Source organism: Centroberyx affinis, unplaced genomic scaffold, assembly GCF_046629955.1.
Source record: "Centroberyx affinis isolate AG114_WGS23_722 - 3 ecotype Tasmania unplaced genomic scaffold, CSIRO-AGI_Caff_v1 ptg002675l_1, whole genome shotgun sequence".
Taxonomy (NCBI): Eukaryota; Metazoa; Chordata; class Actinopteri; order Beryciformes; family Berycidae; genus Centroberyx; species Centroberyx affinis.
This window is the reverse complement of record NW_027280859.1, coordinates 119,542-190,346: the sequence shown is the minus strand read 5'-3', so window position 1 is coordinate 190,346 and position 70,805 is coordinate 119,542. Positions and strand designations below refer to the sequence as shown.

At 41.8% G+C, this 70,805-nt stretch overlaps 4 protein-coding genes across 7 annotated transcripts; 3 read left to right on the top strand and 1 right to left on the bottom strand.

Moving 5' to 3' along the window:
- Nucleotides 1-9,446: 9,446 nt before the first annotated feature.
- Nucleotides 9,447-19,156, top strand: rbbp8l (retinoblastoma binding protein 8-like). Of its 2 annotated transcripts, none has more exons than XM_071535175.1 (15): nt 9,447-9,533; nt 11,842-11,935; nt 12,058-12,100; nt 12,934-13,029; nt 13,855-13,967; nt 14,102-14,177; nt 14,503-14,681; nt 14,806-14,855; nt 15,066-15,157; nt 15,286-16,093; nt 16,220-16,310; nt 16,397-16,461; nt 16,788-16,932; nt 17,687-17,774; nt 18,951-19,156. In XM_071535175.1, exons 2-14 carry the CDS (start codon nt 11,875-11,877, stop codon nt 17,746-17,748), a joined length of 1,881 nt encoding a protein of 626 aa, XP_071391276.1. In that variant the 5' UTR covers nt 9,447-9,533; nt 11,842-11,874; the 3' UTR covers nt 17,749-17,774; nt 18,951-19,156. The 2 variants fall into 2 exon arrangements, with proteins under 2 accessions (XP_071391276.1, XP_071391278.1); XM_071535177.1 differs by having other exon boundaries at nt 11,837-11,935.
- Nucleotides 19,157-22,583: 3,427 nt separating this feature from the next.
- hck (HCK proto-oncogene, Src family tyrosine kinase) lies at nt 22,584-36,885 on the top strand. 2 transcript variants are annotated; one of them, XM_071535191.1, is made up of 13 exons: nt 22,584-22,744; nt 27,579-27,718; nt 29,057-29,096; nt 29,866-29,956; nt 30,192-30,287; nt 30,703-30,806; nt 31,648-31,797; nt 32,507-32,659; nt 32,945-33,127; nt 33,577-33,653; nt 34,567-34,720; nt 35,132-35,263; nt 35,392-36,885. In XM_071535191.1, the coding sequence occupies exons 2-13, from the start codon at nt 27,587-27,589 to the stop codon at nt 35,592-35,594; spliced, it is 1,515 nt and encodes a 504-aa protein (XP_071391292.1). In that variant the 5' UTR covers nt 22,584-22,744; nt 27,579-27,586; the 3' UTR covers nt 35,595-36,885. The 2 variants fall into 2 exon arrangements, with proteins under 2 accessions (XP_071391292.1, XP_071391291.1); XM_071535190.1 differs by having other exon boundaries at nt 29,863-29,956.
- Nucleotides 36,886-37,327: 442 nt separating this feature from the next.
- On the top strand, nt 37,328-54,772 carry tm9sf4 (transmembrane 9 superfamily protein member 4). 2 transcript variants are annotated; one of them, XM_071535163.1, is made up of 18 exons: nt 37,328-37,363; nt 38,907-39,014; nt 39,288-39,387; nt 39,654-39,810; nt 40,464-40,605; nt 42,130-42,253; nt 43,896-44,017; nt 45,292-45,403; nt 45,789-45,859; nt 46,722-46,854; nt 47,505-47,586; nt 47,752-47,827; nt 48,310-48,393; nt 49,162-49,337; nt 49,515-49,578; nt 49,908-50,027; nt 50,857-50,946; nt 51,313-54,772. In XM_071535163.1, the coding sequence occupies exons 1-18, from the start codon at nt 37,328-37,330 to the stop codon at nt 51,460-51,462; spliced, it is 1,947 nt and encodes a 648-aa protein (XP_071391264.1). In that variant the 3' UTR covers nt 51,463-54,772. The 2 variants fall into 2 exon arrangements, with proteins under 2 accessions (XP_071391264.1, XP_071391263.1); XM_071535162.1 differs by having other exon boundaries at nt 38,904-39,014.
- Nucleotides 54,773-61,409: 6,637 nt separating this feature from the next.
- plagl2 (pleiomorphic adenoma gene-like 2) lies at nt 61,410-64,046 on the bottom strand. The gene is made up of 3 exons (XM_071535188.1): nt 63,975-64,046; nt 63,319-63,852; nt 61,410-62,898 (listed from the first exon to the last, which is right to left on the bottom strand). Exons 2-3 carry the CDS (start codon nt 63,666-63,668, stop codon nt 61,410-61,412), a joined length of 1,839 nt encoding a protein of 612 aa, XP_071391289.1. The 5' UTR covers nt 63,669-63,852; nt 63,975-64,046.
- Between the last annotated feature and the right edge of the window lie 6,759 nt (nt 64,047-70,805).

Sequence of the window (70,805 nt, the reverse complement as noted above, 5' to 3'; positions counted from 1 at the left end):
TGACTAGCATTATCGAAAATAAGAAGACTGACTTTTTAGTGGTAAAACATGAGTGGTTTATTATATGGCTTGTAGATACATATTTCTTTACCTCAGTATAGCTGATGGAGCCAGCTTTATTTTTGGAACTATTCCAGGTGAGCCACCAAATATTCATCCACTGTGAAAGTAGTCCCTGGTAGTCAGTTATTTTTCACATTTTGTGTAAATTTGACCAATCTCCTACAGAAAACTGCTTTTCTTTTTTTTAACATATATATATATATATATATATATATATATATATATATACTATATATATATACTGTATAATTATTTTTTTTTAATAATTTAAAGTAACTTACCATTTAGCTTTAGAGCTGCTACAAGTTCTCATTTCCTCGCTTTTGAGATAAAGCTAGTCGCCTACTATCACTCAACATGGAGCATGCTAAAGAGTCAGCATGGAGCACCAGAGTCAATAATCTACCAGAGAGACATGGATGATTTTGGTATCTACATTCTCATCACTCAACAGGAACGTTGACCAACGGGCCAATTTCTCTGTATTCCTTTAACAGTTAGCCTAATGGGGAAGATTGCAGCCCTAACCCCAGATCAGCGTGGGGTCAAATGTTTGCCTGACACCTTATGAGTTCTTAAGGTTTCTTCGTCTCACCCACACAACTTATGCTCCTCTTTATTAAGTGTTTTTTTATCTTTTGAGTAGATGTGAAAATAAACGTACACCTAAATCTCTATTTCTATGGTTCACAAATGAAATACAGGAGGTAAGAGGAAGCCGGTCTTTCACTTTCAGACAGCTGCTGTGTGTGTGTGTGTATGTGTGTGTGTTAGATAGAGGGCAGACAAGGAGAGACCTTGAGAGTTCATTTTCAAGGAGATTTCATGAAAACACCTTCAAAATCTTAGGTTCTTTCCTGTATGTTTACTGTATACATCGACTCTAATTTGATTGATATCATACAAAAAATTATCTCCTTCACACACGCACACACACACACACCTACATACACACACACACACACACACACACACCACTATGTCAAGGCTTGTGTTATTGTACCAGAAAGCCCTTGAGACAGACTCACCCTATAAAATACACACACATTCTCACACACACACACACACCTGTGCACACATCAGCACACTATCACGCACACACAAACTCGCTCATTCGCACGTTCTTCCTCTTTTGCACGTTATCCTTTCTCTGCCATCATGGCCTACCATGCTCTCCCTCTCACCACAGCCCGCTCTCTCCTCTCCTCTCCTCTCCTCTCCTCTCCTCTCCTCTCCTCTCCTCCCTCTCACTGTGGTTTGAAGTATTTATCCTACCTCTCTGGTTGTTTGACGTCCCAGGTTTATTCATCGCTCTGGGTGGCCTTGGCCGTGCTGCCAGCTCCTGATGCTTTCTGGCTCCGCTCTAGAAAGGACACTTACTTGCTACATTATTCTCAGTCACACTATTATGGCCTACATCAGTGCTTTTTTTTTTTTTTACAGTAAAGCCTGGGTTGAGGATCCAGCAATGCAAAAGGATTAAAATGGTTTGTCACATTGGTATTCTGTGAAGTATTTTGTGAAGGAATGGGATTCCAATGTTGGGCCGCCAGAGGTTAGATGGTGAAATAGTTTGTAATACTAGTAAAGTTATTAGCCTAAAACAAGGTTTGTGAGATAAACCCACACAATAGAGCATATTGCTACCAAGCAATTCTACAGGTGTTTTCAAGTGGTTTTCCGTAATAGCTGAGTCAACACATGCCATCACTAAAATTGAGCATTGTTCATTGTTTAGAAGTAAAAGCCTGTGCCTATTGTGTGTGTGCTGATAGTACCGGCCCTAAATTAGAGTTTTGTTGCATTGCTCCACTGGCTTTGGTTTTAGGATTGTACATCGCCCCCTATTGCCTGTTTCTGGGACTTAAAACAAGAAAGAGAAAACTCACTTTTTGTCACTGCACCTGTATGTCATTTTTACTACAATACTAGTTAATTTCCACAGTGACAAAAGTGAATTGCTGTACCTTTGCTTTGCATACTTTTGTGTGTGTGTGTGTGTCTCCTGGGCTACCCTACAGTGTGTATCTAAACATGGCACAGGTCCAGCAGACATAGTAGCCACGTAGTACCAACGCTCCACCCTCTCATCAAAGCTCTGCTTTTGTCTCCCACACCCATGCCATGTCTGAGTCCAATGACCTAGGTCCAATGACACGTGCACACACACACACGTTCAAACACATGCAAGGGCACACACATACACGATTGCACACACAAACACAAAAGCAAACGGACATACACATATGCAGGCAAACACAGGGTGTGGGAAATATGAGTGTGGTTGAAAGGAGAGTTGATTTTAATTTTGCAATGATTTGCCCCTCCTGCATGCGGACACACACACACACAACCTTATCTGGAGACCAACAATATGACCAAGAGGGCAGGCTGACTGGTTGGCAAAGTAACTATATGCGCCACCATTCGATGAGGTCATTCACACTAGCCAGAGATGGAGTGGGTTGATGTTGGTGTTGGAATGATGACTCATTAGGCTCAAGTATAATGTATTTAGTGGATGGGCTTCAAACGTGTTCACTGGAGCTGCTCATTGGAAATATGGAGAGTCCATATGTAGAGCTAAATACACTAAATACATTATATTGAGCAAAAAAGAGAGGAAAAAGTCCAAGGTACTCTCCACTTTATAGAATTAGAAACTCTTCTTCATGTAAAAATGTTAGAAAACGCACAAATGAGGTGTGTTTTCTTACATTTTACCATGAATTAGCCAAGAACCATAAAGGATTTCTAACTCTATACAGTGGAGAGTTTTTTCTCTTTTTTGCTCTATACAATCTATTTAGTATTAAAAATGTATAAATGGCACGGTGGCTCAGTGGTTAGCACTGTTTGCCTCACAGCAAGAAGGTCCTGGTTTCAAACCCTGGTCCGTCCCAGGTCCTTTCTGTGTGGAGTTTGCATGTTCTCCCTGTGTTTGTGTGAGTTTTTGCCGGGTGCTCCAGTTTCCTCCCATCATCAAAGACATGTATGTTAGGGTTAATCTTCCTGTCAGTGCCCCTGACTAAGGCACTGGCAAAAGAACTGGAGTTGGTCCCCGGGTGCTGTACTGCGGCTGCCCGCTGCTCCTAGTGTGTATACAAAATACAAAAATAAAGTTAAAAATCCTTTATTTTCTTGGCTAGATCACAACAGAAAGAGGGTTGACACCTACGCATTTCGGTGACATTGCCTTCGTCAGAGAGAGGGAACCTTTTTAACTTTATACCTCACATCTTGCATTTCAATACTTTTTCCCCCTCCCCAAAGAACACCTTCGAGTGAGGAAATGCATTCTGAACATTCATGAGGCCCAGTTGACCCTTTGAGCACCTAAATCTTGTTCTAATGAATGTATTTAGTACCTGATTTATGGTCCTTGGTAATACTGTACTCAGTAATACATGCACATTTGGTGTCAGGAGATATATATATATGGTACTGTGCATATGACAGAAGCAAAGCCTACTAAGCCATTGTGTAATCATATATGCTCTTTGGTGGACACTTTTCTCCAAAGCCCCTTACATTGCCTTTAGTGCTGTACATACTGAACATGTCTAACATCAGCAATACACACTTTGTCTCTAGTATAGATACACAAAAAGACTCACACGCTCACTATACCACTGCCTTTTGTATTACAAGCCTCTGAATTCATGGTCAAAGATTTCCAAAGTGCACCTGTCAAAGCTGCTAGGCCTTACTAAGCGGCACAGATTTACACCGCCGGCCATTTAAACCTATTACAATGCCTCCCTCACAGAAATGCAAACGCTTCGGCAGATTCATAGGCAGCCATTAATTTCCAAAGTGTCTGGTCGTGCGCTGCTCGGCCGTGCTCTCCTCCCCCTAGTGCCTGACATGGAGAGTGCTGGATAAACATTTACGCAGCAGTATTTTTTAAAGGCCCTCTGCAGTGTCTTGTAAATCTGCCTGCTGCTTTGATGTCTTATCTGCGGCGCTGTGGTGTGTGTGTGTGTGTGTGTGTGTGTGTGTGTGTGTGTGTGTGTGTCTGTGTGACGGTGTGTTCAGTGTGCGTGCATCTACTGTATGTGTGGGTATGCATGTGTGTGTGTTCATTTGTTAATGCTCACCTTCAGTCTGCCCACTTTGGAAAATGTTATACATTGTTTGTATCTTCAATCGAACTAATACTCTAACATTTGGAAATAATCATGGTTATCATAAAACACACATTTACTCACAAACAAACCAATATTTATTTTGGACACACGCAGAAATACATTTACATACATTTACATACATAAATTGACATTTACATACAATTCTTTCTAAACCGATTACAAATGTACAGAATAAACTCAACTCAATCCCGGCATTAAACATGAAGGCACTTTTCTCTACATGTAACAGGGGGAACAAGTGCAGTTTTGGTCACAGGTTTGATCCCTGCAGCAGCCAATGTGTCCACCCCACACCCATGTCTCCTGTTGAAGTGCCATTGAGCAAGACATTGAACCCCCTACCTGCTAATAGTGATTTAGTCTTTGCGTATGATTTATGGTTCTGCCCTGCTGCCACTCTGGACATGCTTAGCAGTGATTTAAGCTTTGGCCTATAGAGTAAGAACAAGCCAGTGATTGTGTTGAGGCCACCAGTCAATCCATTAACTGAAGACTTTATGGAGACGGATTCTCTCCTCTGGGAATGTTGGTCTCTGAAAACCACAGATAATAAAAGCATCGCTATTAATAGTAAGCTAAAATAAATTGAAGTAGTGAAACAAAGCAAAATGTGCAATATTATATTAATATTCCCAGAGAGACCGTGACAATGTCTTTGTGATTGGTGCCCCTTAGTCCTATCTCCTCCTCAACAGATTTGTTAAACGCTGTTTATGTAACAGAGAGAGAGAGAGTCCAGTGATTTACAGGCCTGTGAGTGTTTTAATGATGGCTGGTGCGGGTCAAGGTAATGATCATAAATAAGAGGGGCAGGAGAGAGGAAGGAGGGAGAGAAAGAACAAGTGAGAGAGGGTGGCTGAACATCATAACAGGTCTAAGGACGGGTTCAAATTCCTGCAGCTCAGGGATGATGTCGTAACTTACAGCACCTCGTGTTGTTGACCCAAAAGGAGAGCTGTGAAAGTTGTTGGTGGGCTCAGCGGCAGCCGGGGAAATGGAAAACAGCAACGGCTTTTGTCTTTTACTGACATTGTTCTTATGGAATAATCTGTGGCAAGGTTACATGGAGCAAAAGAAGAGAGGGATTAGTCCAAACTGAAGTACACAACATTATTAAATCTTTGCTATGGTGCTCCTCATGATATGTGTGACCTTCTTATGGTATTCATATGAATATAACTGCATTATAGGCATTGTAATAGAGGTTTTGCTATGTGCAGGAATTTCTCTGTCATTGGTTAAATGTCTCGACTGCAACAAAAACAGTCAAAATATTTGATCTGCAAAAAGAAAGTTGTGAGGAATGGCATTCCAAGAACTGATTTTAACCAAGTGTATAAAGTCAGACAGGCAAATACACACTTACACCCATTCGTACACACAGAGACTTACTGAAAGGTATGCTAAGGTCTGTGTTATTGTACCAGAAAGCCCTTGAGACAGACTCACCCTATAAAATACACACATATTCTGATAGGATTGTGTAGTTGCAGCTCTCTGTTTGTTCATGTTACTCATGTTCCTCTTGGATTGTCTGCCTTGAATAGAGAACCAACTGTACTGAACTGTACTGCACTTCTGCCCTATCAGTCTGTGGCTGCACTACTGAAACCTGCATAGACAATATAGTATACTGCACTTTCCTTCCACTTGTACTAATGTAGGAAGCTGAAATGCAAAGAACAAAATGAGTGTGAATGGGTTTGCTGGGTATCTGTTTTGAAAAACAAATGCTACCTTTAATTCCTCAGCCAACAAACACAAAGTTGATTCTATCCTCCAACTCTGAAATGCCACATAAGCAAAGGTCTTCAAATGACTCACAAATCTAATAGAAACCTGCAACACTCTTCATCTTCTTAATGTTTCTATAGCTGTTATAGCTCATGGAGTAATTCAACATGTACCACAACATGCTAGGAATGATGTTGATGTTAATTATTTTATAGCTGGCTAGTTCATTTGAAATATTATCAGACTTTCATATGTTGAACGCGACCACTGACAAGGAAGGCAGGGAGAAAAGGGGATTGCAGGAGAGGAAAACAGGGCATCGATGAATTGCAGGCTTGACCTTTGACCCCTGCATCGCCCTGCACAAGACATGAGGTAAGAGTCCTCATTCCACTCTTGATACTCAACTCCCTAAAACCACACAAACCGCTTAAACTGTCTAGATGTGACTTCACTCAATGAGGAATCTCTCATTATGACCACTGCCTGCTTTAGCATGGGAAGGTTTCGGGCCTTCATAAACTGAAAGGACTCTGCTGTATTTTACTCTCCAGACCACAAAGTGGAATGTGTGTAGATTACTTCTCCTCTGCCCGCTTCGAGGCCCGACTGGGCCCTCTAGTGGATGAAAATAGACCTTGCACTATGATGTGGGAGTGCGCTATATTCCATTCAAGTCAACTTTATTGGCATGAATGCAAGGGAACCACAACTGCCAAATCATTTCAGGACATCAAAAAGCAATTCTATTACACTGCCAAGCCCATTACATTTATCTTAGTAGTACATCATAGACATAGAAAAGTAAAAACAAACCACAGTGAATACAAGACTTGAGGTATTACAAATTGAAGAAATCAGACAACAGAACTTGGGTAATGAATGCTATAATGATCTCCTAACAAGACTGCAAGAAAGGTTGTGGTTGAGTCAGGCTCGCTGCAGAATGGATGCTATGCAATGTCTTATCAGATTAAATTCACCTCACTTCAAACCTCATTTCCTCTCGGAGCTAGGCTGGGACTTGACAGATCGCTCTTCGGTTTAATAGTAAAATATCCACCTCCGAGACCATGAATAGCCTTTTCGGATCCTTTCAGATCTTATTTTATTTTGGAAATAATTAGCAGTGGTGGAAAGTAACTAAGTACATTTACTCAAGTACTGTACTTAAGTACAATTTTGAGATACTTGTACTTTACTTGAGTATTTCCATTTGATGCTACTTTATACTTCCACTCCACTACATTTCAGAGGGAAATATTGTACTTTTTACTCCACTAGCCTACATTTATTTGACAGCTTTAGTTACTTTTCAGATGGAGATTTGACACAATGGATAATATAACGTAGCTTTTAAAATACAACACATTGTTAAAGATTAAACCAGTGGTTTCCAGCCTTTTTGGCTTTTGACGTCTGCAGTGTGTAGTCAGGGTCACATTTCAGATGTCTATGAGTTGTTAACAGCTCCACCAAATAGTGATTTTTCCCTCTAAACCTCACATGGTTTCATTTCAATAAGTGTTCAAATGATCCGATATTTCAGCAAAAATCAAAGATTAGAGAAAAAGTCCAAAAACTGAAAACAGATTTGTGTATCAGAACTTTGTTTTTTCTTCTTTCCTCTCCCAGGGGCCCGACCCCTAGGTTGGGAACCACTGGACTAAACTAGCTAACTGTATATAAAGTAGTTCAAACTAGCTCCACCTCCAGCAGCTACAACAATAACATGCTGCTTACACACTGATGCTTCAGTATTAATAATCTAATGATGTCATATATAATAAAATATCAGTCAGAGGGATCAAACCACTACCACCACTACATTTACTTTAATACTTTAACTACATTTTGCTGCTAATGCTTAAGTAGGATTTTTCATGCAGGACCTTTACTTGTAATGGAGTATTTTTACATTGCTGTATTGGTACTTTTACTTAAGTAAAGGATCAGAGTACTTCTTCCACCACTGATAGTTAGGAAATAGCAAGTAGAGACATTACAGGAAGAGATTGCCAGTCGGCGTATTTTCTTTCTGCCAATGGCTGCAAAGGGTTATACGGGGTATGCAATCTGCGTAGAATAGTGCCAGAGAGTGCATGAACTCATGATCATTCCTCTCATACTCACAAAACATTCCTGCCATCAATAAGACAAAGAAAACTCAAGCATGCTGGCATTCCTCTGCAGTTTGCAATGAGATTACAGGATCAACTCGAGTGACACTTCAGTCTTCCATCATTAAGGCTGGCTCTGGTGGGGTTGCCTCTCTAAATAAGACAGTTATGTAAAGGTGAGAATGAAGCTGGGATGTGAGATGGGACATGATGGGTTAAAGTTGAGATTTGGTTTGTGCTTGGCAACGTTGGTTTGAAAGCAAGATTTCATGGTTAGGTGGCAGTCGGGGATCTTTCAGACGTTGCCAGTGACATCTTGGTTGTAACGTCACAGGCTTGACTCAGGCCGGATACCTGGTTCAAGGCCCATCAATAATCACTGACGGTCGACACACAGAATAACTCGCTCATACTATTCACTTATTTGTCAGATAAAGCTCGCCGTATTCAAGCATATTCGTGGCATCCACCGTGGCAGGGGAGTGGCTTTTGGAGGAGGAGAAGAAGCAGGAGGATGAGGATGAAGAGGTTGCCTGGGCCCGGTCAGGCCGGTCATGAGGAATCTGGTTCAAGAATCAGGAAACAGCGTTTTTCCACGTCACGTGTGCATCGTGTCAGGCTTAAGTGACAACAACGCGTCATTGTCATTGTCTGCATGTGCACCACCATATTCACATACCAGCACCTGAGCGGGTTCACTGTGTACCGCACCCTCCATCTCTACACCCCGGTAGTCTCCTATAGTTACTGTATGTTGTACAACTGCAAGTCATTCAGGAGATATACAGTAGGTCGCTAAGAGCAAGCAATGGCTCCAATATTGTAATCATCACACCCCAAATGTCTGATTTGTCACAACCACTGTGTCAACATCCATCAAATGAATGGGTTAAAGCTTGGGGTATAGTGAGATGGTGAATTAACAGCAGTTTTATTATTTATAACACCCTCATGCTGTGAAAGTAAACACCATCCATGTCCATTTCAATAATTAATCATGTCAATATTTCAAGTATATTTTATGAGTATCTATGATCTTATTTATCCAAATACAAATAATTCATAATCTGTCCCTCCCATTACTGGCCTGCTGAAGCCAAATGCACCATTGCAGGATTTTGCATCGGACGTTAATGTTTCTCAATAAGCTGCGTCTCCCAGTCCCCGCAGGGCTTTATGGAGCCGGTTTAGCCGGTTATTTGGGATTTCTGCAGAACAGGAATATCAAGGGAGAACTTGCCCAGGCCTCAGTGTTTGTGTTCCTCAGGGGGAAGACCGCTCCGACCGGTTTTCTAGGGTGGAGAGATGAGAGAAGGGAGGGTGTGGGGCGTTCTCCCTCACCTCTTTCTCCTCTGCTTCTCTTCTTTCTCTCTGTATCACTCAGTCCATCTCCGTCGAGCTGTGAGTCTGAGCAAGACAACAGTGACTGGCAGAAAACGGCTAAAAGACTCCTAGACTGGATGAGGTGAGTATCACTGATTGACTATTAACAGCTGGCAGGTGGGTAGAGGCTGTGTAGGTATGTGTTGCCGGGTGTGAGGGCAATCACTGCATTAGCATACAGGAAACATACATGTCCTTATCAGCTCACTGCTCATTACAGTGGTAGGTTGGAAGGGGGCGTGCGTGTCTGTGTGTGTGTGTGTGTGTGTGTGTGTGTGTGTGCGTGTGTGTGTGTGTGTGTGTGTGTGTGTGTGTAATCCTCCGAAATCCAGGTTGTTACCACACATTGTTGTAAGATGTACTCTTATTAATGTTGCTCTTATTAATGTACACCATGCAGTAAGAGCTAGGCTGTTTGTCCATAATAAGCTATGTGGCAGAGCAAACAGAATGCACAATAGGACTGGCTTGCACACTGCTTCCACATAAGTTCAGGGTTGATTTGATATTGATGACATCAGAGACAAGTGACGAGTTTGTGTGTGTGTGTGTGTGTGTGTGTGTGTGTAGGGAGGAGCTCATACATGTATAACGGATGGAAGGCCTTGACATGAAAATGTGAACACATTCATTATCATTGTATCTTTATTTGCACAAAATCCATATCCTGAATTCCCAATTCAACCCATACACGTTTCCTACAGTGTTCACGATTAAAATGTCTGGTGTGAAGGTGGATACCAAGATAGTTTATTCAGTGTCACTCTCCACTGATGGCCAGACGTCTCTGCGCCCGTGGCCTTTATGTAATTACCGCAGTGGTAAACTGTTGTCTAGTTGTGTCTCTTGTCACCTGCTCACTGCACAGATAGAGAAGAGACGATGACAAGTCAAGGAAGTTGTAAAGGCAGCGCAGCCCTGACAATGGCTTCCAGGGTGTTAAATGACATTTTTGGCATGTCCCATTTGTTCAGAAGAGCAATGGAGGCACAGCGGTTGTTGTTGTTGTTGTGTGACAGATGACAGCAACAGCAGTACTAAATTTTCCTCCCAGAAGTCAAGTATGGTTTTGATTAAACAGTAAATATCCCACTGGACTGAAGCTGTTTGAGAAAGGCTTTACAGTCAGACTGGATCAATGAGATACACACACAGTTTGTCATCTATAAGGCCTATATCCCTATGTATGTGGGGCATCGAGGCTACATGTTTGCACATAATGTGGTAGTGCTTCTGTCAATAGTGTGATACAGTAGTGTGATACATTAAGAAAAACTGCAGTAGTGATATAGTTTAAAGGTGAGAATACTGGAAGTGCGCTGTAACAATAATTACTCAGCTACAGTAACACCTTTTTGTGTGTGTGTGTGTGTGTGTGTGTGTGTGTGTGTGTGTGTGTGTGTGTGAATAATGAACTGGAGACGCCAGAGCGAGCAGATAGAGGCAGACAGGTCTTTTCTTGCTCTGCTGCGATGATCTGAACAGCCAGTTGGCCGACATATCCTGACATGCCGAGAGAGCGTGAACTGCGCTGATCGAAATGCAAAATAGTTTTTAATGTGTGTGCCTGTGTGAGCTGGTGATCCTCTGTGTGTGTGTGTGTGTGTGTGTGTGTGTGTGTGCAAGTGTGAGAAAGAGAAAGAGTGACACACATTCTAGCACATGTGCAGCACTCAAATGATTTTTGTGCTCAGTTCAGAACCAGTGGCGCATGTGATAACCCAGGATATCAGTTTGCAAAGTCACCTGTTTGTATGGAGATTTGCCATCGATAAACTCTTAGTTATTTTGTAATGATTATTACATGGACACCCTGTGATACACACATATGCACACTCGTACACATACACACACACACACACACACACACATGCAAAATTATATATGCACACACAAACTGCAAACTGAAGTCTCAGATAGTGCAGACCTAGCAGAACCAGTTGAGCTACTTTCAATCATTTCCAATATCACTACCAAATTTGCTCTCATATTTGGGTAACAGGGACAGCCTATCAAACTACAGTGCCAACAAAGCTCTCACCACCCTGGATTCAAAGCACTATCTTCAGACTATGTGTACACTCAGGCCAATTTACTGTGTGTCAGTTCTGCTGGTGTAGTCTCCTTAAAGTTGAAATGGTTTTATGATTCATCCCAAAAAGAAAAAAAAAAACAAGAATCCAACTGTTTGCGTTGGATTTAGGGTGTGAGGCAACCGCCTTTCTTCCTGCTTTCATGTCAAGTCAAGTCAGATTGATCTAAGAGGGAAATTCTCTTGACCAGCATCCATCCATATCATGTCATTCATGTCCTGTCATCATCTCTCTCTCTCTCTCTCTCCATTTCTCTCTCTTTCTCTGGGGGGATCGTCCCGCTCACTGTAAGATCAGGAGCCGTCCGGTCATCAGGTGATCTCTGTAGCAATGGAGGGTTTCAATGAACTGCTCCATAAACTGGAGGAGGCCCATGAGCGGGAGGTGGAGGGTAAGTGGAAACAATGTGTAAAACTAAAACTGATTGCACCACAAAACCACTCGATGACTACAACAGCTCCCCGTAAAGTCTGTGAAATAACCAAATGTGCGGTGTGTTTCTGACTTGTCCAGGCTGGCAGGTGAAGGTCCAAGAGCTGTCCAACAAGAAGGGCTGGTGAGTGGATTCTTCTGCCACACAGGGTCTCCAGAGTGGCACGTTCAGACACTTAAGATAATCAAGTTTACCTGACAGTAGTAATGAAGTTCAGCCACTGAGAGAGCAGCTTTGGGGCCTGAAGTCTGTATGGACCAGGCGGGCATGCTAGTCCTGTAGGTGCTCCATGTCAGTGTTGTTTAGTTCACTTAAACAACTGACAGCGAAATAAGGCAGAACACTCTTCTTGTTTCAAGATGGCGCTCAATTCAAGGAAATGATTGAGTTTATTTGTTTTGGAAGCAAGTGCAATTGTCTCATCCCCACTGAAAGATGATTTCACTTGTTTTCAGGGAAATACAATTTTAAGACTCAATGCTAATTTGAATTTGTTGCAATGTACTTGCACAAATTGGCAATCAACCTTGTGATCTACAGACCTTTTGTCTAGTCTGTCAATCAACTTCCACTTCTGCCTCAGCATCTTGTCATCCCAGTCCATATTAAGGCAGCTGTCCAGCTACGCCTCTGTCTAGCACGGCCATGACCTCGCTCATCAAATGTCAAATAAAAGAGGAAAGTGAAAGGTGAAAGGTGAAGTGAAAGTGAAGTAAAAGTAAACATAAATAAATAAAGTAAAATCACTAACCCCACTGCTTATCCTTCAGAAATGATTCATGTTGCAGTGAACAAGTATAATCCTCTTATCTCCATTATCATGTTATGTTTGGCATGTTATCTGATAAAGCAAGATGGTAATGACAGGTTGTGACAATAGAGTTCTCCCCCTGTGTGTGTGTGTGTGTGTGTGTGTGTGTGTGTGCGTGTGTGTGTGTGTGTGTGTGTGTGAGCAGTGATACTAAGCGAATGGAGGAACTGTTCAGTAGAAACCAGCAGATGAGGGAACAGCAGAGGTTGCTCACCGAAAACATCAAGACACTGGAAAACAGGTACTGGTGTTAGATACCTGTGTTTATTACTGTATTGTTAGAGAAGTATTATATGGATCAACTTAATGTCAACACTACTGTTTATCGGTGTAACCTGTTGGATTGGTTTGAGTGGTTTGTGCTTGTTTGTGTGCTTTTCTGCAGAAGTGTGTGTACGTGTGTGTGTGTGTGTGTGTGTGTGTGTGTGTGTGTGTGTGTGTGTGCAAGGAAAGGTAACATTTTACCTGAAGTGCATTTTGATGCATTGCAAGCAGATTAAAAGCCCATTAGTGGCATAGATACACTTTTCTTACAATATAATCATCAGAAAAACATCAGAAGATTACATTAAATTTGATATCATGTCACTAACCACACATGTGCCCCATAAAGTCTTCAACCCCAGAAATCCTTTTATCATGCTCTGATTATATTTATCTGAGCACAATAATTATTATAATGCCTTATGAGCACCATTCAAGCAAAGTTTTGCCCAAGGAAATATCTAGCTCAGACCTGAGTCACACAGCCTTTGCAAAGTATGTTTTAACCTGCATGGAGCACCAAGTGGGTGTAGTTTGCCACGTACAATGACGCAATGACTACCTGAACGTTTAGATCATCACAGAAAAGTATTTCAAAATCAAATTAGTGTACTTTTATATGATTGACAACTTAACTAACTTCCTGAATTGACCTGATGCAGTAACCTCCACCCATCCGGTACCCCAAGCAGGATAAAACAAAGGCTGCGTTATTTGCGAGCACTACTCGACCCAGGTGTGATGGGGATGTGTGTGTGCGCTGTGTGTGCCGCTCTGTGACGTCTCTCTGCTGCCCGTGCAGGCTGAGGGCGGGGCTGTGTGACAGGTGTACAGTCACTCAGGAGGTGGCCAAGAGGAGACAGCAGGAGTACGAAGCCTCTCAGATACAGAGCCTCCAGCACATCTCCATACTGGGTACTCAAACATTTCCATTCCCATCTCACCTTGGCTTCTCTTATCCTTCTTTCAACCTCTTGTGCCTCTTTTTCATCATCCGTTAAAAAAAATAACACAGTTTTTCTGACCGTGACATCTGGTCTGTGTTGTAGCGGGAGAGATGAACAACCTGAAAAAGGAGAACAAGAGACTGAGAGATGAGATCAGGAGTCTGAGAGGAGCGCTGGAGTGAGTATATGGTGTTTGATTACAAACTGTCTCTCATTAGTGTTGGGCTCATTAGTCAAAAAAATTAATATACTCAATTCAAATGTAATGTCATTATTTTAGTCATTACTCCCTGGGAGCAGTAATTCATAACTATAGATCACACAGTCAACACCTAATGCTTATTTTCATTTTGGTCCACCTGAAAGCCATTTCTTACTCAACAACTGTCAACTGTTGTTCTTGACCTAAATGTGTGCATATGTGTGTGCGTGTGTGTGTGTGTGTGTGTGTGTGTGTGTGTGTGTGTGTGTGTGTGTGTGTGTGTGTGTGTGCGCCATGGCAGAGGTCAGAGTGAACACTCCTCCAACAGCACCACCCCAGAGGTCAAGCCAACCAGATCCCCTGACCTTTCACCCTCTATTGGACCTGTGGCCCTCATCACCGCGGCAACCAGTAGGACCTCCAACCAGCCAGCAGATGGCGATGTTGCAGTGAAAACTGAGCCAGACCATAGAACTGAAGGTGATACGGAAGAAGTGCTGGGAGGAAACTCTCTCTCTGAAACAGTCTTTGCTTGTTTGTTCATGGCTCATTTTCATGCCTGCTCTCATTGCTCTTATTCACGTTGTTTGTTCTGTTTGAACAGAAACCCTGTCTGAACACAGACAGATTAGGGGATGGAACAGAAACCTCTTTGTAAGTTTCTAAATCAACTACCAAATGATGTAAAAACAGCCTTATTATATAGTCTAATATGCATAAATCTTGGAGTGGCATTTTCTAACTTTTCCAGTAGTGCATATGCATGGTGATTAAGCTGATAATAGGTAATCGTAATCATAAGCATGGCGATTGTGTGATTGAAGTGTTTCCTCTGTGTTGCTGTCCCCCTCCTTTCTCACACAGGAGTCCTACAAGCCTCTTTCTATGCCGACTCCCACTGCAGCGTCCTGGAAGACAGAACACAGTGTAGGTCGGGGGAGTGCTGGAGAGAGGAGGTGAGACAGAGGACATGGGAGATAGCAAAAAAGAGCAATAGAGTGCAGTCACACCACAGTGGTATGTATGTCCATTTTAACATTTCTCCTTCTCTCTCTCTCTCTGGCCTTTGTCTCTCATATCTTAGAACTCAAAGTATTGAAGGATTGAACCAGCGATCGGCCATCCCTCCCCATCTTCTCCTCCTAAAGAACGTTCCCCACTCCCCTTCCTCATCCTCCTCCTCTTCCCTGTCCAGCGGAGAAGTGAACCCTAGCAGACATGTGCTCCACGCCCCCGTCCCATGCCGTCCTCGCCCTATCAAGAGCGGCCCTCTCTCCCTCCCCTGGCCCTTGTCCGAATCGTCCGACTGGGTCACCCTGGCTGCTTCCCCGGGCAACTGCCTGGTGGTGCAGCCCAATCCCAAACCCAACCTGCCGCGCTTTCCCAACCTGATCCCGACTAGCCAGCAGGCCAACCCCTGCAGCCCCGGTGTCCAGGGGAGGAGGCAAGTTCTTGGGCATCCCTGGCCCAGGTGCACCCCCCCTGAACCGCTTTCTAAAGAGCAGACTCTGGTGCTCAGGGTGAGGAGTCTGTCAGAGCAGGGGGAGAGTCAAGCTAAGGCCAAGGAGAAAAGGGAAATGCCACCGTCCAAGCCTGAGAGGGTCTTCGGAGAGGGGCTCAGAGAGGTATATGAGGGGCCTCTGGACCTATCGGATAGAGGGAGATCCAAGTCCAGCGAACTGCCGAGGGGTGATAAGCCGTTAACCATGCAGGGTGGGGAGAGAGAAGAGGAGAGCTCTGACAGGGACATGAAGACGAATCCTTCCACGCACATACCAGTTTGTCCCTCTTTATCATCGCCATCGTCCTCCCCTCCTGTCCCTCCCTCATCCTCCACTACACCTCCACCCAGCCAACAACAGGAACAGGCTTCGGCTGATCATAACCACAAGGTAACGTTACGTCTCGTTTGACAATGAAGCGCACGGACGAACACATAAGGATGATGGGAAAGAGGGGACGAGCAGGATTTACTTGAGTGAATCAATGGTCATGGTGTGATGGTCTTGTCACTACAGGAGGAGCAGGAGCAGAAGGAGGAGGCAAACGGGAAAACAGACCAAACCAACAGGAAGAAGGTGCCTGTCCTCACCATATCATTACGGCCAGGTAAGGGCTTTGACTGTATGTGTGTGTGTATGCATCCATGCATTTGTGCATGTTTAAACTTACTCATTTATTTATTTCTATAACAGTAGTACTGCTGGAGACTCTGAACTCTGCACTGCAAAAGCAAGAATCCTTATCATCAAATGGCAAGGTAACTTCCTGTGTTCAGTTCAAGCTGTTCAAATCATGTTGTTTCCCCAGGTCATGTTGAGTCTTGCTTGCTGAGGAAAAAGCAGAGAGACATGTGACATGGTGTTAGCTTATCTTTACTCACTCTATATCACCATTGTCGTGCAAAAATGTCAAAACTGTAATTCTCCTGTTTTTTATTTTTTACTTGAAGTGAAATTTCACATGGCCCTTTATCTGTTAACCCTGGTTTTCATCTGACCGCTGTAATATGTTAACTGATTCATGATATCTCATGAGTCATAGCTCAGTCACAAAGAGTGTCCTTCCTCTGCCTCCCATTGACAGTCCTCATCACCGACGGCTGAACCCGGAAGCAGCTCGGAGGAGCAGGACGGGGAGGAGAGTGTGTCTGGACAGGAGAGCAGCCAGGGCTCCAAGAGGAAGAGGGCATCCCTGGACACAGACACCGACAGAGACTCTGACACAGACGGTAGGGCATCAGAGTCCGTGTCCCCAGTCCTTTCTTTCTTGTCTTGTCTTGCCTTGGTGTTGTGCCTATTTTTATATTTTGACTGAAACTTGTCTTGGTTTCAGACACTATTGGATGTTGACTCAACTGTTTCCTACCTATCTAAAAGGCTCCACCTTTGTTTATTTTCTCCCCATCTGTACAGACAATTTAAGGGACTACACCTGTGTAAAGCAAAGTATGCAATGGTTCTCAAACTTGTGTATTGATTAGTCAAAATCTTGTGCATAAATTAGTTGAATGTTGAAGGGTATAGTATAGAGCTCCTGCAGATAGATCTGATTGATCAGATTGATCCTCAAAAGACTCCTTAGGTTTTATTTTTTTATTTGGAAAGAAATGTACACTGTTTGTTGCCTATTTTGGTCTTGTTGTTGAATAGGATGTGCTCTGGTCTCGGTATTGACTTGATCTCGACCCCCTTGGACCTGGCCTTGACTCAAACTCAACTGGTCTTGGTCTTGGAAATGACTTGGACTCGACTGAGGCGGTCTGGACCACAGCCTTGCTTCCTACCTTGTTTTGTTCAGTCTTGATTCATACAGTACACCCACATGTACTAGTGTAACCATCATAGAGGTTCCACTTGTTCTGTGAACTGTTGCACCAGCCCCCGGAGGAATTGTTTAGAACATCATGTCCCACTGAACTCACACAGTATATTTATGTTTGGTAGTAATGAATACATTCACTTCTTCCTTCTTTCTCGTCTCAGACACCCAGCAGCTGAGGAAGATCAAGTTCACAGTGGGATCTGAGGAGACGAGCTCCAGCTAAAGAGGACAGGGATGACACCACATAAGGTGGGTGATGTAATATAGGCGCAAATTACCCTCACTCTAGATTTTAGGAAACTATATGGGAGGTCAGCATTCAACCTGTTCACCTGTGCTTGAGACGATTAGAAGCCTCTATATCTTGGCAGTGGTATTGTCAGTGCTAGTGTTTCTCCAAATTAAGACCACATTTCCCATAAACCCCATTGCTTCCTGTCATAAAATGGAAGTTGCTTCTTTGGTCAAAGTGGTTTTTCCATCGGCCTTTCATTCATTCCACCATCTGCCATTGCCAGAAACTCTGAAAGCTTTAGTTACATGCAGAAAACAGCGTCCTCTTCCTCTTTTTGCACCATAAAGAAATCTCTCTTTGTGCCATAAAACAATACATCAGATTTATCACCAAATCTGACCTAATAGTGCACAATGTAATAACAAATGCAGTATAGAGGGCAGTAGAGGCTGCCAATCTCGATGACGGTCTTGTTTGTTTTGGGTAATTAAGTCTTAAACTAGGGATCAAAATTTGAATGTGTTGAGAGCCTCTACTACTGCTCTATTCATTGAGTCCATGTACATGCGCATTAATATTCCCTTTATATTCAGGATATTAAAATATTCTGTTTATGAGTTGATGCATGTAAACGGCATATACCGTTTACAATAACCAAGATAAGCCCATATCGTGAATTTAAAAAAACAAACAAATATGGAAGCTCAGAAATGCCGATATTAACTGGTATATTCTGGCATGTAAACACCATATCCTGTTTATTGTTGGGTTTGGTGAACAGCACAAACACTGTTTCCATGGAGTCACAAGCATCAAAATAAGAATGTTAGATTGTCTTCATGTATGCAGGTATATGAAAAAGTGGTTGCTGGTCACAAAGACCATGTGCATGCCACCGCTCACAGAAAAGGGAAATATATTTAGAAGCTCTCAGTTGTTCAGTGGAGAAGGAAGAGAAAGTCACACTCAGAGGATCACACATTCTGTGACACATACCAGCCCATTTTTGCAAAAGTGACAAAAGTGATGTCCTAATTAAGATCCACTGAAGATGAGTACAATGAGTGAATGAGTGAATGTCCTTGTCCTTGACACAGGGTTAGTTGTAGTAGTAGTTTTTCCTGTAAAAACCTCAGGTAAATATGCTGATTTTAATCAAAGTGTGGCCTCTGTTGTGTGTCTCCCCTCAGCTATCATTGTCGAATGGTCAAAATCGATAATACCACCACAACTATCACCAGCACCATCTCTCTTCAGTAAATGATCACTACCATCATCATTCCTCCATTCTGAAGTGGAAGAGCCAGTCCAAGTGTCAAGAATGAATATGATGGCCCCTCTAATTTTGTTTTATTATTTCAATACCTATGACTTCTGTTAATAAATGTATGATAAATGTCTAATGTATCTGCAAAAATACCCATTCCATTCCATTAATTTTACAGTATTCTCATGTTTTCCCCTCTCAAGTCCAAACAATGCCAACTAAAGGAAGTGTGGGTGTCACCTACGAACTCTTAATGCCTCAAGCATCCTTTTGAAATACTCCCCATACACACTGTACTCTCCTCTCATGTATGATATTTCTATATTTTTTTCTCTTTCCTGGCAATGCTGTCATCTCTGGCTATTACAAAGAGCCCGCCTCAGCCCTCGCTTAAATGACAAATAAAGAGGAAAAAAAAGAAGAGAGAAACATGTTCCTCTTCCTCTTTTTCATTTTCAGAGAACACATATTTTGCAAGTCTTAACTTTCCACTCGCAGCTGTGACACAGCTTGTGTTACGTGGATGGAGATGATAAGACAGATTGATATGTACTTGTGCTTTTGAGATACAGCATAGTATTGTCACGAGTGGGAATGATGATGTTGTAGCTTTTTTTCAAAGAGTGTAGTTTGTATTATTGTGTGTGTGACTTTATTAAATGAAACAACTCCAATAGTTGAGTAGTCCTAATGTTGCCGTATTGATTTCCACTGTCTAACAGGCCTCTCTAATGGCATTAGAGTCCATTATGTATTGGGTCAAAGGTCAGTGGAGCACTGCAGTTGCCGAGAAAGCGCTGTGACAAAATGGCCTTTCCCTGCCATTCACATCTGTCTGTTAATTAAACTGTGATTGATTGCAAATGTACTGTAAATGTACTGTCATGCTTTGACTTTCAGAATATGTGACTCTACCAAGCTAAACACTGTGTTGTTGTTTTGTCTCATTAGATATTTTGTCAAAGTTGTTGAGAATTTTTAGAATGATGTGACCCACGCTCTTAGACACTGCTAATGCACTAAATAATGTAATGTTTAAATAAATTTCCATTCTTACACTGCTCTTGAATGTTGCTTCAATAACATGTTACTTCACTATACACAGCTATATACAGCATGCATAATCCCCAGTGGATAATGATGACTGTTCTGGGAAACAGAAGTAATTGTATGTGTGACGTGTGGTCCAGGACGTTATGCAAAACAATTGTGGTGTCATGATCAAGGATGTACAAACCAGCGGAAAGCATTGAAAACCCCTGCAGTGGCAGCATGGTTTGGTATAAGTATAACTGTGCTATTACAGGAAGTCAGCTCCATTGTCAGCACTAGATGGGAATCCCACAAACAGATTAAAGTTGCACTTGGCAAGATTTTTTGAGATGCCGTAGATTTGCTGTGTTTGCCCAAATGAAATTCTGGTGTCTGATATTGACACTTTCTCCACCCATAGGAAGTGATGAATCATAACTCAAGATCGAAATGCGAATTGCCTCCTAAACAGCAGTGAGCAGCGCTCCGTCCAGAGAATACTGGACTCTCCAACGTTAGATCTACTGTCTCTTGTCTGTTTTTTATACTTTGGTATAAAGTGATCACAGACTGGACAGGTTACTAATGTCACATTACAGGATTTGTGGGTATTGAAGTTCAAATTTTCCAAATTCAAGTTTCGTCTCGCTACCATTCGGAGCCGCCTTCGTGAAAAGTTGCCTAGTGTTAACTCAATGCCCCTGGAAATACCCTCAAACCGTCCTGCAGTGGGAAGTAAAACTCAATGCACAGCAATAATTTTGCGTGCTTTGAAACTTGGTGTCTAACTTTTAGTTTGTTAAAGTGTCGCCTAATGCTACCTATTGTAGAAGAACACAAAAAACTTGACCACTAGTGTGAAAAAACAAGGGATTTTCTGGTTTATGAGAGGGATATATACACTTATGCAGTGTGTTCCTATCATAATGGCTGAAATATATTAGCTGTATTTTACAATGTGGCCAAAAGCTGTTTCATGCTGTGACCTATTGTATCCAAGATGCCAGGTGTCATAAATATGCCATATATAATGACGTCTTATGTAAAGTCAATATGGACTCTAATGTAAAAGTTGCACAGAGTTGCAGAATACACAAATTACAGAGATGTTTCAATGTAAACACATGAAAAATCATAATCGCAGAAAGAGCGCTTGCAGACGGGGATTTGTATGCAGTCTGCCAGGCATACATGCTGTAATTGCCTGTGTAATAATTAGAGCTATCTGTGGATCATCAGCCAGGCAAAGTTCCTCATTCTCCCCCTGCAGTTTGCATACAGAGGGCTGAAACCTCTGGCCCGCGTCTCAGAGAAAAAGACTCATTGTGCCCGTCAACCCACACCAGAAAATGTCATCTGCAGCTCTGAACAGCTGCTCAACACCCATTCTTTCTGTGTTTATCCCAGATGCTGGTTTATTTATTTTTTTTATCTTGTATTATCCTTCCTTTTTTTTCATCACTTACTTTCTACCTTTCCCTGTCTTTTCTGATCTCTCTGTCATCTCGTCCATTTCATTCTTATCCTCATCTCATCACTCTCCACTCCCTCGCTCCCAACCTTTCTCCCCATATGCTCTCTCTCTCTTTCTCTCTCTCTCTGTCTCTCTCTTTATCTGCAGCCCGGGTTTCAGTAGGAAGTCGGTTTTCTAATCCTGACATTTGATTAAGGATTAGTTGAAGAGCCGGAGGATTCTCTGATGTGTTGTTGCTGACCTGCGGTGCCACCGGGGCCGAGCCGCCCACGCCTCCCCTCTCTGCTCCCTGCACCCACAGCACACAGTGGGAGCATGGCAGTTGTAAAACTATTATTTGAATACATGTTAGAGTTGTCGTGGACACCATGCAAAAGTCACTCCCATTCATCCATCCATCCATCCACCCCCACCACCCCCCATCCCTCCACTCCTCCATCTAATATAATACTATTACTGGGACACAAAGCAACCCAGACATCTGTTATAGGCTAAACTTTTGGCTTGGGAAGAAATGTCCAGAAGCTATTATAACCTCCTCATGACGTCATGCAACAGGAGCATTGTCACTAATCAGTGGAATAGTGGTAAATAAAAAGATGGGTGAACTATGACCTCCAGTAGATTATAATTAAGTCCAACCAACCACCAGTGTAAACAAAAATGCTTAAAAAACCCTATTTTCTTATATTTTACATCAGTTCGATGCTATTTAATTTGATTTGTACCATGAATTTATGTCACTAACATTTATGTCACCCTAAAACAAGGCGGGTGAAGTCCAGTCTGCGCATAAAAATGTGTATAAAATACGTTTTAGGTGACTTCAGCCTTCACTACATCTTTGGTGCCAACTGACTGACGCACCGACGCGCCGGCAGCTTTCTGAGCTCCACACCAGAAAGCATCATTAAAGAAGCAGCTGAAAAAAAGCGATAAGCCGGCTATTCCTGCCCCCGAAACAAACAATATGATTGGCGTGAAAGGCAGAGAGCTTGTTCCTCTTTCACCAAGTCGGTCACATCAAACTTCCTCGTCAAAACTCAAGTGCTCCGCGCCCCGCCGCACCGTCCACACCACCCGCAGCGAAGTCCTACCAGGATGGAGCCGACATAGAAGACATGAAGAGTTTTCTGTCCCAAGTAAAACGACTCTAGAAGATCATCAGCAACTACAGAGATATTTGGTGAAGAGTCCGGTTGAAAAACGAGGTAAATTTATTCTTGAAGCTCTTTTGCCTGTGACGGGAGGGAGTAGCCCAACTGTGAAAGTAGATGACATTATGAAAGTATGATGCATGCGATACATGTGTTAAATATGCGGGAGAATCACATAGTTTTGTCTATGGTTGTCTACAAGTTGACATGTTTATTGTCTCATTTTACAACAATGATGCTCAGGTAAATCTAATTTGACAAAAAGAGGAACTTCAGGGTCTTTGGGTTGAAACAACCACCGCCTATACAATAATCACTCGGTGTGCTTTAACACATTCACATGGGAAGTTTGTTGCATGTGCAGAAGCTTTGATAAAGTGTAGAAAGTGATAAAAAGTGATGAAGTGAAGGTTATAGCCAGCACTGCCCCGATACTTTCCTTTTTCTTACAGTAGCATAAATGATGAGTCTCAAAAATGTTCCCATCTTAATTTAGCCCTGTGTACTTCATCTTTGCTTCAACTTTTTTTTTTCAGCTATTTTTAGATGGTCCATCTAGACTAAACCAGACTAGTTTCTGTTCTCTATATGTGTTCTTCCAGATGCCTGTGCAGTAACTTTCATTTTAGAGTTTTTATGGGCTGAAATCATAGACAGTCAAACTTAGACCGGCCTTACAGTCAACATACATTTTACATCTACACAACCCACATCTTCTTTGAGCTTTCCCTTAACACTTTGTGTTATATTGTGTAGAACAGAAGAGGTTTAGGGATATAAAGATATACTATATGAAGACTTTGAAATTGACTTTGCATTGTGTACTGTAAGAAATGCCAATATTACATCACACTGGTGGCCATTGTTAAAATCCCCCATCATGCCTCTATCTGGCATCTATCTTGCATTAGTACTGCAGCTGAGCCTACATTTTCGTAAAGACCGACCATTTTCGAAAGACCCTAAAATTTGCGTCTTTCAAATGACGCAAGATTCGTGGTTGGTTGGTGGAGCGTTTCTTGCCCTGACAGAAGGGCAACATTTGAATCTTCCAAACAATGCAACTGTGCAGCAGCATTCAGAAGCAGAACCACTTTATTTGTCAGGTAAAATGAATGTGAATGAATTTGTCTTTGGTGCACGGATATATGTATCAACAAGCTCGCATTCAGTCCAGCAGGACAGTGCAGAACATGTAGCACAGGACGCTCATAGTGCAGCACAATGCAGTGTGCCAGTAAAAACTAGGCTGAAATGGAGAAGCCCATCCGTCCAGAACCCCCGGCCTTCCCTATTGATAAGTAACTTCCCAATGCAAAGTAGCTGGTTTAACCCTTGGGCAGTGTGTGTGTGTGTGTGTGTGTGTGTGTTTGTGTGTGTGTGTGTGTGTGTGTGTGTGTGGGAGGGGGTGAGGGGTTGGGGGGGGGGGGGGGGGGGTACTTGTGTATGTGTATCATGTGAGTACTGTATATTGGTAAAGCAATAGCCTTTCTTTCTTTCTTTCTTTCTTTCTTTCTTTCTTTCTTTCTGTTATCCTGTTGTGTGGTTGTGGTCACATGCCAGCGAATCTGATTGGCTGGTGATGTTGTGGTTATGGCTGGAGGCAGCCAAGCAGGTAGACACAGCCCCATGAATTTACATCTGAGGAAAATCCACCCAGAATTCACTGTCTATGCAGCGGCCTCCTGACGACACGTTGACATGTTGAGAGTGCCGTGGCTTTGGAGAGATTTGTTCACTTGTTTGTTTGCTATTATGTTAATTGTAAGTTGAGTGAAGGCTGATTCTGGCACATGTCACTGCAGTATAGTTTCACACTTGTTTCTTCTCTGGTTTCCTCAAAATTCGCTATCAACTGTCAAAACAAATGGCTTATACGTGAACTATATATATAAGTCAACTATATACTCTCTTAAAGAGTTTAGATGGCAGCGGTACACCTGAATAGTACAGTGCTTATTTTAAGTATCACAGGTCTCCAGTTTGGTTCTTAAGTCATTGTGAAGCTCATGTGACCTGAGAGGTAATTTGAAATCAAGACATTTATATTCTTAGGATCTTAGCAAATACAATATTCAGAAAAATACACAAATTTGATTCTTTCTTTTGTTTTTTACAGCCACCAGAGAGGTTTTGTTTTTGCTTCTGTAAGTTAGTTTGTCTGCCTGTCAGTAGGATATTTCAAAAACATATGAGTGGATTTCCATGAAATTAGGTAAATTAATGGTGGACAGATAGGCCTTGGGTCTATTAGAAATGTAGCTGATGACGGCTGAAGTTTACAGAGCAAAACTAGGACAATGTGTGACCATCAGTCTCATGCTGACCTCCTTTTTGTGACAGTCAAAACGTGACAAAGGGCATAGCCTGTTTATTGGTTTTACCTGGGATAGGAATCGCTGCAAAGTTTTAAATGAAAGAAAAAAAACGAAACAAAACTCTGGCTCTCCTTTGATCAACCAATCTAAAGAGGAACAAAGTTTGAACAGAGAGAAAAAGGAAGCAAATATGTTTACACCATTATTTTTGAACAGGTCAGAGAACACAGGAACTTCCTGTGCCTAACTGGTCAAACGAAACATTTTCCATGACTTACTACTAGTGACACTGTCCTGGCACCAGGCCAGAAAAGTAATGATTATAGTAAAGATTGTAGGTATTTTTTTGTACTAGTCCATACCTGGGGATGCGTGCGCCACAACTACATGCAGACTTGCCAGAAATGCGCATAAACAGTGTAAATTTGGGAAAATGGAAAAATCAGCTTTGTCAGTCCCTGCCTATGCCAATGCTCAATGCCCATGTGCAGTTTCAGATTGATTAGCCAACCCATCGAGGAGCAAAATGGATGCAGACAGACAGAGTTTTCCTCATTTTATAGTAGGATATTGCTTTTAACAGCTGCTCACAGAACCACTCTAAACTCAAAGTGACAACACCATCACTGCCAGAGTGTTGGTGAGCACAGGCAGCTGCAGTGTTCACCTGTAGACTCAGTCGTGTCCTCTGGTGTTTTGGTAAGTTTTGGTTCCAGCAAGCTGACATGACCTTTAAAATCATAGTAAGTTGTTAATGATTATTGGGGCCAGTAAGCAGCTGTTCTGTGTTACTGAGAAACATCGCTTACTTCCGTCAGAGAATGTGCAATGATCTGCTCCTGAGAGGTGAAGAGTGAAGAGTTATACAGTATAACTCTCTCTCTCATCTGTTTATGTTAACCAAGATGAGCTATAAAACAAGGCTTCTATCTCTCCCAACACAGACTCCCTCTCTGTTCGCTCTCCTATCAATCCCTGTCTGATTTCCATCTCACCAGTGTTTCACACGCCCTGTTCCATATGACTGCACGCACACGCACGTATACATGCACACACACACTCTCACACACACGCACACACACCCACACACACACATACAGTACGATACTAAGAAAAAACAAAGTATTCCATAGATGACACACATGAACAGTGTGGCTGGGCAGATATGAAAGGCCTTTCAGTGTTCATCCAGTTTTGGTTTTAACAGCTGTGGTGACCCATGGAAGAGCTTAATAGTACTTACTGAGATGTAAGAATCAACAAACAATTGCAGCCAGTGACATATACCAATAGTGTGGCGATGGAGAAGCTGGCAGAAGCACATCAGAAAAAAAAATCCTGCAGTCATCTTTGTCCTCTCAGCCTTCCTCCCCCTGCAGCGAGGGACAGCAAACATTAGCATGTGACATGTCATGTCACGTTCACGCCTTCCCCACCCAGTATTAGTGACATGACAAAATACAATTGCAGTAACAGCCATAAAAAAGTCATCTTGCTGTGAACTTGACTCCTCTGATCATTGTTGTTCTCATGGTCTTCACCTTCCACATGGCCCCATCTTCCTGTCCACCAACCACAAAGTGTAACCCAGTGATCCAGATACAGACCCAGATACAGATGACTCAAAGCAAAGCTGTTTCATAAGCAAATGCCTTACAGTGGCTTATATTTCTGAGTAACCCATTATGTATTTTGCTTTAACGTCAATAATCATTTTGTGAAAGTATGTGTCAGTTTTTTCAAATGGTAGATATCTCATTTTGGAATTAAATCCTTCACATACATTAATAATGACTTCAGGTAATGTCTCCAAGGGAAGGGATTACTTATAGATTCACACCTAGTAGTGTTTCACCTTTCATCTTGAGGAAGGCCATCTAATACTTTAATTGTTCAACTCTATGATTGTGTTTTCATGCAAACAGTATTACAGATACTAGTTCATAATCCATTTATGGGGATTATGGAGAATATAATTAAAATAGAAAAACACAAATGTTCAATAAATATTTTATTTCTACCCAATAATAATTAAGTAATAATAACCGTGATTAAACGTTATTCTTCTGACAAGCAATATAGTTCTTGAACAGTAGCAACACAAGTGGTGATTTTCAGTTAACACCTTAATATTTAAATGAACTGTTATGCGCTCGTAGGGGTGTATTTTTATCACATATTTCACAACAGTTTTGAAAGTGATACATGCAGTGATGTAGTGGTAAATAATAACACTGGGCAAACTATGACTTCCAGCCTGTGATCATTATAAGGCAAACAACCACCAATATGAACAAAAATCAATTATATTTTTAGAAAAGCTATAATTTTTGCTTTTTTCCTTAAAAGATCCTACCTTCATATGACTTCAGTTTGTGTACAGAACATGGGTTTACCCTCCACTACGTCACTGTTTATATCTGAATATATACGTGCATACAAACACATTGTATCGCTAGGAGGGCTAGTCCTGACAGTGTCAACATCTATATCAACACCCCCGATGAAAAAGCTGTGTTTCAAAGCTGTCGTTTGTCTGCTTGCTGTGTCTTTCCGCTGTCCCCCTGCAGACCGCACCATGGGCTGCGTGGGCTCAAAGAAGGAGCAGGAGCCTGTCAGCAAAGGGATGGTCAATGAGGAGCTGCAAGGCCGCGGCCAGACGCCCCACTACGTCAAAGACCCCACTGCAGGAAACTCCGCTGGCAAGGCAGTAAGCAGTAATATAGTGATAAAAAAAAAATCAGAGAGAACTTTGACCTCCAGTCGGTGATCATAAGGCAAACAACTCCCAAAATATATTTAAAATATCGAATATATTTTCAGAGTATTCATTTATGCTCTCTTTCTTTAAACGGTCCTATCCTCATATACATTTATATCAGTTTAATTCAGTTTTGTGTCAGGTTAAAAAGGTGCATAGACCCTATTCTGTAAATAGAAAGGTAGGTAAACTGATTTTAGGTGGGACTTTACCCTTCAATACAACCCAGACTGTAAGTGAAGAGAAGATAATAGGGTTGGTGACAAATGGAGAAACAGGGAAAGTGCAGAGAGTGACAAAATGCCGAAAGAGAGAAGATTCCCACTGTATCACAGCAGTAGGTCTCACTGCAGGTGAGCAGGAGCCAGCTTCCCTGTGTGTTTGCAGAGATGATTGATTTGCACCTGATGTACAGTCTGTGTGTGTTCCCGTGTCGCGCTGTGACTTTGCATACCAACCAGACTTTGATCCGTGCCACGGGTAAACTAGCTGTACTGCATGTAAGTGTGGTTCCTCTGGTCACTGCTTCCTGTGTGCTGACTGTAATGACTGTCACAGACTCTGTCGCCCTCAATGGGGAAAGAGGAAGTGACACAGAAGCAGAACCGGAGCGCAGAGTGGGGGGACGTGATCAAAACTTGAGCAGAAACCTACACTCTCTCCTATATGATGTCCTTATTTACAGTCCGTCTACAGTATCTGGCTGTCTGCTCTCTGTTCCCTTCACAGCTCTGTCTCACTGTAAACTGCAGTTTGGCGAAAACAAATTGTTTCTGCAATGGAGAAAACCCACTGGAAACCCTTTAGTTTTAGCCTAAAAGTGTTCCAAAAACATAAACTTAACTGTTAAAGGCATTTTCAAATGTGAAAATGATCAATTGATCAATTTGTTTTTCTGTTTGATAGTGTATTCTAGTGAAAATCAGGTATTAAATTGAGTCTTAACTGTGCTGTTTTCACTTATTTCACTCTAGCCCTAAAATCTGGGGGAAAACATCTTGTTCATCAATAAGAAATAACATTTTTCTCTTCATTGCGGGACAATCCTGCATTACAAGGCCTGGACAACAGTCCTTTACACTGCCATAACAAAACGGCATCTCAGCCAGTTCCAGTTTCCAGTTTAGACCTGCTATAGCTCAAATGAAGCATTGAATCAACAGCTTAAGAGCATGGCATTTACATGAAATGCAAAAAAAAATGCTTTTCTTACTTTGAATCTAATAAAAAAAAAATTAATTTAGATCCAATGGAGCTGAACTCCTCTCCATATCTCTCTCTCTACAGAACAGAATGCCATCCAATGGCCCTCCAAACTCTTCCGATGGTAAGTCACACTTTTTTTAAGACACAACCTCTGCTTATATATAGTGAAACCCTCAAGCAACACTTCTTGTGTCTGTATCTGCACTAAAATCAACCCCTAAGCTCTCCATTAGACCTCAAGTGTATTTCTAACCTCCCAGCGTGTATCTAGCAGTTTGTCAGTGAAATGGTCACTGTGCCTCAGAGTGTAATCTAGGTCGGCGCTGGTCAGACAGAGCGAAGCGCTCAAGACAACATTTGAGAGAGAGGAAGGAGAGTGAGTGTGTGGGTTCAGAGTGATAGCCCCTCTCACTGCCTCACCACACAGGGCCTCAGTGCAGAGAAGACCCGCCCAGCACTGCTATTATTATCACGCAGACAAGGAAGTCAGCTCAGAGTCCAGGGTAGCTGACGGCAGCGGGATATAGCACACATAGACACTTTATACTCAAGTGCAGCACGTGCAGTGAAGACGGCACGCACTCTTGGACTCATGCAAACTCTGTCTGTCTCACTCTCCATTACATACCATTGCTGCCGGGTGAAAACCTTGTATCTCCAAAATGTCAACTTTTGACATTTCTCAGAAAAGCAGCCTCGTTTGTACCTTGACCACTATGCATTTTTGACCTTAGGATAGTAAAATGTTCTCAACCCATAGAAGACCATGTGATCCTTCAGTTCAAGTGAAAACATGAAAATGACTGAAGTTAAAGTTACAAGGTTTTGACATAATAACAGCGATATATTTTACACTATGATATTCTTTTCCACCTGTGCTCCTGAAGCAGAGAGCATTGCCATTGCACTGTACGACTATGAGGCCATGCATGATGGAGACCTGGGCTTCAAGAAGGGAGACAAGCTCAAAATCTTACAGGAGTGAGTATGACGCATAATTACCCACAGAACAAGTCACAAATAATGCATCAATAATAAGTGCAATAATTCAAAAGCTCAGTATTTGATTATAACGTCAGTTTTTGGACTGGTATGTGGTGGATCATCTCTTTGTGAACAAGATATATTCACACTTGTTTCACGTTTGATTCACACTCTCTCTCTCTCTCTCTCTCTCTCTCTCTCTCTCTCTCTCTCTCTCCCTCTCTCTGTGCAGATCGGGGGAGTGGTGGAGAGCCATGTTAATCAGTACAGGTCGGGAGGGCTACATCCCCAGTAATTATGTAGCCAAAGACACACTGGAGACGGAAGAGTAAGTGTGCTCATGTTGATAGCACTTCAATGACTCACAAGCACAGTGCACGCTTTAATATCTCGCTCATGAAAAGTGATTTTTTTTCTATAATTCAGTTCTTTGATTGGGTATTATAGGACAAAATGTGACACAATTTAATTGATTACCATGGGACTGAGGCTAAGCAAATATCTTCCTAAAACAAAGTATTATACATTATCATCATCATTATTATTATTATTATTAGTAGTAGCAGTAGTAGTAGTAGTAGTATGTAATTGTATGGCACTCAACAAAGTTACAAAGTGGTGTTGAATAAAAGGCACAAAGCAAACAATATTTGCAGTCCGCCATGATAAAAGTAAACTTTGCCCTGCTGGCTCTGTTAAGGAGTGTCCATATGAATAATTTCTTCTGCCTGTTTGTTGTTCAGCTGGTTCTTTAAGGGAGTGAGCAGGAAGGATGCTGAGAGGCAGCTGCTGGCCTCGGGGAACAAAGTGGGATCCTTCATGATCCGAGACAGTGAGACCACCAAGGGTGAGCCGACACATTCAAAACTGTTTATTGGTCCATCTGAAAGAGTGATGTGCTTCAAACAAGTGGGGTGAACAGGGTAGTTAGTACGCAGAGAGAAACTCATGATAGTAAAATTCCCAATTCACCGGTCAATTGACAGTGGTTGCAGTGGAGTCAGGTGGGCAGAAGTGGATTTAATTCTATCTTTACTTTGCACACATTTCAAGCTGAAACTATATGATTTCTATCTATTTTAAACACATAAAATATATTTTAAAAAACAGTCATACATTAACACTATAGTTATGCTTCTTTAAACTAAGCATCTCTTTAGTTGTGCTATAGCAGTATTTCATCTTGTGTACCATTTTGATGTGGTGATAATAACCAAAGTCCTCTGGTGTGAATTCATCTTTGTTACAAAGAGTACATTATACTTGTGGTAACAAGGGTAAGGCCAATATATCAGGCCATTATTTGCCTTTTATTAGATATCAGACATCGGCCAGTCAATGGCATCCACACAGACCACAGCTACATAAAAACAGTCCATACAACCTGCATTGAAATTTTCTTTCTTAGTTTATTCTCAGTTCTGTTTTTTTATAATTCATTCTTCCTTTAAAGGCCTAATATTTCCCAGAGTTTCCTCTGGATATGGTAGAGAGTTTTAGTGTCTCATGGACTGAATGCTGTTTCAGAGGCTTTTTTTCCACCTTGACAAGGGAAATTGAATAATTAATTTCTAGCATGAAAATTGTTAAATTTAAAGATATTCAATATCGGCACAAAATATCAGTATCTGCCTTAAAAGCCCATCGACAGTCGAACCATAGTTGTAACTGCTGCCTTCTCCCCACAGGCAGCTACTCTCTGTCCGTCAGGGACAGCGATAACCAGTCCGGCGACACAGTGAAGCATTATAAGATTCGTACGCTGGACAACGGAGGATTCTACATCTCCCCTCGCATCACCTTCAGCACCCTGCAGGACCTGGTCAGCCATTACAAGAGTGAGTTCACTGTCTGATGTGGGAAGCACACTGAGCAGCTCATTTTAGCTGACTCAGTTGCTGTGTAGCTGTAAAGTGTTTGTTACTGCGGTATTACCTCCTGATAGCTGTGTGCCTCCAGCTTAACACAGTATTCGAGGCATTGTCTCTCTCCATCAAGTCTGTAATGGAACAGGCAACAGAGGAATAATAAACTGTCACTATGGATTCGTTTCCTCAAGTTTGCACTCATTTACTGGTCTTTTAAGTACCTGACACACCCATCTACAGTTGTCATTGAATAATACCAGTGGACCAAAATACAGCAGGTGCTAAATGCCTTGCTTGAAGCCATCAGGGAAGCTCTTAGTGCCAACAAGGCTTAGATCTGTGTATCAGGAGGAGGTAAAGGTTGTTACTTTGGAAAGGATGGTGATGTTGCACCACTAAACCTCCTGCTCATACTGAGGGCACACTCTGCTGGACAGAAGGAAAACTTCACTTTCCACTTGACATTATCATTGTTAACAGGAAGGTGATAGACTTTGTGTATTGTGCTATAATTGCCACTGACAGCATTGGGATAGTTTATCGTTACAATGTGGAATGGATTTTTCTTGTATAAACACATTGTATAAAACTTAGACGCTCTACACTCTGACCTCTAAGACATCAAAATATAATAAACCCTAATAATTAACACAAATATATTTTTGTCCACTTATTCCAGAACAGGGAGATGGCCTCTGCCAGTCCCTGACCAACCCCTGCCTGAGCCCCAAACCCCAGAAGCCCTGGGAGAAAGACGCCTGGGAAATCCCAAGAGAGTCACTCAAACTGGAGAAGAGGCTGGGAGCCGGCCAGTTTGGAGAAGTCTGGATGGGTGAGAAATGAATATCAATCAAATTTGCATCCAATCATTGTTGGAGATAGTGGGCAGCTGTACTCATTCTTGCTGAGTGTTGATGATTAAAAAATGTTTGAATCAAATCAAATATTCAAATATGTTATGAAGAGTCAAGGTTCCCTGATTTTCTTCTACTGAAAATGGATTTATGTTAAAGATTCTTCCATCAGTTACTGTGGAACAACATGCGCAGTTGCTTGTCATGCAATTTGGTTTGTTTACAGACATTTTTATAACATCTAATTATTGCTGTGTTTGCAGCCATGTACAATAAGCACACCAAGGTGGCAGTGAAGACCATGAAGCCTGGCAGCATGTCAGTGGAAGCCTTCCTGGCCGAGGCCAACCTGATGAAAACCCTGCAGCATGACAAACTGGTGCGACTCAACGCCGTGGTCACCAAGGAGGAGCCCATCTACATCATCGCTGAGTACATGGAGAAAGGTTTGTGTGTGTGTGTTTGTACATGTGTACTACGGTTCTGCTGATGTGGGTTTTTGAAGACGATACTGATACCAATATTTTTTGACTGAAGAAACCGATAGCTGTTATTTTGTGCCGATATTCAATCTTTACATTTCTCCATTTTCAAGTATTCAGTGTTTCCCCCAGGATTTTATTCTTTATACTATTCAATGGAAGGGGAACCTCTGGGATACATTAGGCCTTTAAATGTAGAATTAATTCCCAAAAGACATAATTGAACAATTAAATCAATAATAAGGCCATCATATTGGCAGTGGACGACATGACTGGCCAATATCTGATATTTATTAAAAGCCAATATAATTTTATCATTTATATATTTATACAATTTAGTCTATCAGTCTATCCCTTGTCCCTACACAATACATAATGTGTGTTTCATAATGTGTTTGTGTGTGTACTTACAGGTAGTTTACTGGACTTCTTGAAGAGCGATGAGGGCAACCGCGTCCAGCTCCCCAAGCTCATCGACTTCTCTGCCCAGGTGAGGCTCAGCCAGTCACATGTACTGCCATTCCTCCATTCCAAACAATGGCGGCCCGCCACATCCGCTGGCCATTTGGCTGCTGTGTGTTTTATGTCGGCGAATCCTTTGTTCCCCCAACATTTCAATATTCAAATCACTTCTCGAGTTCAGCAGTCTGTTGTGAAGTGGATTTTATCATTCAGTACCTGCTTTAATGCATTTTAAAGTGATCGATTCTGTAATTCTCTGACATTACATACAGTAGAAGTCTGGTACATTGTATGATAATAGGTCATGGGTGAGACTACATCTGCATTGTTGCGTCTCTGGCTGTCTATATCAACGAGCAAAGAAGAACTGAACTCTTTGTGAGTAAGAGTGAACTCGGAGGCTATAGCTATTGTGAATAAAACAGTCAAACAGAATCTAGGATGAAGAAGTGTGGAACAATAGAGTGATCATTCAAAAATAACAGAGAGGGAAGGGAAGAGGAAGACGAAGGTTAGATCTGGCCGTTCTGATTTAAATCTACCGTGACAGATTTTGTTATGTTAAATTGTTCATCTGATAGGTGGACAGATGGGGCTTATCTGGTCTTAACGCAAGTGTTTGTGTGTGTGTGTGTGTGTGTGAGAGAGAGAGAGAGAGAGAGAGAGAGAGAGAGAGACTAGTGATATCTACAGATTTGGCTCACACAGATGGTGTTCATAACATAGGAGACTAAATGTCAATGATCATTTATTACTACAATTACCTGCGGTGTGCTTTATTTACCCAACATTGCGAAACTGAGAACCACGTCAAGCAAATAAATAGCTGGACAACGAGTCACTCCATTTACTGAATGAAACAGAGCAGGGTTATTGTCACTGACGGTTACTATTGAGCCACATTTTCATTCTTTTCCACTGACTATTGTTTTTGTCTCTAGATTGCGGAGGGCATGGCCTACATTGAGCAGAGGAACTACATCCACAGAGACCTGCGAGCCGCCAACATCCTGGTCAACAAGGCCTTAGTGTGCAAAATCGCCGACTTTGGCCTTGCTCGTATCATCGAGGACAATGAGTACACTGCCAGGGAAGGTGAGACGCTGTAGAGTGACACTCAATGGCTATTCACCATTACACAGCAGTGTCATGTGGCCAGGTGTTATCAGCAGGAAAAGCAGAACCGATTCCCCAGAACTGAAGAACTGGGAGCGGTCTTAGTGTCAACAGTTCAGTGAAGTTTGCCTTGTGTCAGTGAAGTATGTCTGTGTACATGAGTGACTGACTGAGTGAGCGAGTGGGTGAGCAAGAGAACAGACGAGTTAGAGAGTGAGTGAGCGAGCCACTGGCTGGCTGATTAACTGAGTGAGCCAAAGGCTGCAAGTGTTTGAGAAGATGTGTGTCCAGAGGAAGAGAGCTACTGTGTACTACCAATGTCGATGTTGTATATCAGCTGATACTTTGACTGTTGCTGATCCTGTGTTTCTCATTTCCCCCCATAAACAGGAGCCAAGTTCCCCATCAAGTGGACGGCCCCTGAGGCCATCAACTACGGCTCTTTCACCATCAAATCAGACGTCTGGTCCTTCGGCATCTTGCAGACTGAGATCATCAGTTACGGACGCACACCATACCCAGGTAAGAGAGCCAGTCAATTCAATGTCTGTGCAGCATTTGCATGGAAAGTCAATGTGAGTTCTAATTTATTTTCCAGACATTGCAGCTCACCAGTTTCTTAACTCAGTTATGCGTTCTTGTCTTTAAAGGGATGACCAACCCGGAAGTGATCCGTTCCCTGGAGAAGGGCTACCGCATGCAGCGCCAGGACAGCTGTCCCAAGGAACTTTACGATATCATGCTGGAGTGCTGGAAGAACAAGCCCGAGGACCGGCCCACCTTCGAGTACCTGCAGAGCGTCCTGGAGGACTTCTACACCGCCACAGAGAGCCAGTACCAGCAGCAGCCATGAGACACCCATGTAGAGACACATCTAGGCAGACACATTTTCTGTTAGAGTACTGTACCATTCATGCATAACAATAAGTCTAATTTGTACATGCAGCAATGCAATCCAGCACACAAGCATGCACATGTTATCTCTCTGTTGTTCTCTCTCTCCCTCTCTCTCTCTTTCTCACACACACACAAAAATACCAACGCAAACACATCGACAGTCACACATAGCTACAATACATAGCAGGCAGATATATGCTGTTGTACAGTCCTGCACTGTTTTACATACAGCACATAATCCTCCTCACAGACTGTTGTTACACAGATACAAATATACACGGCCATATTCACAAACAAATGATTATAGGTCATCTGAAAGCAGTCGCATGGAAAAGACTGGATTTTGTCGTTTATGCTCTGGTGCACATTGTGCATCCATCAAAAAGAAGGTAGAGCCACGATTCAGATGTTCACAGTGAAATGTGTGCGCGGTCCTGCTCAGATTAAATAGGGTTATTATCAACAATTCAGCAAGCAAAGCTGCCTTTGTCTGTTTTTCCTCCTGGGAAATGTACAGCGTTTTACTTTGTGAAAGGAAAGCAGATAGATTTTACAAAGTGTGATGTGTACGGCTGATTACGCTTTAAACATTTTCTATTTATATTCCATAGGTATTTTCCATTATGCTGTGGCTGACTTCAGCATTACTCCTTCATTGTGCCTTTTGCAGTGGGTGATTCTGTTCATTCAGGCTTTTATATATGCTCTGTATATAAGCTGGGATACACACAGCGATGCAAGTCTTCAGGGATAGGGTCTTCGATGAGAAGACATACGAATTAATTTTAGCTGTCTACTCTTTCAGCGTATTAATTTTTTATTCTGTATTTGGTGATTTGATAATATAGCAAACACGTAATGATTCACCATGTCTTTTGGCCTTCTTGTTTTTTCTGTTTGGAGAATTAATTTATTCATGCACATAGTACTCTGATCCCTCTATCTTGAATGTATTGATCTTTCCCAAAGTAAAACCTTTTTTCTTTATTATCAAATGATTTTTTTTCTTTTTTTGTGAATGACTCTTGGCTCCTGCTGTCTCTATTCTACATTGGTTGAATAATGTGTTTAGGGTACTGTTTTCCTGCACAATCGACAAATGTTGACAGGGGAATGGTATGGTGTGGATATATATATCAATTCATTAACATTTTAGTTTTGTATCGATATGAAACAAGCATTTTTTGGATATTTTCTTAGATGTTTGGTTCAGTGGGAATGTGCTTAATAAATTGTTTAAGAAACAATTATCTTCACAAATGTCTATTTCTTTTATCACAATACTCATTTTTTAATAGCCTACAATTTTATGACATGTTAAGCACATTCATTTATGGGTGTAGGCAAGGATGTAATGGAGGATGAACCCTCCTAAATTTAGCTTATCCACCTTTTATACGGCTGATATGAATCTTTATGACATTAATTCGCAGTATACATCAGGGGTAAGTAAATAATATTAAACTGATGAAGATAGGATCTTTTCAATTGGAAAAAGCATAGGTTACTCTTTCCTAAAAATAGGAATATTTGTTGTTTATATTGGTGGTTGTTTAGCTTTATGACAGTCAAGGTCATAATTTACTCACCTTTTATGTACCGCTACGTTTCTGGGTGTGTCATATCAAAAACAGAAAATTAATTAATTGGCTTAGGGGAAAAACCACAGCGCTTCCTCTGACGTCACTAATGACACGTGTATTCAAGATGGCGGCAGCGGCTATGGTAAGTGGAAAAGAACGCGAAATCTTTTTCTTCAAATCATTTCTCGCTTGTACTTTTTTAATTGAAATTAGCGATTAAGGCGTGACAGTGCAAGGGTGGATGTTTAGTTTGGTCGGAAAATAAACATTTAGAGTCGGCTACGTGTGGATTTATTGTCTTTGTTAAAATGAGTTTGCTACTGTATGAATGTTGACGATGTTGCTAGCCAGCTAAACTTAGCTAACGTTACCTAGCTAGTTTGTCAGTCAGCTGTGGCTAATAATGTTCTGGTACCGGTTTGTTTCATTTCTCTGGTGTGTTAAACCATGCTGTCAGAGGACAAATGACCCTGTTCTCAGTTGTTAGGCTGTCATTTGCGGCACAGCAAGGAGAAGTTAGCTAACTTAACTTTGGCATTGCGTGTTAGCTATTAGCAACTCCGACAACCAACGTAAGTCAGTGGTTAGGTTTTTGTCGGTAGAGCCGAAGGAATGTCAAGATGACAGCAGCAGACTACAAGAGGCTAACATAACGAACATAAGAGAACTAGAAGTGATTGGTCAAACATTTCTTTCTTAGCCTTTCTTAGCTTAGCTCTTGTGTTGTCTCTCAACTTATTTGTCGATGAGGCTAGAGCACTGCTTGCAGTTTCCTCCTTCACTGCCATTGCAGTAGCTTACATATTGAACTAGCTAAGGTTTATTGGGTTGAATGGTTCTTCAGCTACTCAAGTAATTTTACTAATTTGTTCGAGGTATTTTATTTGTCGTTGTGGCTAGGCAAATTTCATCCCAATTAAAGCTACTGCTGATAAATATAATAGAATTTGGAAAATAGTGTGATTGTGTATAGGGAAGTAACTACTGTCAAGGCTGGGCTTTAGTTTGTACAAGCACGAAAAGCACACACATAACCACTGACAGTGCATATAGCTGGACTAAGTTATGTGTAATATTACAAACTACAGCTGACTGTTGCACTGACATTCAGCCTTTCACACAGGCTATCATACAGCCTCTGGTAGCAGCCCTGATTTATGTTCCTGGAAACACATATAAAGTCACTGAAATCTCATATTTGGCTTAAGAATATTGCTGATAAGCCAGACATCATAAACTGACAGAGTTTGTATTGAAGTTTGATGTGACCAAATCTCCCACACAGAAGGAGAAAGAAAGAACAACACGTTTTGGCAAGAGGCCTAAGTTGCTATATATTAGCTTTTACCTGGTTGTGCGCATTTAGTTACATCATGAAAGGGAATTGTTAGTTCCAGGTTTGCTTTGTCCAAGGCAAAGGCATTTCTGACAATACTTTATCTGAAGTGAGTGAATTCACATATCCTATTGTATTTCATCCGGCGTTAGTATTAATATTTTTCTGTAACATGAGGTGAGATGGTTTCCAATGGTTGTGTTGAAAATCCCACATGGATGTTCATCCATTATATGTTATTTGGCTAATATACACCTAATATGCAGCTGTTAGAAGTTACTCTAGATCAGTTTCTTCTCTTTGTCTGGTCTGTGTTGTAAAATGTCTTGTGGTGTCTGTGGTGCAGGAGACGTGGTGGGCCTTGCTGCTGTTGTCCATGTTGCCTGCAGTCCGGCCCTTCTACGTCCCTGGTGTCGCTCCCCGGGACTTCCATGACCAGGAGACAGTAGATATTAAGGTAAGATTAAAATGCATATAATATATTTTGCCAGTCTTTTTGATAGTCACTTGTCTTTAACGGTTAACTGATAGCTGAAACTCCATCAATCAATTTGTCTGAAGCATTGCCCTATTTTGTTTTGGTTTCTTTATGCTTGATCAGACATTTAGTGATGATGATCGTTTCATTTTGGACTCCAGTCTATGGCTGGAGGCATACCTGTCACAGATGCAATTTTGCACATCACTATATCCATTGTCCAATCAGTCTTTGGATGATTTGTTTTTTTAGGCAGTGAAGCTGACCAGCTCCCGTACCCAGCTCCCTTATGAATACTACTCGCTGCCTTTCTGTAGGCCAGGTTCTGTTTTCTACAAGGCAGAGAACCTGGGTAAGTGGACCCTCACTGCTACTCCACCCTGTGTATCACATATCATACTTCCTGGAAGTAGTGTTGTGGCCCGCAAAGTTTTGGCTAATCTGTTTAGCCACACAATCATGTATTGATTTGTGTTTTATTTTCTCTGTATTTGTCTAAAAGTATCACTGAGGTTTTTTTTTCACCTCATCCTAATCAGGAAAAGCAAAATCAATTAACAATTTGCCAGCATGTTTCTGATTTTAATTTTTTATTGACATATGTTTTTGTTAATGTAGGTGAGGTGCTACGGGGGGACCGTATTGTGAACACACTCTACAATGTTGCGATGAACCACCCCAAGGATTGTGAGATGGTGTGTGACAAGAAAACGCTCAACATAGAGGAGAGCAAGCTGGTTGCTGAGCGAATCCAGGAGGAGTATTATGTTCACCTGTGAGTGTCCCCTCCTCATCACTGTTTCCATGAAGGGGTCCTTGTAAATGCTGACCTAGACCCAGGGCCATGTGGAATACCACACATTAGATTCTTTTTAAGTAATAATTTTTGTCCCATGACCCCAAATAATTGGGTTCAGTTTCAGATTGGCATGTGATCGTTTTATTGTCAGTGTGTATCACAACCTTTCTGTTTGAAATTAGCACTTTTTCCCCTTTGCCATGTGTATGGAAATCCTCAGGTGATCTATTTCTAGTCTATTTCTCCCTCAGTATTACAGATAACCAGGCAGGTGATCTTTCAGTTTCAGACAATTCTTTAGACAATATCTTTAATGGAAGATCATTTTTCCTGCTTTTTTTTTCTGCTCCCAAACACATCTCTGAGATAACCGTTTTCCTGTTGAAATGTAAGTTTGAGATTTATGTATTTATTCTTAGCCCCGCGACAGCAGGGGCTCTATGGATGGTATTGTCGGTCGGGCGGTCGCTCTGTTCACTACTTTATGGGTCACGTGGCCCGCAGGGAGTGAGACTGCGGACTCTCAAGCGGGAGACCCGAGTTAGATTCCACAGATTTCAACATTTCGGAGCTGTTTTTAAGAATCAACATATAGCAGCAAACTAACTGAAACTTCCTTGTTCTCTCAGTATTGCAGATAACCTGCCAGTTGCCACCCGGTTGGAGTTTTACCCCAACAGAGAGGCAGCAGAGGAGGAGCAGAAGAAGGACGTGGTGAAGGACGTCCAGTTTGAACATGGCTACAGGCTGGGCTTTGCCGACAACAACAAGGTAGATGTTAGAGCCTCCTGTCCTGACTAATGCATTGTTAAGATGGAGAGAATAGGTAAATAGGTGGCCAAAAGACCTGGGGCCTCATTAATAAATGTTGCATTCGCACAAATCGGGGGTTGACAGATGCATATGCCACTTTCCACGCATAAGTTGGGAGTTATAAAAAACAAACTTTTGGACACACTGTGAAATGGAGATTCCAATGGCAAAGCAGTGAAATAAAGTAAAATGTTCCAATGACCTTTCAGTCAATTCTTTATGCTCCATACCAAATTACACAGACGTATAATATAGAGAGGAGGAACATCCAAGCCTTAATAATTTATTTGTCTAAAAGCCATCTAGTAAGCCCAAAAAGCATCTCCCTATTTGCAGTGAACTTTGATTATGGGCTCATAAGTGGTGTGGTGTGACAAATCAAGGTGTTAAGCAATAGGGCTGACTGTCACAGGCTTATACAAGGGCTTGCAATGATGATATATGATATGAATAATGATATGAATAATGCATTATTGCTGCTTTTGTGGCGCACAGAGAGCATCAACAATACTGAGCCGGGCACACAAACGTCCTCTTCAGCCACCAGTTGCAGCAGTTACTTCTATATTTTTTGTTTGTTTGTTTTTTGAGTCAAACCAAATGAGTGTGAAATGTTGAATGCATGGTTAGGTTCACTCTTTCCAAAAAGAAAAGACATTTAGGATACCTGGGTGACCCGCAGCAGTCTCATTTTCCTCTGATGCCATGTCGGACTCACCCTCTTTCTGGCACAATCCCAGTAATTAGAGTTTCCCCCATTATCGAGGCGAGACGTCCTTCAAGGGAGAAAGCTTCGGTGTCCCCTTGGCCCCGCCAGAGGCACTGACACTGTCAATGCGTAACAGTGTGCTTCTTGGCATCAACCTTTATATCAGACCATTTCTTTGTGTTTCCAAATGAGTCTGGCTCTTGGAGCTGGCAGCATTAACTGCTGCTGTGACATGTTGCCACTTGCCATTTAACAAATTTTTATGGTTGGTGATATTTAAACTAAGGAGACCAAACAATAGGTCTGCCTTCGCCTTGTATCAACCTCCCAACAAGCACTTCAGTTTCACACTCTGTGAAAGTTGTCTTTGTAGTCTTGTGCTTCGCCATATAGAAATATGTCCAGATGAACAAATGTGCATTGTTAACATTTACAGATGGAAGTATCATACATACAGAGATGTATCCAGAAGTACTGTATGTATTGGTATTGTATGTGCATATTGAGGTTGGGAATCCTGACTGCACTTTCGCAGGACTGGCAGACTCAACAGGATTTACCAGCAGTACTAGAAATACCACAGAAGTAAATTGTTTGGATGATGTAGCCCACTTGTAAGAACTAAAGTGACAGGTTTGCTTTTGCTTCTGTCAAAATCACTAGAAATACAAGCAGAGTGGATTTTTTGGAGAGCATTAGTCCACTCAATCTTAACAAGAGGGGGTTTGCCAACATGCAGCGTACTAATCCATGTTTTCTTTTCTCCCTCCCAGTTCTATCTCCACAACCACCTATCCTTCATCCTGTACTACCACAGGGAGAAGCTGGAGCAGGGGGATGACCACGACTACAGGGTGGTGCGATTCGAGGTTGTGCCCCAGAGCGTCAAGGTAGATGGTAAGTGGCAACACACCCTACTGAGTGGCAGGAGGTGGTTGAACCTTCATATAGTGTCAGAATTGTACCATTTCAGTAGCAGGAGGAAGGACAGTTATTTCCATTTTCAAGTTTATTTCAATTGTGAGGTTGGTCTTATATTTTATTCTAACAGGCATTTAAGTTGTCTTTAAAGATCTTAAATTGAACTTGATGAAGCTTGCTGACATGCTGTTATTGGTCTGCACAATTAATCGTAGATATCACGATTAATGTGTTTCCATTGAAGTGTTTGTTCAATTTTCAGTTCTCCTGAACATCCCGGTTTGGTATATCAAACGCTCCCATTACGCGTGACCAATCACAACTTTTGAATGTGCAATGTGCACCCATGTGACCAAAACAGTAGTTAAGATGGAGAAGCAGACAGCTCATGTGGAAAAGAAAAAGAGAAACCTTAAATAGACTGTCTTTGGCAAAATGTACCAACAAGTAGTGTGTAAAAGAATAGATTGACCCGTTAGAGAGGAAAAGCCTTCTCCCAAGTCTGAAAGTCACAATGTTACTTTAGTTCCTAAGTGTGGATCATCATCTGTCATTTGGAGATGCTGTGGTTTTAAACCAAATGATGACAAACAAGGACAGATTATGTGAAAAGGTTTGCCTCAGGGTTTTAGTGGCGGCCCAAAGTAATAAAGTAGTAATTATTAATTTGAAATTTATAAATAAGGATCACAAGAGTAACACGGTAAGAGTGAAATCAGGACTTTGGAGCTGCTGCTTCTTTGAGAAATACTGCACTGAAAAAAGAAGAAGAAGATATTTGTTAATGGAAAAAAGTGCAATAAAATAATTTGGTTTCCTGAAACTGAGACAAATGATCATGATTAATAATCACTATCACAATATTTAGCAAAATAATCAGGAGTGTCATTTTTGCCATAATCATGCAACACTACCATATTACCATGATATTCATTGATCCATCATTTGCTCATTGTTATCTCCAAAACAGAATGGAATAGTGTCTTCATTAACACATAACTGGTTTCATAATACAGAAAAGGGCAGCAAGATGGCATCAATTGTGGCATCCAGAGTTCAATCACAAGAAACTAGGTTGAATGCTCAAATGAAAACTTTATTCAGAAGCGAAACATGATGGAAACTTTGGCGTAAGCTCCATGGTGAAACTCCTCTCATTCATGAAGTTAGGAGCACATCTGTGGATGGACGTAGGAATTAGTAGGAATTTGCTTCTCTGAAAAAGAGAGCGAAAGTGACACCTCTGATTGGTTCTCTGGTAAAAAAGGGAAAGTATTTGCCAACTCTGATTGGGTAAAGAGAAAGCATGAATGCAACTAGAGAGAGGTGGATGGTTTTAGGTAGTCTCCCTGATTGAACTTGCATATAAATTTCACTACTACAAGTATCAGTAGACAAAGCCACATACCCTGTATTCTCAAGGTTGTGGGTTATGAGTCCAGCTCAGGACATCATTTCATCCCTTACCAGATGCAAAGCATCTACTCTCTCGCTGCCACCTTTGCTGTCATTCTCCAGTAATAAGTCCAATAAAGCTGAGAAGATACAAACCACCTTTAAAAATGCCTCCCTCGCTTCCCATATAATACTAACTTCGTGTGTCTCTCTGTATTCTCAGACCTGAAGCCTGTTTATAGTGAGAAGACTTGCACCCTGCCTGAGGCTAGCGGCTCCGCCCCCCAGGAGATCGACCCGACCAAGGACAACGAGGTCCTCTTCACCTACTCCGTCAAGTGGATGGTCAGTGACTGCAGCGTAGACTCTCACCTGACCTGAAACATCCTGTAGCCAGGAGTCAGACCAGTTTGTGACTGATCTCTGAATCAGTTCCCCAAGTCCCCAGAAAGTCAAGTGTTTAATTAAGCTGTGTTTTTCAGTTCCCCAAGCCCAAAAGACATGTTTAATTAGTCTCTATCCCTGTGACTCAGTGCAAGCTCATTTTGGTCTGTACTCTTCCTACTTACCTTGCCTGCTTAATAGGTCTTCTTATGTGTATGCCATTGCCTGTTTGCAACCGGGAACCTCGGACCCAAGTCTGCAACATTTCATCCATGAGAGACTGTGAGAGACAAGTGCCTTACTATTTTCACTACATATTTCACACCCCAAATTCTGTCTGGCCACAACAATATTGTCTCCTTCTCTTTCTTCCTTCTAGCCTCTTCCTAACTACTGCTAAACCCTAAGCCACAGTTTGGGCTCGTTGGGCTGCAGTCCCCTGCTATGAAAGAAATGCTAATCAAACTAAAATGTCTGTAATAACCATATTGTCATTTTCACTTGAAAAACGACAGCCAAAAGCTTTAGGAGTACACAGAGAGTGAAAACTATGCAGCAACGGTGCTGAAGAAGAGCACACAACTTGATTTCTGTCCCACTGAGTATAGATTAAATAGATTAGATTAGATGAATCTCTAATGATCCCTGTGGGGAAATCGGGTCATTTCAGCAGCAAAAAATATGATATAGGTAAGAATAGAGCAAATACAGAGTATTGAAGATAATACAACAAGTAATTACAACAAAAGAAAAGAACATCGAGGATAATACAACAAATAAATAAAGACACAGTGTCTTCATTGACACATTTTGCAGTTTACAGATCTACATCTGACAGCTTATACACAGGTGTGCAAAACATTCATATTTGGCTCCCTGCATTATTAGATTTTCAGAGTATACAGATGGACGAACATATGTATAGAATGTCCAGATGTGCAAATGTGCCACTGCACATCACAGGAATTTTCTGACCTCAAAATTGGGTTACCTTCCAAAAATGTTGGGGAAAACCCTGCCATAAGCCCCAAGCTCTGTGTTTGCTGTATAATATTTTGTAGATGGGATGTGGGGGGATAATTTTGGTTCTGAAACTCAGGTTTGCTCCTGTGCCTATTCTGGGATTTCTAGCATTTAGACATTTTTCTAGCTGTGTCAGTTTTCAAGCTGTCGGGGATTCACAACTAAATGAATGTAAAGGAAACACTGCTGAGCCTCTTATCTCCTCTGTGTAGAACAGCCAGGTGAAGTGGGCCTCTCGATGGGACACGTACCTGACCATGAGCGACGTCCAGATCCACTGGTTCTCCATTGTCAACTCTGTGGTGGTCGTCTTCTTCTTATCCGGTATGTCCCTTCTTTTGTTATCTGAAAAATCCTGTCTAACTAAGCTGTCGTCTACTATCATTATGTCCATGCTGAGTGTCTCACCAGACCTGTGGTGGAAATTACCTCCTGGGTAGTAACTGCACTTCATAGGCCTCTAATCAAAGGTGTAAATGGTGAAAAATCTGCAATATCTAAAACTTGAAGTATGGAAATATATGGAACTTTAAATTGGAGCCTTGACCTCATACTCTGTTTATAAAACACTTGGACTCCTTGGTCACTTTTCCTCCTGCGTAAATGGGATTCACATCTTTAGGTTGATGACAGCATGTGAAATGTTGAGAATTCTGTCTTTCTCCCTGACTGATTTCCTACCTCTCCTGCCCTGCCTTCTCTATGTCAGGTATTCTGAGTATGATCATTATCCGGACCTTGAGGAAGGACATCGCCAACTACAATAGAGAAGACGACATAGTAAGGAAATACACAGAAGAAATTACATTAGTTTGTTGGCTTGTGCATAGGGATGCACAACTAAACATCTAACTAACTAAACATTTCAGAAGTTGCAGTATCTCTGTAGTATTACAGTGTTCATGAATTACTTTCCGTTTTAAAAAGTCCCTCCAAAATGGCGTGTCCATCTAATCTAGTCCATACAAAGTATTGAAGGCATCTTCCAGTCATTGTGGGGTATCTGTCTGAGTCATCAGAAGATGTTTGGTGCAGTCATTTACTTCCTGTTTGCTCGTCCCCGTCTGTATTGATTAAATGGTTTCCAAGTATAGGCTAGATGTAAAAGACCAACTTATTACACAAATCCAATCATTATTTTTATTTTTTTCGAAAGGCATTTGCTGTATTATTATTTCTGTTTTAATAGGCAGCTACTGTAAATTCTAAAAGGCAAAAACACTTATTTCCAATGTATTCAAATCTGTTTTCAACATAGAGTACATTTTTTTTTTGCAGGACCAAAAGAAATGCAATAAAACCTAATTATAAAATGGTCATTTGATTTTCCATGTGCTTAGTGTAGTAAAAATAAATTGTACATAATATTCATAAAACCATGATTTTTTGGGGGGGGGTTTTCCTCACACTATAATCAAACTCAAACCGTTGCTTCCCTACTTGTGCTCGTCTTGGGGGAGAGATTGCATCGAAAGTCTCCTAGAAAACCTATGCATGTGAATTAAATTGATTTTAGCGTAATTGATTGTCTGATTGAAATCAATTTCGGGTTATCATATTTGTTCAGGTATATGTTATAGATTTTGACATGTTCTAGTGTGTACACCAGGGATTTGACAAGATTTTTCTCCTCCCTCACCAGGAGGACACCATGGAGGAGTCGGGATGGAAGAATGTTCATGGTGATGTCTTCAGGCCGCCTCAGTATCCCATGATCCTCAGCTCTCTGCTGGGCTCAGGCATCCAGCTCTTCTGCATGATCCTAATTGTCATCTGTGAGTTTGATTCTTATATCATCAGTGTTCCTGTATATCTGAAGAGTTAACTTTTCAGATATACTTTTCAGAAATTTTCAGAAATTAAAAAAAAAAACTATCAGGCTAGTGTATAAAAACATGTCTTTAAAAGAGACTTTAAATATGATGCAGACTTGGCCATTATATCTAGTGGCAAGTTGTTTTAGAGTTTAGAGGCTCTGACTGTAAAACCCCAGTCTTCCTTGGACCTCAGTCTGAATTGGCACTTACTCTATTCTTGCTCTGATTTTATGTCGCTGAGGATAAGCACGTTGGTAAAAAGACTAAAATGTAAATTGCATAAAAATGAAGAAAATAGCTGTAAAAGTTATCTGCAGGACACAGGAGATAAATATATATTGTCCTTTGTAGCTTTGGACACTCCTGTGCCTTACTGAGTATAACATTGTCCTATGTTGTAGCCTCAATTCTAAACAGAGTAGAAAAAGCATAGAAATAGAATGATTATGTTGAGAAAGCTGCATATTCTGTTTTATGAGTTGCATGTCTGATTTGTTGATTGATGTACTGTGTCCTGCTACTGCTGTTGTTATGTCTGTCTCATGTGAGGCCATGGTTGCTGTAATCTACGAACTGTATTGTGGTATTGACTACCATTTGTGTTGTAGTTGTGGCCATGTTGGGGATGTTGTCTCCGTCCAGTAGAGGAGCCTTGATGACCACTGCTTGCTTCCTCTTCATGTTCATGGGGTAAGACCCATATTCATGTCTCTGTTAAGGTTCCTTATAGCAGGGAAACCAAAGCAGATGTCAGGAAGTAGGAAGTAACCAAGTTTCAAAATGTGTTTTTCATATTTTCCATTTTTTAATTTCCTTTAATTTAACGCTGCTTATGCTTGTTTTTCATTCCTCCAGTGTATTTGGCGGCTACTTCGCTGGCAGACTGTACCGCACACTGAAAGGCCACCGGTGGAAGAAGGGAGCATTTTGTGTGAGTGCATAATAAGTTGAATCACCAGTGTGGGATGTTAATTTACTCATACACATAGATTTGTGCAAAAGAGCATGTATGATATGCAACTTTGTCAATATATTTTTCACTAGTGCATAGCAGATGTTTGTTGATGTTACTACATACAATGCAGTGTTTCCCATACAATGTTAATATTTGGGGGCCTGCCCAGGTAAATGAACAGCCCACCAAGTACATTTTTGCTTTGGATTCATTTTGGTTGCCGTGCTGCATGAAGCCAGAGGTTCTCACTGATGTAGTTTTCAGACAGTCAAGATGTAATGCTGAAAGCGTGTTAGTGAACTACTAGGACCATAATAGATTATACCAATGACGCAGCATATCTGTGCTCCTTCAGTCGCGTGTGTCTGTGCCGACACAAACAAAGTAAACTGACAACCTGTGGGAAACATAAGTGTTGTTACATAAACATAAGTGTTGTTGTGTTTTGTCTCCTGCAGACGGCAACTTTGTATCCTGCAGTGGTTTTCGGAATCTGCTTCGTCCTCAACTGTTTCATCTGGGGAGAACACTCCTCTGGGGCGGTGAGTTTTATGACTCAGACGCACTGTTCAGCTCAGTGTAAATACAGAAAGCAAATTAGGAAACGGCAAGCTAGAATGCAAATCACATTTGAGGTGAAGGTAATGTACCCTAAAACATTTTAACACTTAAAAAACAGCTAATGGTGATGTACCTTGCATATCTGGGCCCATTTTGTTGTTTGGTGCTGTATTTTTATTATTCCAGTGGATAAGTGGCCAAACGTAGACAACATGATGAATCACAGAGCAAGGGCTACTTTCCAGACTCCCCATTTTGCACCGATGTGCTACAATCATACCAGGAGAAATCTAATGTAGAAGAGGCCGAGATGTTTTCAGTAAGGGGCATGACTCTCACTTTTTCTCGACTGGAAAAACTAGCTCCCAGGCTCTAAGTATCTTTATCGCTATTGCTCTCTCCAACTTCATTTATAACCCACCACTGAATGGAACAAGTTCAGGTATATTCTCTAGTGGTTGTCGAAAGGCATTCTGGGAAATGTAGGAAATCACTAACTGAAGCCAAAGTAGTCGAGGCATGTTCAGGGAAAGTGAGTACAACAAAAAGGTAAATTACAACACTTCATCACAAAAGAACTCCTGGAATGCCTTGAACATCATAGATTGCTTTATAACAGAGTAAGAGTATCTGAGCGTGGAGTTTTCCTCTTAACTTTTTTACTTTTAATCATCAACACAAGCAGATGGATTTGAAGCACCATACCCTCATATTTGGGTAATTCTTCTTCTCCCCTCTCATCACCTCAGGTTCCCTTCACCACCATGCTGGCCCTGCTATGTATGTGGTTCGGCATCTCCATGCCCCTGGTCTACCTGGGCTACTACTTCGGCTTCCGCAAGCAGCCGTATGACAACCCCGTACGCACCAACCAGATCCCTCGACAGGTCCCAGAGCAGCGCTGGTACATGAACAAGTTTGTTGGGTGAGTGCTGAGCCAATCTAAGACCCCGCCCGCTCTTAATGTTCAACCAATTACTGTGATGCTCTCAAGTAAACAGCTGGTGACCGCGATGTATGGAAAGACCATGTATAATGTCACAGGGATTGAAAATGCGTTGAGAACTTTTTGTCCAAACATGTTTTCTTTTATTTCCACTAGAATCCTGATGGCAGGGATCCTGCCGTTTGGCGCCATGTTCATCGAGCTCTTCTTCATCTTTAGTGTGAGTACAACAGCTCTGCTCCTCATTTATTGTGATGAATTATAAGTCAAGGCCCCTTTGATGTGTACTTTGTAGGCATCTGTTTGTGCTTGTGTTTTCTTGTACTTCTATCCATAACTTTATACAGAAAGAAAGGTCCTGAAATGAAATTGGCTGGAACCAATTGTCAGCCTTCACTTTGAAAAGGGCCCCCTTTAGAGTGAGGGTGGGGTTACAGTTAGTGTCAGCCATTTAGTTGGGTTTAGAAGTTAGGAAATTAATGTAAACCGATGAAATATTCGTCACATGTATAGTAACGTAAACATGTATGTGTGTGTCACCATCTACAGGCCATCTGGGAGAATCAGTTCTATTACCTTTTTGGGTTCCTGTTTCTGGTCTTCATCATCCTGGTTGTCTCCTGCTCCCAGATCAGCATTGTCATGGTTTACTTCCAGCTCTGTGCAGAGGTAATCACATCTCGGCTAGATTTAAACATACATACCTAGAATTATACAAGCTGTACATTTTCCTTATACATATGTTTCAGTTGCGCGAAAAAGTGTTTGATGCACGGATACCTAACTGTTCTTTTTAATCCAAGAGGAGATTAGAAGAGATTAAGGAAACATTGTCACAGTAATGTCAATCACATCAAATTTTTTACCTGCTGATTCAAGGCGTACATTCGGAAGTAATATTAAAAGTGAAAATCCACCCACAAATGCTTTAACACTGTTAAAAAGACAATTTGCAACGTTTGCAAAGTCGTCGGCTAGCTAGCTATATTTATTTGCTCATCTTTCCCAACCACCTTTGATTGAAAGCAACAAGTTCACACCCTGTCTCAGGGTTGTCAAAAGTCATTCTTGGAAATGTAGGAAATCACTAACTGAAGTAGAAAAGGCAGGTTGAGGGTAAGCCAAAAAAGTAAATTACAATACTTTATCACAAAATAACTCCTGGAACACACTGAACATCACAGATAGATATTTAACACTATCTGAGGGTGATTTTTTTTCCTTGAATGAGTATTGTACAATTAGTTATAAGTGTTTAGTTTTAAGGTCTCCAAAACATTGAAATATTGGATTCTTACAATGGTATAAATCAAGTTTTGTAGTGGTTTATAAACTGTTTTATTCTCGTTATGAATTGAGTTTGGTCTGATTCTACTCAGAAAAAATGTCATGTACAGATGTTAGACAGTATGTAGTCGCTCCAGTCCTACCTGAACCTTATCTCAGTCATGTACACACACTCTAAGTGCTGTTTTTCTATTTTTGTGCGCTCCGACAGGACTACCGGTGGTGGTGGAGAACGTTCCTGGTGTCAGGAGGCTCAGCCTTCTACGTCCTTGTTTACGCCATTTTCTACTTTGTCAACAAGGTAAAGGTCCCAGGACTGTTGTGACATCTGACAAGGCCACAACAACTGTTCTCTGATTCTACTGCAGCTAATGTGAAGCTTGCTGCTGCAGGAATCATGTTTTTCAGTTGAATATTTTATTATGAATAAATGTTAACCAATCATTGGAAATTATGGTATATATTCTCATATATAAGTTCCTCTTGGGGAAAAAACCCATTAAAAAGAAAAGACTTACATGAAAGATAATTGGTGATGAGAAAAAAATGAATTGTTTGAAAAATGGCGGTCAATGGTGAAAATAGTCTGAAATGGTTGTAATAGCCAATATTAAAATAAAAAAGATGGACAGCACTGACATTGATTTTTCTTCTCTTTTCTCTGCAGTTGGACATAGTGGAGTTCATCCCTTCCCTCCTGTACTTTGGCTACACGACACTGATGGTCCTGTCTTTCTGGCTGCTAACGGGCACAATTGGCTTCTACGCAGCCTACATGTTCATCAGGAAAATCTATGCTGCCGTCAAGATTGACTGAGTCGTCACTGTTGCTGCTGTCCTTTGTTTTTCATTTTGATTTTTTGCCACATCCTGTTTTTTTAATATATTTTTTTTATTCTTCATGTCCAGCAAGCACTGACTTGTGTACAGAAGGAAGCGTGAGGTGGGCTTTTTATGGTGCGACAGCTCCACCCACTGGTCTGAGGGGCAAGAACAGCAAGATGGCAGCATCGGCCGTGCTGTTTCTCTCTTTCTCTCCCCCTCCCTCCTTTCCTCCCTTCTTTACCAGACAGAGACACAGAGTGAATTTTCCTCTGACGGGACAATTCATGTATTCTGCTGGTTCACCTTGCACACAACACAATGGGCCAAAGTATGTCAAGTGATGGTCTCTGTACATTTTTGTTTTGTCTTTTCGTGCGTGTTTTGAGTTGGGCGAGCCTAACTTATCCAGGTTTTTATTTTTGTCATCCCATTTATCTCAGAATTCGCTTGTTTTAAATCTGTTTCTGGGAAGGTGTTTTCATCATACTTTACATTAATTCTGTCTTTGCTCTTTTCCTGTTTCTCTCTGTTTTCAAATGTAGTTTTCGGTTTTGTTTTGTTTAATTTCAGAGACTTTTATGATCAGAGGAAGGTTGGGGGGTCAAACTGTGGTTATGGCGTTAAGTTTGTTGGGTTGAGCTCATATGGAAATTATGCTGGGAAATTCTACATTGTAACATGAGAAAGGATATTAAAATGTTCTATTATTTTTTACTGCAGTTTCCATGTCCTGGTGTGACCATTTTAACCACAACTGCAATCAAAATATCAGTTTCACTTTCCAAAACAATGGTCTCTCTTTAATGTTGAAATATTGGTCCACTTGCCCTAAATGATACTGAACGCCATTGAGAAGGAATGTGCTAAAGTATGTGAACCCATTGCCCTGAATCAATGGACTATAGTGCTTGGGTGAAGCCACTGGCGCTAGAGAAAAGGAAATGCTATGGAATCAAAACCTGTAAATGTTGAGGAGGCGTAATCTTTTGTTCTGGAAATGTATATGGTCTTTTGTCTACAACACATTATGTCTATGAAGCTTTTCCAGCAGTCACTTGCAAAAATGTAAATTTTTCCCATCATTGACCATGCCATCAGTGTAGCCTTAGCAGTGCTGTTGGTCTGCTGAACTATGCATATATGGAAGGGGGTGCAAAATCGCTGTTTGCAATGTTGATTTCGAAGGATCCTTTTTGTTGAAGAATGATGCTTCGTTTCGGATACTTCACTGAGTTTGATTCAAATGTACGATACATTGTTTTGTGTACATCACAGAAAGTAATTTTTGAAAGCCAGCCGGATCTACATCTTGCTGGCTCCATGTGTTTCTACCAATAGAGGTAGTTGACATTTAGACAGTACTTGGGTCTCTCAGGATGATCATTCTGCAATTTGATACTGTAGGAGGATTCTGTTTCTTCGTGTGCTGAACTATGTTGTATTCTCACTGGATGATGCATAACTGCAGAGTATTGAAGTGCAACCCACGGTGTTCTTATTAGATCTATACAGTATGGTTCGCCCGATGGGTTTTTCAAGGCATTATGTTTTTTTTTGTGCCAATATTCAACATTTTTAAATTTAATACAAATTTTACATATTTCCCCAAAATGTTTTATTGGCAGGGCCGACAAGCTTCTCAAACCTCATTTAGACCATGGGACACTAAAGTTCTCCACCGAAGCCCAGGCTAATAATAATAATACCATTGATGCATATTTGTGTGGAACAAAATGTGGCATGAGAATCAATTCAGGTCAAGGGCTTCCCATAAACAGCCGGCATAGTATTGATCAATTATACAATATGTAATCAAGCAAACTGCATCATATCCATCACATCAGGTAGACAACACTGACTGGCCAATATCGGTCTAACCTTACTGTACAGTCATTATTCTCTGCTGCCTTGAGACAGACGCAGGCTGCTTGCAGATCCTAAACTTGCTCTGGATGTAGAAGGCCACATGGTGATCGTCCTGCAGAGCGCTGGGCCGGCAGCCTATACATGGCATCACACATGAAGATATTTGATTGGTCAGCCGCTCACTACTTAATTAACCATTGATCTTAATGATAATGTACTTCAATGTAGAGTTACTAAGAAGGATTTTCAAGATACTGACTAGCCACCATTACAATGTTTTCCTGTGGCAGATGTTTGTAACTCAGTCCTGAGACAAAAAACATCTACTAAGGCTAAATTCCAACGAGCTGTAAGGACCTGAAGGCCCCAGGGAACATGAGACGTTTTCATCAAGCAACTGAAGCTTCTCCTAAACTGATAACAGTACTTAAGTTCTGTGACTAAAGCAAGTGACATTGGAGCTCTTTGAGCCAAACCCTGTTCCTCTGGCAAGTTTCCCACAAACCTAAACCCGTGCAGGGTGTAGGTAAATATTTGTCACAAGCGTTACCATCAAGTTGATTTTAGTTGAGGACCTTAAGAGCATCACTTGATAGTTTTTGAGCGGTAGGCGGGTTTTGCACAGAACAGAAATAACGAGTTGGTTTGTGAGTGCAGGGCTGTACAGAGGAGAGACAGGTGCCTAGATCAACCCTGATTCTCCAGGGGTGAAACAGTTACAGTGAACCACTGAATGAATGAATGACTGATCCTCCTCTGCCCCCACTCCCCCCCCCCCCCCCCCTTCCTTTCTTCATTGTGACCTTCCTCATATTCAGATCAACCTGAGACACTCATTGAGATATTAGAGAATCGGTTGAGTAGAGCAAAAAAAAATTTGAAATTCCTCCTCCCACTTGCTACTGGGCATAACAGCTTATTTAAGCCTACTTTGTTGCCTAAATCTTAGGGAGTGTATTTCAGATCTGGACCATTTCTCCATGTCTTTCCCTTTTTTCTCCACCAAACCCTCTCCATCACCTCTCGCTCACAGTATGCTGTCCCTCCTCCTTTTCCCTCTGTATTCTGTCAAGGAGTTGTTGAGCTCTGACACTTGGCTGCTGTCTTACGTGAAGACAGAAGAGACACTCCTCTCCTGGCACTGAAATCCACGTGCCGGGGGAGATTTTTTACAGATGAGACTTTAAGTGGCCCGAGTCATGCGTGTGTATGTATGAATGAGGGCTCTACAATGTAAATAAAAGAAAAAACAGCTTTGTATTGTTGCGTTTCGCTGTTCGTGGCGCTCTCTGTAAGTATAGATCCTGTCATTGTTTTAGCCAAAAGCATGATGCCGATGATGACTTTTAAGGAACTTGTTACTGTTATTTTTCTCTTTTGTTTCTTTTACAGAATGTCCAATTATAAAAAATGTACGATGACGAAACAATAAAGTGCTGACAAGTTGAATTTGAGAATTGTTTTTCAGGTATTTTTTTGACTATCATGGTTGAATCAGTTGTCTACCAAGTGTGTGTGTGTGTGTGTGTGTGTGTGTGTGAAGGTGTTGATCCATGCTAATGCTTTGTCCCTCTCTATTTCCAAACTGTTTAGTGTCTGGAGGGGCTGTGATCACATTACGAAGTGTGTGTTGTGGTGTCTTGGTCCTCCCAAATCCTTTTTACTAGCTCTCTAGGTTCCTCCTAAGAAATTTCTCGAAAACCAAGCGCGTTTCTATTTTCTGAGTTATGGCACAGTTGGCATCCAGTAAGTGTATGTGTGTGAGTCGCTGCAGGCAGCTCAGTTGATGTAAGTATAGGCTAGCTGTGTAGTACTATAATTAGGGCAGTCTGGAGGCTCAGCTATGCATGTAGGCTTACTGGTCTAGCACTCTGAGACATAATCCAGACCTGGGTCCAGTATGAGGGTTAGACATACTGTGGGACCCGAGCCACAAGGAAGATAGGCTTGTGATATTCTGGGATGGCATTTTTCTTTTTTCTCTTTTGTTTTTTAAGGAATTCACTTTTTTGAAAACACAATTCCCCTACATTCACATACAAGTGGAGCTACTTTTCTGCATTCTCAATCAAATCTCTGTATATTGCCAGGTTCATAAGAGTGTTTTGCTCATTAACATAAAATTAGCTACACTTCCTTTGACACAGTAGATATCGTATTCATAGCAAGCCGGTCTCATTCTGAGTGTTTCTAATCATGTGCACTACCTTGTGGTGAATGTCTATAAATGGAAAATGAGAATAATCTTTCAACAGAGTCTGGTTAACCGATTTTGCCTGTGCTTTGTTTTGAACAGTCAATCAGTGTCCCCAGAAAAAAAAATGAATGTGATGGATGGATGGGCTTGAGAAAGGAAGAAAATGAATCAGACGCTTGAGTTGGCCCTAACAGTTGACTGAAAGAAGTCTAGATAACAAGGATATGAGTCCCCAAACACTCTATGTATCAATTAAAAAAGTGATGTTCATTGTTCAATGTTTAAAACAGAAATATTGATTCATTTCCAAGGACTCAAGATAGCTAATAACTTCACTAATACTGAGTAATGACTTTTACTTTCACAGTGTCTTTGTGCAGGTGGAGATCTCATTTTGGAGCGAAACTCTTCAAGTGTGAAGACTTTAAAATAATGCAAAGAAGGTATGAAACCGCTGGTTTGTCTTTTAATCATTTCAACATAACACATGACAAGTCAAAGATACATTGTACTGTACAATAAGTCAATAGTTCTGTTGTTGTGTTCATCATCTCTTTGGATCAACCAATATACAAATCTGTCACTTTTACATTGCAGCAACTGATTGCATGTGAGATATGTAACAAAAAAAAGCAAGACTTTTTCTTTCTTCCTCCGAAGCATATCATTTATATAATTCTCCCTGTAGTTGATAAACTCCATGCTATATAAAATAGTGTAAGTGAATGCAAATATTCCATTTTCCTTTCTTTCACCTTTTTTTTCCAGAGGTGGCTGTAATAGCAAGTATTAAAAATAAAATGGGCTATGTCGCTAAAGAGATACACAAAGAGCTTGGAATGCAAGACTTACATTAAGCTAGAAATATATAAAACTACATGTGGATGTTGTCTGCATCAGACAGTACCCAGTTTCTCACTAAAAGCAAAAAAAAAATAAAAGATAGCATTATTAAAATCCAATCGGTTTTCCTCAGGCTTAAACTGATGAATAAATTCCCTTAAAATGTTTGTGTTCTGCACCTACTAGTAAAGAGGAAGAGGTGAGGATAAGTGCATCCCTAGTAGGTGCAGGCGAGGTAATGGCGCTACAGCCAAGCCCAGGAGCAGAACAACAACGCTGTCACCAGTCAGGGGAGGATTGACATGTATCAAGTGTTGTATCAAGTGTTTCAGAGTCGCGCTGATTTGGTTATCAGCTTTTTTTTTGTGTCATTTCAGATCAGTGTGCGAGGCTAAAACCCGGGCCCAGCTTCCCAGAATAATCTCACCACTAAGGATGTTGTTAGCGCTATAAAACTGTTCCTGACTGACCCGGTCCTGGAACCAGACCCTCGAGAAACCTGTTAAATGACAGGCACGGGATCTGGTGTTGCCAGTTTTTCACAGCTACGACGACTGCCTGACCACGGTTATGAAGATTATTAGTACATTTGGAGTATTTGCACGGCATTTCCTTATATTCTGACACTTAAACCGCAGTTCACACTGAGCCTTTCTTCACTTCTGTCTTAAAAATGTCTTATTTCAAGTCTTATTCAGCGACTCAGTGACTTGATGTTTTGCAACATGATTTTAAAGCCATAGTTGATAATGAATTTCCCACTCGGCAGTGGAAAACAGACACTGGCATTCTAGCAACAGCCTGGCACCCATGACTCACTGATCTGATTCATATCAACACGGCCTGATGTTTGGAAAAATCAACGTGCAGTCGTTCCATTTGGCCAGGATATCTCTAAGTTTAGTGAACATGGGTGTAAGCTTTAAGTGCTATAGTTTGGGGTTGCCCCTGACTTCATCTTTGTTCAGTTACACGGTCTAAAATTGGCCTGCAGATGGGTCTCTGTTGCAATAGCATTTCTGTGCCAGGTTGTGGTCAGGCTGTGGCTTCGACACTCTACTGACAACGGTCTCATTTCTCACCGACCCAGAATAACAGATATGTTGTTGAAGCTCTCTCACAAGCACTTGGCTGTAGGATTTGATTAGATAAATTTTTGCGATAGAGAAGGCAAAGCTGGTTACCCAAAAAAAGGTTTCAAAGAGGAAGGGGGGGGGGGGCTCATATGTAGGATATTAGTGAAAAGTCTATCAAAAATACTGTTATTCTTTTGGAGGAGAAAAATACACAAAGGTTGATAAAGTCTACACATCAAACTAATGGCACATACATATACAGGATCAATACAAAATTAAAAACATATGAACATATAAGCTGAAATTTTAAAAGAAAAAAAATACTCTTTTTTTTTTAAAGGTTGAAAGTGCTAGAATTCGGATTAGCTCACAGAAACCCAGGGAGGACAAACTTAATACATGCCAATAGCTTTTCCTTAACTTTTTAGCACTAAATGAATTTAATCATTTGTTACAAAAAATAATAATAATAAATGCTCAATTTGATTGCTACAAATTTGGCTTAAGCCAAGAGGGTTTTTCTTAAAAAATATCTTTTTTTTTTTCAACTCAAAATAAAGATCAATTTTGAATCTTGCCTTTTTAGTATATCAGGTCAATACTTAGAAAGGTGCCGACAGCTATTTTTTTAGGATCAATAATAACTTTGATCGTGTAAAAGTAAAATCACTTTACGTAATTCATCATCAAATTAATGACTTTCCAGGGGGAAGACTAATAAGTGTCAAATAAATTTCAAATTAAACTTGGATTATACAATCTAAGGATATAGCAACTATCTGGACAATAAACCTTGTTACACTTGGTGATAATTAGACAAATAGTCACATCGCTGTGGGGAAGTTTTTTCTACATCAGTGCTTGATGATGCTGAATTATCAGCTGCTCCTACCTGACAGGGGAATATTGATTTGTTTGGCCTATATGGGCCATGGGTTGCTGATCAGTGAGGTTTAATATCCTACAGTATCAAAACTGGATAACACTCGTATCGTTTTCTAACAAGCAATTGTGCAAAAATGTAGTTTCTTCTCCCCAGGTTTTGGTAAGAAAATAAAACAAATAAAAATGAGGTGATGTGTTGTGTTGTTTCGAGGTCCTGTTTTATACAAACAGAAAATAATATATCATATGACAACAAATAAAACAAAAACAAAAACAAAAATATGACTATAAGCAATAACCCCAGTCGGTCAGTCATGCCTCCTCAGCGCTTTGAATGTCAAAGCCCAGGCGGGTGACCGCTCGCTCCTGGATATCGCCTTATTTTCAGACCCTTTTCCTTTGACTCTAAGAAGCAGCTGAGAGAAGAGGATTATAGAGTGGGGGGTGGGGGGGGTTGGGGACGTGATGAACAGTTCGTCGGTTGGGTTTGTGCATGTTTTCAGCTCACTGTACATCTTGCAGAATGAAATTGAAATGTTCTAGTGGTCTACAGTTGTCGTCCGTCAGCAACCGTAGCTAAAAGCAGCAATACGTTCTTTAAAAATTTTCTATTATTTTGTTATGTGGTACTTTTTCCTATGTTTTTTTTTTCATTTTTTGTTGTTTTTTCTTTACATTTTCCATAAAGGGTAAATTGACTAATAGATGCGGGTGGGGCTTGACTGTGGCATGTTAACTGATAAAGGCAAAGTAAATGGGTCCTTTCCTATGACTAGAGTGACATTTACACACAAAGTGAGTCACGCTTCTGACAGGTGATGCAAGAGTTCAGCCTTGTTTGGACTCCGACTTACTTCTGACCGCTGAACTTTGAGTATGCCAACGGCGTTGGCCATGACACATGGCCACAGACAGAACATTAGGGGGAATAAATGTCTATATTATGTCATTTCCATGACATAGATAAGAGCACCTATTTCATTTTGAGGCTTAGGTTAACTTTGGGCTTAGGTTTTTATAGGCTGGTGGTGAATGATTATAAAGGGAGGCATCTACAATCCAAGACATCCAGCTGAGCTTGGAGAGAAGTTGGCTGGGATTTCATCATAGGGGTTAAATATTCAACTGGATTAAGGATAAGGACCTACAGTCACAGATTCATAGGCCATCCATGTCAACGTTCCTATGATACAATCAAAGTTTATCTAGTTCAAATACTAATCGATTATTATGCCACTAACAGCCTTCTATAGATATTCCGATCCACAGTCCCGATTCTGCTATACTAACTCAAGTACATGTAAAGGTAAAGATTGGATATGATAGAGAAAGCTAAAGGGAAAGCTAATACTTCATCCATTGTTTGATCAATAAAATGCAAGATACACACAAATGTAAACCTGCCAGACATCAAAAACATCATCACTTAGTTTTAATACGTCTACCTAAAATACACCTTACTGAGATAAAAGCAATTATAATATTCATTTTTGTTGAGATATTTCGTACACTGCAATAACATTCTTTAACACATTTTCCTTAACTGTCACTGTTATTTTTTTTTTTGTTTTTGCCATTCACATATGTCAGGGTTCATCATTACCATGATGCATCTCTTTAAAAGACTGCCTGAAAGATATATATATTTTTTTATTTCTTTTAAAAATATATTTCGGATATACTGGGCAGCCGGGGGCGAAACAGATGCGGCGTATCATTACTGTGGGGACTTTTAAAGATAAATGTTGGAGGGAAGACAGTCGAAGGAAGGAGAGTCCTCACGAATGAAACCAGTCGAGGACCTGGAGGAGGGGAGGAATTCCCATCGGTGAGTGGTCGGCCAGCTCTCGGCCTTCGCAGTGAAAACCTCTAGAAGTCAACGAGGAGGGAGACCAAAGGTTTGCCGAAGAGATTTCTAAAGGTGAAGTGCCTTCTGCTAAAAAAAAAGTGCTTCTCTTGAGGAACAGTAAAAAGCCAGCATGACAATACATCATTTTCAACCAACTCACACACTTTCACATTTCTTTCTCTGTTTTTTTTTTGTTTTTTTTTTAAATGTGTGGCTCGTGTGTGACTGGTCTTCGCGTTTGGCAGCAAACAGACGGACCCTTATCAATAGTGACCCGGTCTCTGTTTTTCATTTAGTGAACTATTTTCATTCAAACTGACCTGACTCTAGGAGCCGCTGCACATCAGTTGCAGTTAAAAGAAAATAATAGGAACAGCAATCTAATTGTTTCTTTTTTTCTTGAAGAGCACTTTTTTTCCAGGCTGGGGTAGGTTTTGTGGCTCTAGCCTAGCCAACTTTTAGAGTTAGGGGTCAATAGTTTGACACAATGTCTATATCTCTTTATTCCTTCACTAATCTCTCTCCTCTCCACAGTCATCATGACAGTTTAGGTTATCAGAGTAGGTGGTTCAAAACTCAAGACGAGACACATTCTAGCATGTTCTCACATTTGGAAAAGCAAAAAAAAAAAAAAAAAAAAAAAAAAAGGCAAAACAAAATATCCACTTCAAACTATTTTTTTTCTGGGTCACAACAAGACAGATAATCTTCACTAAAAATTTATCTTTGATTTTTTTTAATATTATTACTTTAGAAAGTATGCAGTACCACGCCTTTTGGCCTACTGATCCTGCCCTCTATACTACTAAATAGGGGATGGGCGGTGGAGGGGGGTGGGGGGGGTGGGGGGTAAAGGGGGAAGTATATGGAAATAAAAGAGATGGGTTAATATGTCATTATAACTAAAGGATAGAAAGAAAGCCCAAATAAAAGCTGCTTCAACTTCTTTTCTCACCTTTTCCTTTTTGCTCGATAAAGGGGTTTAACTTCCTCTAAGGCTCAATCAAAAGCTTTTGTGCGCTTTCATTTAAGGCTTCTAAGTGTCCAACTGTTTATTTATATATTCTAATTCTCCACCCTTTTTGATCAGGCCCTGTAAGGGACCGCAGCCCAGAGTGTCCATGCTGAGCCAGGCAGAGCTGAGCTGAGCCAGGCTGAGCTGAGCTGAGGCTGGTGTCGAGGCCACCTTGGCTGGGCAGGGCTGGGCCCGAGGGCCGGGTCTCTCACTGGAAGGCCTGGTGGAAGCGAGGCAGTGTGGTGGTACTAAGGCTGGAGCTGAACACTGGTGGGAGGGGGTGCAGGGGTCCGAGGCCCAGACCCCCGCCGGAGCTCTGCTGCTCCTGAGGTTGCGGTTGCAAAGAGGTAAGAGGCGCCGTGGCGACGGCAGCTGCTGCCGCGGCGACCGCTGCGGCGTGGGGCTCGGCGGCGTGCAGGGATGAGGAAGAGGAGGAGGAGGAGGAAGAGGAGGAGGCCGCGGACGAGGTGTAGCCCATCACCAGCCCTCCTGTGCTCATGGGGGCGCTGTAGGGAGGCAGGTTGAGGGGTAGGAAGCCCAGCAGGTGGGAGAAGTCCATGTTAGCAGCGCACAGAGACTCAGCGATCACCGCAGGGCTCTTGGACAGGAGGGGATCCCCGCAAAGCTCGTCCGCCAGGCCCGAGGTGGGCTCCAGTCCGTCCTTGGGGGGCGAGGCAGCAGTGTGGGGCTCCGCAGAGGGAACCGGGCCTGGCAAGCCGCTCTGCAGATCCATGAGGAAGCTCTCCATCTCCACTTTCAAGGGCTTGTCCAGCAGGTATGAGGTAGATCCCAGCTGGTACTTGGGGGCTGGCTGGGGCTGGTGCTGCTGCTGGGGAGCCGGAGGCTGGTGGTGCGGGGGCAGCGGAGGGGAGTGGTGGTGGTGGTGATGGTGGTGATGATGGTGGTGGTGGTGCGGGTGGTGGTGAAGAGATCCAGGGGGTTCCATGTGGCAGCCCATGCCCATAGCTGCAGACAGGGGACTGGGCATCAGGGAGGGGTGGGGATGACCCACCCCAGTATTGGACATGGCCTGGAGGTGGTGGGGGTTGTACATGCCCATCGGGAAGGGGGTCCCGCTGGGGAAGGGTTTGCCCATCATGGGGTCTTTGTTGGGACCCATGCTGCACATCATGGGGCTGAGCTCCTCCTTGACGGAGCAAGGCGGCGAGCCAGAACCTAAAAGACCTAACATATCCGGAGGCTCCGTCTTGATCTTCAGCAGCTCCTGCGAGTGGCTCTTCTTGACGTGCCGCGTCAGGTGGTCCTTCCTGCCGAAGCGCTGGGCACAGTACTGGCACAGGAAGTCCTTTCGGCCCGTGTGGACCACCATGTGCCGTCTCACATCCTTTCGAGTGTAGAAGCGACGGTCGCAGTGGTCGCACGGGTGTTTCTTCTCCTTGGCGCCACCCGAGGACTTCCCCGAGTGGCTCTTGAGGTGCTCCAGCAGCACCGGCGTGCTCTCGTAGCTCTGCATGCACACTTTGCAGGTGAGGTCCCCTGCCGTGGCAGAGTGCATGGCCACATGGCGCTTGTATCCCAGCTTGGTGTTGTAGTGCTTGCCGCACTCTTCGCACTTGAAGGCCTCCTTGTTAGGGTCATGGGTCTGCAGGTGGTTCTTCAGGTGGTCTTTGCGGTGGAACATTTTCTCACAGAACGAGCACTGGTGGGTCTTCTGTGGAGAGTGTGTGGCCATATGCCTGCAAAGGAACACATGGAGCAGAGACAAAGAGAGACTGTGAATGATAGGGGTATTTTTTAAATTGAGAGTAAAGCATACATCCGTTTCAGGAAAGAGCCTTGTGACTCATATATATACAATCTCCTGTGATTCCCCACATGACAAGATCCAAGTATGTTAATGAGTCTGAGACTTAGTCAATCATATACCGGCTTGTTTCAATTATCTCTTTTTTTATATTTTCAAGGTTTCACATTGTTGCTTATTCAGATACATTCATCTTGGATAAAGATAAATAACTGGATTAAGTCTGAGTCATTAAGTGTGTGGCAATTCTGCATTTGGCAGCACCTCAAAGAGGATTATGGCCTGAGAAAGTTGGAGAACCCACGCCTATTAAGAAAACTGTGTACTGGCCGATGTGATTGATGCTTAGTACCTGAAAAGTTTGTATTTGGAGCTGAAGGCCTTGGGGCAGTGTGGCTGGGAGCAGTGGAAGGGCTTTTCTCCTGTGTGACTAAAGGCGTGGAGCCGGAGCTTATCCTGCGAGGCGAACAGGGCCCCGCACACCAGGCACTCGTTACCGCTCGCTCTCCCTACCTCTTCCTCTTCCTCCCTCTCCCTTTCTCTCTCTCTCTCCCTCTCTCTCTCCCTCTCTCGCTCTCTCTCTCTTTCCGTCCGTGGCAGCGGGGCGGTGCTCCCAAACAGCTTGGCGGCGGTCCGTCTTTCCTCTTCCTCCGGCGTCAGTGCGGTAATACGGTGTGAGGCATCGGCGGCAGCAGCTGCCATGGCAGCCCTAGAGTGCCGCTGCCATGAAAACGCGGCCGTGGCTCCCCTGCCTTCCAGGCTCAATGTGGGAAGTTGAGGGAGCTTGACGAAAAAGAAGGTTGGTCAGCGAGAGGGGCGAGATAATCAACTCACAGCAAGGGCCAATGATCCAGAGGGAACATAAAGGGAAGGCAGTGGTCCGAATCTGTGGTGGGACACAAGGTACATGTTTTTGTGATTTGTGACTGGTACTTTGTGATTTCTTTAACTAATTCCAGTTTTTTTGGCACGGTTAAACCATCTTTATATATAAAACGTCCTTCTTACCTCTCTGTTAAACAAGTCCTACTTGTCCTCCTTTTGTCTCTTCACATACACTGCACTGTCCTCTCACTCCTTCACTCACTCCTTCTCTCCTTCACTCTCTTTATCTCTCCTCCTCACCCAGTCCCAACAGCTATGGTTGGGGGTGAGTGGGAAATACTGCTCTGCATCGTTATTGTCCTGCAAAGAGAGAGCAAACAAAAAGGCAAGTCAATAAAAAGGGAATCCTTATTCTTCCTCTATTTTAAAACTTGAACAAAATGTCATGCATTAATACAGGAAACCCAAACCTCCAGTACAAAATGCACTGCAACTATAAAATGAAATGTCTCCAGCATATAATTCAACAGGCTTGACTAGAATCATAATATCTCATTTGCAAATTCCAGTTCAAAGGCAAGTTTCCTTTGGCCTCACTAGGGGGAGCTGAATGACAAGTGTGACTGACATGACATGGCCTGGAAAAGTTTGGCAAAAGTCAGTTTTCTATGATGTGAATAATAATAATCAATCACAGTCCTTACATAATACCTTCATTTCTATGACTACGTATGTGTATGTATTTATGACTTAATCTCATTATGCATATGCCTCATCATGTGTGTCTTCAGATGACAACATGGTGCACAAAGCCAGCTTTGTGTGAGTGTGTGTACATGTATGTACTTGTTATGAAACTGGATAAGGCTGCTGTAATCCTTGGGAAAACAGAGAAACACACACACAGCCCCCCGGGTAGAGGGCTGGGGAGAGGGGGGTGGGGGGCTTCCTAGAACCTGCGCTACCTGTCACCCTGAATTCAACAGATTCCTGACAACAACAGTAAAAACCATTGCTACCTTTGAAGTCAAACGGGACAGCCTAATTAAACGCTCTAAAAAAACAAAGTAGCTATTGACATACAGCACATGAATGTTGTTTATTAGTCATAAAGTAACTATAAACCGTGTCAGCTTGCGTTTCAGAGAGACTGACTGAACTCTCTCATCTCTGAATTCACTTTTTTTACCCTCAGTGACCTCTGCAAGCGAACACAGCGGCCAAGTCCAAGGTCGAGCCGGCCCAACACTGATCGCAATGTCAGCCGTGCTCCAAGCATCAGTCACGTGAATGAAGAGTGCACATAGATACTGTAAACACATGTGGGCATTTGTGACGGAACGCACACACACACACACACACACACGCAGACACACGCAGCTTCAAATGTAATGGAATCCTGTCTGTGTGAGAGGTCAATGAGTTAAGAGAGAGTACAAATATGCCTATGCTGGAATCTGGTTTGAGTGTTTTTGCGGATGCTTGTGTGTGTACCTATATTTGCCTGTGTGCATACGAATATAGGTACACACACACACAAGCATCCGCAGGTTGGTGTGTGTGTGGCTAAAGCACGTGTACATGAGTGTTTGACTGTGTGTGTGTGTGTGTGTGTGTGTGCATGTATTTCTTATACACAAGACATGAGTGAGCACATGTGCGCCTGTGTGCTCACATATGAGTCTCAGTCTGTGTACATGCGCATATGTGTGTGTGTTTGCTCTCATAACGCGCGCGCGTGTGTGTGTGTGTGTTTATGGTGGTGGTTAAGAGGAGCTGACAGCTGTAGCCTGGTGCGGTGGTCATCACCCAGCGGGGAGGGTGCAGGGGGGTGACACCCGTCCCATTGACCACCCTCAGGGAGCCCGGCTCTATTGTACAGCCTACCCACATCGCACATTCCTGGCCTGAACCATGCCGTGTCGCGCTGCCCCGCTCCTCCACACACAGCAGGCAGAGTATGGTCATGCCGCATGCGATATCATGTACACACCCTCCCCCGAGTCAACACGCTCAAACACACTCACATCCACACCTACAAGTTCACCTCATTTAATATACCGTTACCACAAAGGACACACCGTGATAAACCATCTAGAGCGATGACTCCACACATGGAGCCAACAGCCAACAAGCCAGAAGGAGCCATACTGAACTTTACAATATTTCAAAGTATTATGCCTGTATTACAAAGTTCCCTTAAACACTCTTATTTCTAATTAACATCTTTTAGTTTCTCCACCACTGTTTGTCACTACACCCCTAAATCCCACCCCATTTAAATTAAATATTGTAAGTTTTTCCTTTTCCAAAAAAGCTTTTAAACATAGGGCTGGGTAATAACTTAATAGTATCATATTTCAGTAGAATCGTATCTTGATGAAATAATGATATAACAATGTTATCATGATAAACACTGCTGTTGTTTAAATTAATTATAAACAGCAAATACGAATTAACATTTCTCACATAATCAGATCAGAAACAAATTAGGGAATATTATATGACAATTAGTAATGAACTTTGAAAATTATTTATGACCCATGCAATGGACATAAATTTGATTATTTACCATGTGATTTTGTATGTCTGCAAACATCATTATATATTAAAATATATTTAAATAAATAATTTGTTATGATTATTGTGATATCTTATTGCCTGGCCCTTTTTAAGCATTGGTATTCCTTCTCTAAAAGCCTGCTACACTCCTATAGTCAAGCTATCCAGACTTTCAGTACGGCTACTATTGAACTGTACATAATAATTGTATAAAGTCACTGTACTGATGTCTTCCAGTATATTAGTATGGTTACTGTCCAGCTATCCAAACTACAGTTAGTAGAGTTACTGTAATGTCTACCACATATAACTATCCAGACTGCAAAATCATTTGAGTCAATGAGCTACACACTGCATCCTTTCCCTCTATGCACCACATAGTATGTTCCTCATTTTATATCAATCAACCATTGTGGTTGTTGATTTATTTATCAACCAATTAATCATCAAAGAACATCATACCGCATTCTTCCGCATATGTTTCTAGCACTCAACATATTCATCATGTGAACTGAGTGGCCGGTCCATGCAGCGGGCCTTTCTCATGCGTCTCTCTGTCGAAACTTCACACGCCATGTTCCTCATTTTATATCAATCAACCACTGAGAATCTCGCAGAGGGTTTTTCTCATATGTTCCTACTCCACATGCTATATTCCTAATGTCCTTCTGCTCATTGTTCTCCCACACTCTGCTGTTTGTACAGTAAAGCCTGATCCGTCAACATTAGTCTCCTGCTTCCCCCAGGCTACTAGCAGCCATGATATACAGTACTGTATGTGCTCCAGATGCCTTCATGTCCCAACACTTGTGTCTCACAGTCAGAAGACTTACTCACTCACTTATGTGTGTCTGACAGGCAGTACAGGACAACATCCAACAGGAATTTAGAGCTAATTCAAGTAATATCAGACTACTTTTTTTAACAGTTACATGTTTGATTTGATGTTTGATCAATTTTCCATATTTTACTAGCAAAGGGCATGGGCACAGGGCATCCATCCTTAAAAAGTCTGAAAAAGCCTTAAAATAATTTATCTAAATTTAAGACCTTCAAACGTATTAAAAAGTCTTTAACAGACATTAGAAATTTTTTTTTTCACTATGCTGTGACAGGTTTCTTCACACTGCATGTCCACGCTTAGGTTAACACAGAACATGGTTTGTAGTACAATATGCAAACATGTTTTCTTCATCATATCTGCTTGGACTTCATGACTTCACAATTAATTTCCTGTTGTCCTTTTGCATTCAGCGCCCATTTATAGTTTCAGAACTTTCATTAGCTATGTTCAACTGGAAAATTAATTAGGCTAATTAGGCCGGTTTTGCCAGCTTTGTTTCTTTATTTCTTTGTTTAAATTGCTCTTAAATTCCACTTAGCATTACAAAGGTCTTAAAAAGTCTTAAATTTGGCATCAGATGCCACCTGTGGCCCTCGTTCAAGAATTTAACAATCCAAAATGGAGTCCGTCTCTCTACCTACAGATGACTCAAACTTAAGCCATTTTCTCAGCTTTCAACCAGGGTATACAGGTATCTGATGCACTCTCTGGCACTCATGTTCAAGCACTTCACAAAGTCAAAATGGAGCCATACTCTCTCCTTCTCTAACAAGGAAAAGACAGAGTAGTGAGTGAAGTTCTCTTACTGCTTTAAGGAGAGCAAGGCAAAGGAATAGGATACTAATGAGAAAAGATGCACTTGGAAGTTTTGACTAAAAAAGGTGATATAGGATAAAAATGTATATCATTTTTTTTTGTTTCAGTAAAGTTTTGCTCAACTTCTAGCTGAACAAACTACAATCTGAAGGTATAAATCTGACTGACTACTCTGTGTCTTCCAGTGGCGGTCCATTAACAGTAATGGAAAACTGAAGAGGACACTCTCAAGCTTTCTGTGAATAAGTTGCTTGTTTCTTACTAGTTTCAGAAACCTACAAGCTTTGTGAACTACCATCTATACATGGAAGCCCCTTGGATGTTTACCATTGCTTCAAAAACATCATCTAAAGTAGCAGCGTATCCTATTAGATTACAAGGCTCTATTCAATTACTGGCCATCGTTAGACGACAAACAACTCCCACACAGACTCTGGCTTTGTTTTCTAGATAACAAAAATAAGATATAGAATTGTACTTGACCTTGGAATTAGAAGGTTCCATCAGATTGGGTCAAAACTGAGTTACTTGTAAAAAGTTGTACTCTTTAGATATGGATCAAAAAGTTTAAGTGGGTTTAAAAATGAAATTTAAAAATGTTTGATCGGTTTTATACTCTCTGGGATTTCTAAAAACTGCTCTGAACACAGATGGAATCTTAATAATTCCAAGTAAACAAGTTATCAAAAGTGCTATTGGAAATGTTTAATGTCACTCATCACTGACTTATCATTATCTTCTAATTATCATTGAAGTTACTTATCACTCAGCAGTATAATGTATGTAATAAGTAACGGCTATCTTCATTGTCACACACCTACAAAAGCACTCTATAGGTTGTAGGTTATAGGTCAGAGCAGAGAGATTCATAACCAGGGTTTTCCTTCAGTCCGAACGGCACAACTGCAGCCATTTACAACCACTAATCACACTCGCCCTCACTGCAGCGATCACACAGTAACAAACATTACTGCAAAATGAGGCTTCATCCCAAAATGGCAGATGCCACTGCGAGAAGCGCTACAGAGTACATTCACATGGAGCTGCTCCTTACTTCCCCTAATCAAAAACGTTGAAAGCAGAATTGAACCGCCACTTTCCAACCGCCCGGGTGTCTTTGGTTTCTGTCCTGGATGAAAGAGCTTCCACATTCCTTTCCTAAGGGGTCAGAGGTCAGCCTCTGCACTGCCTGCCTGCCCGCCCGCCACGGCTCCCGCATGCTGAGTGACTGCTGTTAACCCCTTCACTGCCCGCTGCAGCCGTGCAGAGGAGCGTGAGGGGGTAGATAGATAGTCAGATTCATTGTGGTGCTGGCTGGCGGCATGCGAGGCCAGGCCGGGCTAGGCCGAGCTAGGCTAAACTAAGCTAGGAGGCTAAGCTACAGGCCTGTGTTCTGCATAGCGGGGCCTGGGGCTAAAGAAGCCGCTCAGCTAAACTACGAACACGCTAAATATAGAAAGTGAGTTCACCGTCCGGGGCTTAGGTGACAACAGCCGCGGGGATGGGGGAGGGGGGTTAGATGTGAACACATCACACCAACAAACTAACAAAAACAAAGATGCAAAGTGATTACCGATAGCACCAGTGACATCAAATCTTACGCTGTGCATATTTATGTCACTGTGCAGGCAAGTTCATACATGGTTACTTATATGTTGCTATATTATAGAGTAATTATTAAAATACACTATCACCAACAGTGTTAAAAGTAATTAGTGAACTTGCTTAATTATTTACATACAACAAATTAACTTTTATTATTATTATTTTATTATTATGCTCTGTTTTTAAAGTCACTAAACCAATCTCATTTATATTCAGTGTCCTTGAGTTTTTTGCAATTAGCAGCATATTGTCTGCACAAGATGCCGTAGAATTTTGACTTTTTTCTAAAAAAAAAAAAAAACGCAAACAAAAAAAACCCAAAATTAGACAATATGAAAGAAAAACAAATGGATGACATACTAATAATACATCATAAGAATTGAAAAACGAACATGTCAAGGTACGAGTTACCACCAGAAAAAGTAATCTGCGTACTCTAACGCATTGCAAAACACTGATCACCAATCACTAAGACTGCAAATCCACTGACTGTGTCAATGCCGCTGTAGCATTTCAGACATAAATATGTGCAAATTTGAGGTGGACTTGGAGAGGGAGTGTGACAGCGCAAAAGAGGGAGTTTTCAAAAGGAAATAAAGAGCGATAGAAGCTGCCAGATAGAGCATGAGAGGGTGTGGGAGCGGGCTTCAGTAAGCCAGGGAGGGAAAGATAGGCAGCGAGAGCAGCAGCAAACAAGTTAGAGTGTGAGAGAGCGAGAGAGAGAGAGAGAGAGAGAGAGAGAGAGAGAGAGAGAGAGAGAGAGAGAGAGAGAGAATTCAAAGTTCTGGATGAAGGCAGATTTTAGAGGGGGGTGGAGGAGAGGTAAAAGAAAGAGGGATAAGGCATAAAGGGATGAAGAAAAAGGGAGGGAAAACAGGAGTCACTTGCAGCAGTGCAGTCAGGGGTCTTTGCGCTAGTCAAGTGACTCCAGAGAGGGAGGGGGAGGGGGTGCGGGAGGGGGTGCGGGGGTGCAGGTCATGCTTTACTAACCACATTGACCAGGACTGACAGCTAGGGAGGATGAAGGCAGCAGGACCGGGATCAGTTCACTTCAGTTTAATCAATTCAGAAAGCCGATTTCCATCAAAATTCAAAAATCTTTCACCATGGTCGATCAGATTAGACTAGATTAGATGAAATTTTAATAATCCCTGTGGGGATGCTGGGCCATCAAAACAGCAGAGAAC

Bases quoted from the DNA above. Each gene is read 5' to 3' on its own strand.
- plagl2 (XM_071535188.1), bottom strand. From the start codon at position 63,668: ATGGCAGCTGCTGCCGCCGATGCCTCACACCGTATTACCGCACTGACG. The intron at 62,899-63,318 runs GTACTAAGCATC...GTTCCTTTGCAG, and splicing joins TCCAAATACAAACTTTTCAG to GCATATGGCCACACACTCTC.
- hck (XM_071535190.1), top strand. From the start codon at position 27,587: ATGGGCTGCGTGGGCTCAAAGAAGGAGCAGGAGCCTGTCAGCAAAGGG. The intron at 29,097-29,862 runs GTAAGTCACACT...GTGCTCCTGAAG, and splicing joins CCCTCCAAACTCTTCCGATG to CAGAGAGCATTGCCATTGCA. The intron at 33,128-33,576 runs GTTTGTGTGTGT...GTGTACTTACAG, and splicing joins CGCTGAGTACATGGAGAAAG to GTAGTTTACTGGACTTCTTG.
- rbbp8l (XM_071535175.1), top strand. From the start codon at position 11,875: ATGGAGGGTTTCAATGAACTGCTCCATAAACTGGAGGAGGCCCATGAG. The intron at 11,936-12,057 runs GTAAGTGGAAAC...TGACTTGTCCAG, and splicing joins CCATGAGCGGGAGGTGGAGG to GCTGGCAGGTGAAGGTCCAA. The intron at 14,682-14,805 runs GTGATACGGAAG...CTGTTTGAACAG, and splicing joins GCCAGACCATAGAACTGAAG to AAACCCTGTCTGAACACAGA.
- tm9sf4 (XM_071535162.1), top strand. From the start codon at position 37,328: ATGACACGTGTATTCAAGATGGCGGCAGCGGCTATG. The intron at 39,015-39,287 runs GTAAGATTAAAA...TTGTTTTTTTAG, and splicing joins AGGAGACAGTAGATATTAAG to GCAGTGAAGCTGACCAGCTC. The intron at 45,860-46,721 runs GTAAGGAAATAC...CTCCCTCACCAG, and splicing joins ACAATAGAGAAGACGACATA to GAGGACACCATGGAGGAGTC.